Consider the following 60,948-nt stretch of genomic DNA (forward strand, 5'->3'; position numbering starts at 1 on the left):
GTTGTTTCAAATTAGAATTGGTAACAACTTACCACCTATAATTTGTTGTGAAAATGTTGAGGATATAAAACTTTCTATTAGAATCTTTGACATGTTATATTTTATTTAAATGGTAAAATAGAAAGTTGCATACAAAAATGCAATCCAATATATATCTATATCTATAAACTATCGTAATTATATCTAATTTTATATATTCGGCGGGAAGTGCTATGTACATAACATTTTTATAATATTTTCACAACAAATATTCATAGATAGTAAATTGTTATTGATTATAATTTAAATCAAACATTGAAATTACTTTTTTGCTCACCAATAACAAGCCGTAGCAACCCATCACTTATAATTTGTTGTGAAAATATTATGAAAATGTTGTAGACATAGAATAACAAAACAAACAGGAAAAAAATTTTGTTGGTCAGCAGTAATTTCAACATTTTCTTATTTCTTTCGGCTGTGAGTAGCCCTCGTAGGGGAACTTGACAGCAAAACTCTCATTCCCACAAGATGGGTTCCTACGCAATGGATGGGCGAGCATTGTGCTTCACCAAGAGAACTCTGGAGATTTCTACGGGGAAGACATCCTGAATCCCTATAAAGGTTTCCATATGCTTGTATATGTCAAATGAAAATGACTTCTTTCTTAGAAAAAGCCGTGCCTAAAATTCTTAGTTTTTTTCTTTGTCTCTCTTTCACTATAACTTCCTTTGTCATTTGTACAGATGAGAAAAACGAAGTCTTAAAAATTAGTACTAATGCAGCCACCCCAACTGGCAGTGACTTCACTTATATATGTGATCCTGCCAGATATGCCAAACTCAAACTGGACATGAAAAGTTTCGCCTTTTGTGACTCGAAGCTTCCCTACAATGTTAGAGCCAAAGATTTGGTGGATCAAATGACACTAGCTGAAAAGATAGCACAGCTAGGAAATCAAGCTGATGGAGTGGCTAGATTAGGGCTGCCAAAGTACGAGTGGTGGTCTGAGGCGCTGCATGGTCTGTCCAATGTTGGTCCAGGAACCGTCTTTGATAATCTAGTTCCTCATGCAACCAGCTTTCCTACTGTCATACTCACAGCAGCTTCATTCAACGAGAAACGCTGGAGAGAAATTGGTCAGGTGAATGTCTCTTATCTTAAATGTAGTGTACGTAATGCTATTTAAAAATAAAATAAAAACACACCATGATATATAACACTCATTCCATATGAAATAGGTTTATTTGATGTGAAAAGTGTGTTATATATCATGCTTACACATAATACCACCATCGGAAAGAGAGTGCGGATAACAAGGCTAACAATCTCCTTGTGAAGATCATAAAGACTACTAATTAATTAATTAAGCTATAATTTGTACCATTTTCGATCTCCAATGATTTTGCATTTCTAGTTTATTAGAGAACAAAAGACACAATTCAAATCATATGTCTCACTATTTGTGTCCTATTTAATGATTCACCAATCATAATATGTCATGTGTTTGATTTTTTTTTTCATTTTAGTCCTTGGTTATTTTATAGAAAAATCAAATGAATACATCACAAATTGTGATTGGTGGAAGATAAAGTTAAATACAAAAAGTGAGACAAAGGCACTTCATAATTCGAAGTGAAGAGGAAAACATGAAAAGAGTTCTTTTACTTTTTTATACATAGGTTGCGTTTGGGATAAGCTTATATTAGGTAGCTTTTTTCACTATTTAGTTTATTTTTACTATTATTCATGGGTCATATTGCACTTTTTTGTACTATTCATGAATTCCACTGTACTATTTCGACTAACTTTTAGCTTTATCTACAGTAATTTCAGCAAAAAGTTTTATGTTTTAGCTAAGTAAGTTGTTCCCAAATGGACCCATAATATTAATTCTAGCTTCTTCTTTGTTTTTTATAATCTAGTTTAGAAATCTTAATACCTAAACCCCACCCCAAACCCACCCCGAGGCTTGAACTAATGTGACCATGGATACCGCGTGCAAGCCCCTCATGGCAAGGGGAGGTACCACTTTGCCCAACATGGGCAGTGGTAACAATTAAATTGGACAATGACACTAGTTACCGAGAGAGTAAAATAAGTTTGAAAAATATTTTAGCATGAGGGGTATGACACTTTTTTATTGGTGTGTAAGTTTGATTATGTACACATATTGAAACAAATTTGCCACCAATTTGTAGGTTGTTTCAACAGAAGCACGAGCAATGTACAATCTTGGGCGATCTGGATTAACATACTGGAGCCCGACCATCAACATTGCAAGAGATCCTAGATGGGGAAGAATCACTGAGACACCTGGTGAAGATCCTTTCGTTGTTGGCACATATGCCTCTAATTATGTGAGAGGTTTACAGGATGTTGCAGGGACAGAGAACTATAAAGATTTGAATACTAGACCACTCAAAGTTGCCGCATGTTGCAAGCACTTTGCTGCATATGACGTTGACAATTGGCATGGAGTTGATCGCTACCATTTTGATGCTAGGGTGGGGTAACTTAAATTTGTCACTCAGAATCTGGCACATCAAAGTTGTGATGCAAAAGTTTTACTCATTCTCTAAAGTACTACAAATTAAAAATGATATGGGATTTAACATATAAATATATTAATGTCCTTGCAGGTGACGGAGCAAGATATGGAAGAGTCATTCCTGCGGCCATTCGAAATGTGTGTTAAAGATGGTGATGTTAGTAGTGTTATGTGTTCTTATAACCGTGTTAATGGAATACCATCTTGTGCTGATCCAAAGCTCTTGAGACAGACCCTTAGACAAGAATGGAATCTTCATGGGTATAATATTTAAAACCCCATTATTAGACCTTGATTAATTTTGATAAAGACTGATCGCAAATATTATGTTCTTTAATCCAGCTATATAGTTGCAGATTGTGATTCCGTTCAAGTAATGGTAACGGGCCACAAATTTCTTAACGACTCAAATGAGGACGCTGTTGCACAAACACTAAAAGCAGGTTACTAGTTAGTCATATAAATTTTGATTTTGATTATGAATTATACCAACATGTAAATTATGTTCAATGTAGGATTGGATTTGGACTGTGGAGCCTATTACCCCAAATACGTCGGAAATGCAGTGAACCAAGGGAAGGTTAGAGAGTCAAATATAGACGAGGCACTACAAAACCTTTATATTGTGCTTTTGAGAACAGGGTACTTTGATGGACTGCCTGCATACAAAGCTCTTGGCAAAAACGACATATGCACCAATAGAAACATTGAGTTAGCCACTCAAGTAGCAAGAGAAGGAATTACTCTTCTGAAAAATGATGGACCAACTTTGCCTTTAAACACTGCCACGTTCAAAACTCTAGCAGTTGTTGGACCACATGCCAATTCTACCGTTGCTATGATTGGAAATTATGCATTTGACTCAAATAATCCTGGTAGTCCATGCCGATACACCTCTCCTATTGATGGCTTGTCAACATATGGAAAAGTGAACTACGCAGCGGGATGTGGCGACGTTAAATGCAAGGATGCTAGCTTAATACCCCCAGCTGTGGAAGCCGCAAAGACAGCTGATGCCACTATTATTGTGACAGGGTTAGATTTATCAATTGAGGCAGAGGGCTTAGACAGGTTGGATCTCCTCCTTCCAGGAAATCAAACTGACCTTATCAACCAAGTCTCCGCTGCTGCAAAGGGCCCGGTTATTCTTGTACTCATGACTGCAGGAGGTGTCGATATCTCTTTTGCAAAGACTAACCCCAAAATTAAAGCCATTCTTTGGGTTGGATATCCTGGAGCGGAAGGCGGTCGTGCCATTGCAGATGTTGTTTTTGGGCAATACAATCCAGGTAAACAAACATTAATTCTACAATAATTATGTTAGATTTTTGAAAAATAAAGAGTGAAAAAAGAGAATAGAAAGAAGAGAGAGAATACAGAGATTGCGTGGTTTGCCTTAAAGGACTACGTCTACGGGAAAAACCCTCCACAATTACATTTTCACTATAATCTCAAATCATCAATTAGAATGAACCCTAAGCAGTGTTTAAATAAGGATTAGGAGGTATGGTTAGGTATACATAGGTTTGCAATATACACAAATATATTATCCCTAACAAATTAATAATAAGCCAATGCATGCATAACTAATCTTCTTCAATAATTTTTACACCATCACACTAGATTAATTATGTCAAGTCGTTCTTTCTTTTTTAATCCTTTCAAATTTAATTAGTTATGACTAATCAAATAAGCATAATTATGTCTATATATGATAGCTCTATGATTTTATATTGTTATTCACGTATTATTTCACATTATACATGCAATCATTAACAACACTCACACATAAATATAAATTATGTTGCAGCTGGAAGATTGCCCATCACGTGGTATCAAGCCGATTATATTAACAAGCTACCCCTAACATCCATGCAATTTAGGCCAGATGATAGCCAAGGCTACCCGGGACGAACATACAAATTCTTCAATGGCCCCACAGTCTTCCCTTTTGGTTTTGGTCTCAGCTACACAAAATTCAATTACACCTTAAAAGCCACAGTGCCTTCACTGGCCGCAAAATTGCAGAGATTTACACACTGCCACGATCTAAATTATATGGCTAACAAGACCAAGCCTACTTGCCCAGCAATTTTAGTAAGCGACTTGCAATGCGGCGAGTATTTTGAGTTAACTGTTGTAGTCCAGAATGTGGGTGGAAAAGTTGGGAGTGAAGTTGTTTTGGTTTACTCCAAGCCCCCAGATGGTATTACCGCAACTTATCTTAAGCAGTTGATCGGTTTCCAGAGGGTTTACATAGCGGCTGGTGCGAGCCAAGAAGTTAAGTTTGTGTTCAATGGTTGCAAGAGCTTGGGCATTGTAGACTACGCTGGTAATAATATTTTGCCATTCGGTGGCCACACCATTATAGTTGGAGATGGTGTAGCTTCTTTTCCGGTTCAAGTCACATTTCATTAGGGCCAACCTTTTTTGTTTTTTTTTTTTTTTTGAGAATATTAAAGCAATCCTAAAGAGGGGATTGCTTGTCATAAAAATGCTTGATTGTTTAAGGGCTTTTTTTTTTTCTTTTAACATATTGTAATAAAGCTCATGATTTTTTGTAAACATTTTTTTTTATATATATAAAATAGAATGCTACTCTAGTCTAATCTAAGCCTTCCTAGAGACTTGAACCCTGGCCCTTGCCCCCGCCCCCCACACCCCACAAGCATTTATACTTATAGAGTGACCATCGCATTAAAGGTGTGCAGTGGTGTAAACATTTTAACAAAGTTTATGATTTTTTGTAAAAATTTGATTGGTATTAATGATGCTGTCCCTTTAAATTCATTGTTCATTCCATACCGCTTATGCATTATTCAAAAGGAAAAATATGTGTTGACACTTCTTTACCTCTACTACTTTACATCGATACCAATTACTAATGTGGGAATGACCACGTTTCAGCACATGAAATTAGATGTAAAAAAAAAAAACCGATGTAAAAAATATATATTATAAGAATATAAATCCTTATTCAAAATTTTCATGAGTTTTGTCATTTTTGTGCGCATTGCAAATAAAAAAAGTAAGATGTGTTAAAAGCCAATACATGCATACATGACAAAATACAATCCAGATAGCAAGAGCCAACTTCTTTTCTCTTTCCACTTAACCTTTTGTTTATATTTCTGGTTACGTGTTGCAGTTATGGCCACCCAATCGTTAAGCCAGTTGATTATAGTCAAATGATGGCTCTAGGACTCCAACAAATACAAAGTTGCTATTACAACCTATTTTGAATACCTCAATTCTCTCAAGCAATGTTCCTTGTGCATCTGAAGCAAGAAAAATGGAGAGAGACCTATCCATAAGGGTATGGAGAGAGAGCTATCCCATCGCTTTTGATTGGTATAGGATCACTACCCTTCTTCAAAACTCTAAAGCAAGCCTTCACCTAGACGGAGGAGTGCGAGAAGGCCTTCTAGGAGCTTAAACACTACTTGAGCAATCCACCTCTCCTGAGCTCGTCAAAAGAAGGGGAGGACCTGTATTTATACTTAGCAATATTGGCTACAGCCATGAGTGTAGCCTTGATTCAGGAAGAGAATATAACACAACTCCCAGTTTATTATGTTAGTCAAGCATTCCAAGGAGCTGAAGTAAAGTACCCACAGATCGAGAAGATTACATTCGCCTTGATTGTAGCCTCACAAAAGTTGCGCCCTTACTTCTAGGCGAATCTTATCCTAGTAATGACAGATCAACCCATAAAGAAGTCAATGAACAAGCCCGAGGCTACAGGAAGAATGGTTCAATGAGCAATCGAACTTAGCCAGTTTAACATTGAATACCACCTCAGAACAGCTATCAAAGCACAAGCATTAGTAGACTTTGTCGTTGAGTTCACGGTCCCCGACGAAGACGGAGCACCAGACAAAGTAGAGAGATGGACGATCCAGGCTGATGGGTCATCAGCCCGAAAAGGGGTAGAGTAGGGATTATCATCATTACCCCAGAAGGAGATACGCTCAGATATGGATTCCAGCTCCAGTTCGCGCCAGTGACAACGAAGAGAAGTACGAGGCAATACTGACGGGACTAAGGATCGGAAAGGCATTAGGCGCCAAAAACTTGCTCCTCTAAAGTAATTCTAAGCTAGTCATGGGATAGATAAAGGAAGAGTATGAGGAAAAGGAAAAGAGGATGCAGAAATACCTGCTAATGAGGCATCTGGCCCGAGAATTTGATCAGGTAGAGTTCATACAGGTCCTAAGGAGCCAAAATATGGGGGCGAACGAGATAGCAAAGCAGGCATCGTCAAAAGCAAAGTTGACAAGCACAGATTTAAAGATGGAAGTCCAAAAACATCCCACCATTGAAGAGATCCACACCTTCGTAATTCAAAGTGGAAACAGCTGGATGACCCCAATCCTATCTTTCCTTCAAGATGGGCGACTTCCAGAGGACGTCGAGGAGGCCAGGAAAGTCAAAAAAAAAGCAACCAGGTTCACTATCTTGAACAATGCCCTATACAAAAGAGGCTTCTCCATATCCTACCTAAAGTGTGTCGATGAAAGTGAGGCTAAGTACATCCTAGAGGAGATCCACGAAGGGATATGCAAAGACCACGCAGGCCCAAGATCCCTGGTAAGTAAGATCATCAGAACAGGTTACTTATGGCCTACTATGCAGAAAGACGCAAGAGAGATTGTTGAACGATGTGACAAGTGTCAAAGGTTTGGAAATGTTCAGCGTATCCTAGCAAAGAAGTTGACACCCATAACCTCCCCGTGGCCATTCGCCCAATGGGGAATTGACATCGTGGATCCACTACCCCAAGGTAAGAGACAGGTAAAATTCTTACTAGTCTTAATTGACTAACTTAATAAAATGGGTTGAAGCAAAAGCACTACCAACTAAAAAAGGCTAAGTGATAAGATTCCGCTAGACAAGGGTAAATCACTGACGAAATCAAAGTGACAAAATTCCTTAGTTGGATGTAAGTCACCTAAAAAAGGCCAAGTGATAAGATTCCACTAGACGGATGTAAATCACTGACGAAACCAAAGTGACAAAAGTCCTTAGTTAGATGTAAGTCACCTAAGAAAGATGAAGTGATAAGATTCCACTAGATGGATGTAAATCACTGACAAAGCCAAAGTGACAAAATTCCTTAGTTGGATGTAAGTCACCTAAAAAAACTAAATGATAAGATTCTGCTAGACGAATGTAAATCACTAATGAAGCATAAGTGAAAAAACTTCTCAGTAGGATTTAAGTCACCTAAAGACGACTAAGTACCCTTAGACGGGGTTAAGCAAACAAAGATTCTAGCAAAAGTGCAAGCCACATGCATCAAACATAACAAGAAAGGAACCATCGAAGGTATGAAAATAAGCAATAGCATAAACATATCTTGTCTTTGACCAAAAATTAAAAGCCCAAAAAACATGGGGCAAAGAGCATTGTCTTGAAGTTAGAATAAAAAGCCCAAAAACACAATGGGCACCCAACAAAAAAGAGAAGGAAAAACATGCGTATATATGTATTGGACAAATTCACGCAGCAGCCTCGTCACCACCAGCAGGAGTGGGCTCTGGATCATTCCCCTTAGGAGCAGGAGCAGCAGCGGACTAAGTAGCCTTGTCCGTCTCCGTCTCCTTGTCTACCTCCTCTAGGTCTAGACTCCCCAGGTCCACACTAGTTGGGTGCTTGACAAGATACCGCCAAAGGAGCTCGAAGCCCTTGTAGTACCAACTGAAGAACACAGTGTTGTACTCATCGATTTGTTGAAAGGCTTCAACGGCCTTGGCAGCAATGGTCTTGACCCTCTCTTTTGCAGCTTAGAGTTGTTCATCCATCTCCAAAGTCAACTGTCTCTCAGCCCTCAAGTCGTCAGCCAAAACTTTAGCCTTTTCCTTGGCGGTGTTAGCCTTGTCCATGGTAGAAATGAGATCCTTCCTCAGCTTTGAATTCCCCACCTCTAGTGCCTCCACCTTGGACCCCACTGACGTGGCCTTCGCCACCTAGCTCAAGTACTCCGACGTGATGTGGATGGCTTGCCCTAGCACCTGAAAAGAAGACCACACAGAGTTTCCAACTTTTAGATCCACAAAAAAAAAGGAAGGGAAAAGTAAGTGATACAAGTACTTCACCTAGACGAGCTTGTGAATATGACGACTCACGATCTCATTGGAAGGCACGTCAGAAAAGGCCTTAAGCTCCTCGACAGTGAAGGCGTCCTGTGCCCTCGTCAGTGCCAGGCCGACATCATCCTAGACGCTTGACGAGCATGAGTCAGTCTTCTCTTTGCCCTTGTCCGCCACTCACTGCTTCTTTGGGTGAGGAGTAATCTCTTCCACCGAGGTGGCAGGAAACGTAGCCCTCGTAGCTCCAGGGACAAAGGCAACAGGCGTGACGGGAGTCCCCTTCTCCATGACATGCACCACCCTCTTACCGAGGTTGGAGAGGGGCTAGTTCTTCCTGGCCCTCATCTTGGTGTACATATTCTAATTGAACTTTGTTGTCATCTCTATGAAAGAGAAACACTTGTTAAAAAAAAAAGGAAAGAAAAATCCAAGTAAGTGACGAACCAAATAAACATTCTTCTCTTCGATTTCAAAGGCACGCGGGACGAAGGAATAAGGCTCTGGACTGAGGCAAAGACGAGCTAAGGTTCTCGGGTCAACCAAGTCGTCGAAGTCAATATTCTTGGTGTATTCAGTAACTGCTTCGACATGCCTCTTGTACCTGCCCTTGAGCTTTGGATGCTTCTTAACTGCATAAACACAACAAACAGAAAGATTAGCTACAAACCATAAAGGAAAATAAAAAAGAAAAAGGACTTGCAGAAGGACAACACACCTAGACTCGGGGCTCTCCAATGACGAAGCAACCTAGGAACGTCACCCCAGAACTCATCGGAAGGAGTCTCCCATCCATCCCCAGACACAAACAAGAACCTTAATTTCCAATATCAGAAGGACGATGGTAGATCAGTAATGATCCTAACCTTTCTGACCTAAGGCACAAGTTCGTAGTACCCTTACTCCTTTGACTACTTTAGACGACACAAATATGTGAACTCGTCCACCCTAATCATATCCCCTTCAGTGACGGCCATCCATATCTCCATACAACTAATCACAATCCTCCACGAGTTTGGCATAAGTTGCCCAAGAGCGATGTTGAAATGGTTCAAAAGCTCCATGACGAAGGGGTGGACGGGAAACCTAAGACCACACTGGAAAGCGGCCTTATAGAAACACACTTCCCTAGGTGAAAATTGGCAGACCCGTTCCTCTCTGTGAGGAAGACGAATCCGAACCCTCTCAGTAATTTGGAACCTATCCCTAAACCTGGAAAAGGTGTCAGAGTCCAGACCACACACCTCCCCGAGGGCATGGAAAGCCCTAGCCTCTCTTGGGCTAGAAATAGTTGTATCCTCCTCCACCTCAACGAGGTCGTCACTAGACAACCACCCAGTCTCCAATTCACTTTATCTCACCTCAGACATGATCCCTCGACTACCGACTAACTCCTCAAACCAATCTACAGATTAACGCAATAAGGAGAATAGATCGGTCAATGCTAAGCCTTGACTGTGACCCCCAATTGCAAACCTTTCGATTGAAGGACAATGGGTACGGAAAGAACCTAAAGACACCCCTAATAGTGCAAAAAGGAAAGAGACAGAGTTGCCTAATTTTAGAATTCTTAAGCATGGAAACTAAGGAAAAAGAAGCACAGGTATTTAACCAGAAAAAGGGAAAAAATGGTGCTACAAGGAAAGAAAAAGGTAAGGTGAAGAGAATTGTACCTCAAAAACTCCAAGGCTCAGAAATTCAAGCTCAAAGAAGATGGGGAGACACCTAAAAGTTGAGAAGCTCTGAAAAAGATGTGAGAATGGCAAAAAGTGAGAAAGTGGAGAAGAAAACAAAGAGTTTTTTAAAAACCACGCCTAGAAAACTGAAAACCAGTGGGAAAATCAAAAGCCCCTCAAACCAAACAAAGGCACTCACTAGTCAAAATGCGCCACGTGGCCATGACGCATACTACGCATTAAATGCGACTAAAACGAAATCCCAAGGGTCACATCTGAACAAAAAACCTTCCATCTTCCTATGATCGTCAATACACACAAGGATAACCACAAGACTAGGGGGCATCTGATAGGCCCAATAAATACCATTGTCCAAATGAGCCAATCAAGTACCAGCGTCCATCCCTCCTCAACATGGACGATGATAGAAGCACCACAAAGGGGAGCATTCAATACCTTAGATGGTTACAAATCAGCCAAGATGACCGTTGGAGACCCATCAAAACCTACATTGAATAGGCCCAAAGGTGTTACAAAGGAAGAATTTATGCCACCATGAATAGGGTACAACGGCTTGGAAGAAAGAGGATGTATATAAGACACATCTCAGAGCTAAACAAGGTACATATAGACACACTCGTTGAAATACTTTATTCAATCTAATTCTTATAAGCTCTCTCTCCCATCTCCAGTTGCTAACTTTACCATCGAAGACTCTGAGGCCGGCACCACACCAGTGATCACTCAGAGAGGATTCTATTCTTACTCTTGCAAGTATAGAAGTGAATTCCATTCGATGCTGGCCTATAGAAGTGATCACCTGGTATATACCATATATCGGAACATGAAGTGGTGTACCAACCTAAAAGTCAATATTAAAAAATAAAAATAAAGATAGCATTTGTTTACTAATTGAATTTTACCACCACAATTATCTAGAGATTATTTTGAAAAACTTCCCACATCATAAATTCATAGTAGTCAACATCCCATTGATTGGAGTCTTCAAAGACTATGGCCGTGCATGGTGGATGATCATCTGCCATGCTCAGCCATAGTCTTCTTGTATTCCCTGCCACTCTTTCGATACTTGTGTCAGCTTCGTCTATCCATGCGCTTCTAATTCCCAATCCCAAGATAAGTAACAATTCTCTTATGCCTCTGTAAAAGGTAGACCGTAGACTTGATGGGCTTCCTATGGCATTGAAGAAGAGAAGTAACCTTTGGGGTATGTCCCAATGTATGATGCCCACAATAACTGCAAAGCGCAGTAAAAATTCTGAAAGTTGTCAATTGATAACAGATCAATGCTGAGAGTTTCCCTTATCTCTGTTATGACATATGTGATTCAATGTTAGGAACATATGTCACTATTTTATGTAATTGGCTAAAATTTTGACAAAATGCATTTTACTTGTATTTGGGTAGATCTAGGATGTGTTTAATACTTCAAAGAACAAGAGTTCAAGTCTAGTATTGAAACCATGCAAATCTGTCTAAGAAACAAGTGAAGAAATGTTGATTCATTAAAGCTCGACAGCTGCTTGACAAATAGCTATCTATCGAAGTCTCGACAACTAGCTCGATAGCTGTATCTATTGAGCTTTACAAAATTCACATTTTCAGATCTGATTTTTGGCCCATGCTGACATGTATATGTAGGGTTTCTTTTCTCACAACCCTAGACATATGTAAGGCTTATTTTAGAGGTCGTCACATAAGAAAATACAAGGAAAACATATGCAAAAGGTGACTGATGTCTTATTCTCTCTGAAAGAAGCTACTGCGTCTTTGTGCCTTAAGATTTTGTAACCAAGTGCTTCTTGATATTCATTGTTAATGAAGTGAAGAACTTTGCAGCCAACATTCTTCTTCCTCAAGTTGGTGAGAGAGACACGTACTGGGATTCATGCAAAGGAGTTAGTCACGTACTAAGATCTGTGCATCAAAGGGGTGGCGTTCATATATTGAAGAGTTCAGAGGTTCTGAAGCGGTAGAAGGTTTCTGCTATAAGTTCATCTACGGGGATTGTAGAGTCTAGGGACAAAAGTTTTTTACTAGATCTGAAACTTCTCTTTACTATAGTGGATTGCTCTTCAGGAAGGTTTCCCCCTAGGTTTTTTACTGTGAAACTAGTTTGTTTCATTGGTTTTCCTGAGTCATCATATCTTGTCTTATTTATTTTTTCGCTGCATATGATTTTGACATGATATTGATGTTTGTTTGTTTTAACAAGTTTTATTCATAATAAATCTATTTAACAACTTGGGTTTAAAACTTGTTAATTTTAGCAATTAGGGTCTAAATTTCCCAACAAGTGGTATCAGAGCGGGCACACTCTGATTAGGTTTTAATCATTGTTGTGTAATCCATTGACCCCTGTTGTCATGGAAACTCTTGATTGTTTTGATTTGCATGATCTTGTGCTGGATGATGATGATGATATTCAAGATGCCTATTGCAAGCTTTATAATTTTTGTATGAAATCTCTTGAATGTTCTACAAAATTAAAAGCTAAATTTAAAAAGGTCAAACTTGAAAAAGATGATTTGATTGCAAAATTGGATAAAGCCAATAATTTGAATGAGAATTTTAAAAATCAAATTTCATCTCGGGTGGACAAAATTAAGATTTTAGAAGAGCAACTAGTTGAATTTAAAACTGAAGTTGAAAATTTAACTAGTGTCAAACTTGTTGTTGAATCTAACTCAAAAGAAAAAGATTTTTATATTCCTCCATTTAGTACTTGTGTACCTTGGATGGCCATTGAAACAAAGTTTTCTAAAATTTGTATCTTTTATAACTTAGATGAGCATCTCTATGCACAACTAAGCAAGTGAGCTTTGTGGCTCTTTGTTTATGATTAGTAAGGTTAAGTAATCTCTTGTACTTAACACTCGTATCACTCTTTTTTACGCAAATAACTAAAAAATCCTAAGAGAAAGGCATAAATAACCATCTCAACACTGTTGCCCGTCAATCATGAAATGATATCTGTATGCTTCGGCATAGCAAAAGTGCAATGTCAAAAAGTTTAACATAATTAGGTATTTATTTTCTCTCTTGTATGCCCATGCATGATATGCTTAATAAAAGAAAAATATGCAAAGAAACAATAAAAGCAAAAATATCAAAATGTTTTATATATGATTGCAAGCGTGTATTCTAGGAGATGTGAGAGTTATAGGATGTACCTCGAAGGTAATAGTCCCCATCAAATAGTTATAACTGTGTGTGAGTTATAGCGATTTTCTCATACCTAAAATCGTCATAACATGTAAACACTTATGCAATCTTGCAATGTTTTCACACACAACACGCAATACTCTTTGCTACTTTTGATACATGTACAAGTACAATGTGATTTGGTCATCACAAGGTTTACCTGTGTTGATGTATGCTCACTAAACTGTCTTAATTTTTTTTTGAAATATAAAATTAGTTAGACTTGTTTAGTGTGTGTGTGTGTGTGTGTGTGTGTGTGTGTGTGTGTGTGTGTGTGTGTTTTGGATCTAAATGCTTGACATTTTTCTTGATTGAGAGATGTTTTTGAGAGCTTAAAATGTTGTTTAGATCTTTGGTTGAGTAACATGCTTGATTGCATTCACATCTGTGTTTTTCTTTTCTTTGAAAAAATGTTTTTAAAGCTTCTCGGCAACTTCGGGACACCTTTTGACAGATTGCTATCTATCAAGCCCTTCTTTCTTCTTGTCGATCGTTCAAGATCCTCTTATATGCATTGTTTTTCACATGTTCTACATCTTTCTATTATCTTGTCATCCATAGCATCTTGTTTCATTACATTCATGCATTTATATGGATTTCTTTTGGCCCCTTGATCATCTTTATGTTCTCGGTTAAAGCTTTCTAGCTTCTTGTACCCTTTGTCAATCATGAAAAAAATGAGGAGAAATTGTGGTTTCTTTTTAAGATTCTACAAGTTAGGGGGAGAAATGCATGCCCTTGTAAGAGGGAGTTGTGTTTCATCTTATTAGGGGGAGTGATTACCTCCTTATTGTTATAGAAGCTACTTTTAGCTTCTTCTTCTTGTACACCGGTCTTGTGACCATAGGGGTGTCAATGTTTGACCCAACCCGTGAACACGACGACATGAATCCGACACGGGTTTTTGCGGGTTAGGGTTGGGCCTTAATGGGTTTGGGTCATAAACGGGTCGACCCGAAAGCGACACGGTAACAAACGTGTCATAAGCAAGTCAACCCGCGTAACCCACAATAGACACATTTGACACGCCAATTTATTTGTGTTAACCCGAAATGACCCACTTAACACAATCCGTTTAACTCGCATAACAAATAAATATTCATTTTATATTAGATTTTTCAAATACCTTTTATATCCAACATATATATTAAATTTAAAAAGAAAAGTGAGTAATTACAAAAACTTACAAGGGATATAATTGGAAATTGAAACTTTACAAATATTAGATCTCTAAACCTTCTTATAAGTATCTAATTTTATTTTTTTATTTTAGCTATACTATTCACTCTACTATCTTATGCACTCACGCCCAATTCTCAAATTCAAAGTCTCAAACTGGTTATTGCTCTCTCTCTCTCTCTCTCTCTCTCTCTCTAAGGTGTTTAGTGAGTTTTAGAATTAAAGAAAACTGTTTTCTTGGTGTTTCAAAATTCCGCAATAATTTTTGTTGCATAATGTTCTTGTTCTATAAACTTTGAACTCATGTGCTGTTATTAATATATGAGATATATTAATTGTTGATTAAGGCCACGATTGTAGCTTTTGTCTTGTGCCGTGTGTTTCTTTTTGTATTTGTATTAGTATTGGACATCGTCTGCATATCTTGCAAGTGGGTTTATTGAGATACTTTATAAACTAGATCTGATGGGTATTGCTTTTAAAACTGTTGAGGCATGATCATATGTTGTGAATATATATATATATATATATATATATATATATATATATATATATATATATATATATATATATATTTGGCATAGAACTTGTACAAATGAAATTGGATGAGCTTGTGGAAGATGTTATGAATTTCGACATCAACAAAAAATCGATGGATGATAATCGTAGTCATAGTCAGGATTAGTCTACTGTTTGCTCCAATTCTTTCAATATTGATACTTAGCAGTTGGCGAGTTCCAAGGATATTATATTTTTGTTGAACTATGTTATTTCATTTTTGTTAAACTATGTTATTTTGAATTTGGGTTGAAGTGCGTGCACTTCTTTTAGAGTATAAAAAACTTACTTCTAGATGAATGTTATAATTTTGTTGAACTATATTATTTTGAATGTGGATTGAAGACTTGAAGTGTATTTGTTGCTTTTGGGATGTAAAAAAAATTATTTCTAGATGGATGTTATTTTAATATTATGTAGGTTGAAATGGGTTGTGTTACATTCGTGTCAACCCAATATGACTCGTTTATTAAGCGTGTCAAATGGGTTGGGTCAGGTCAACCCACCTTACTAATAGGTCAGGCTAAGGTTGAAGGATCATGACACGATTATTAAATAGGTCGAGTTAAGGTTGGGCCATTTAGTCAAATATCCCTACCTCGACACGACACAAACCCGACTCGCTAACCCAAATTGACACTCCTATGTGACCATGTTTATATATATTGTGCTTATCTTTGATATATGTATATGATGATGTATGTTTTTTTTTACCTACCTCTACATGTGTTGTTTCCTTTCTATCTTTATACACATGCTTTCTCTTTATTTGTATGCAATCTTTTATTTCTGTTTCACACTAAGATGCATTGATGAGTTTTGTTTAAAGTGTTTCAAAAATATAAGTTGTCAAAGTCTTCCTTGCTATGAACTCTCTTCTTGAAAAAAATTTCAAGAGTTTCTGCTAGGATAGATTTTATTATATTCAACAAATAAATATAAATTGAGTGATTTAAGACTTCTCTCATATGTTCATTTGTTTGTAGTGATTTTGTCACGGATTGCCAAAATGGGAGATTGTTAGGACATATGTGATTCAATGTTAGGAACATATGTCACTATTTTATGTAATTAGCTAATCCTTTGACAAAACGCACTTTACTTGTATTTGGGTAAATCTAGGATGTGTTTAATATTTCAAAGAACAAGAGTTCAAGTCTAGTATTGGAGCCATGCAAATCTGTCCAAGAAACAAGTGAAGAAGTGTTAATTCATTAAAGCTCGACAGCTGCTCGATAGATAGCTATCTATCAAGATCTTGACAGCTAGCTCAACAGCTGTATCTATCGAGCTTTACGAAATTCAGATTTCCAGATCTGATTTTTAGCCCATACTAACATGTATGTGTAGGGTTTTTTTTCTCACAACCCTAGACATATATAAGGCTTATTTTAGAGGCCGTCACATAAGAGAATACAAGGAAAACATATGCAAAAGGTGACCAATTCCTTATTCTTTCTGAAAAAAGCTACTACGTCTTTGCGCCTTAGGGTTTTGTAACCAAGTGCTTCTTGATCTTCATTGTTGATGAAGTGAAGAACTTTGCAGCCAACATTCTTCTTCCTCAAGTGAGACAAGTACTAGGATTCATGCAAAGAAGTTAGTCACGTACTGGGATCCGTGCATCAAAAGGGTGTCGTTCATATATTGAAGAGTTCAGAGGTTCTGAAGCGATAGAAGGTTTCTGCTGTAAGTTCTTCTACAGGAATTGTAGAATCTAGGGACAAAGGTTTTGTACTAGATCTGAAACCTCTCTTTACTATAGTGAATTGCTCTTCGAGAAGGTTTCCCCCTAGGTTTTTTACTATGAAACTAGTTTGTTTTATTGGTTTTCCTAGGTCATCATATTTTGTCTTATTTATTTTTCTGCTGCATATGATTTTGACATGATTTTGATATTTGTTTGTTTTAACAAGTTTTATTCATAATAAATCTATTTAACAATTTGGGTTTAAAACTTGTTAATTTTAGTAAGTAGGGTCTAAATTTCCCAACAATCCCCTCAATTTTCATCTCCTGAATATGATATTCATCTTTATCATCCCTCTGCTAATGATAATTAAGTCTAATTTATTCCCAGGATATGAATGGAGTGAAGACATTAGCTTCAAAGTCCCAATATATATAATTCAATAGTTGAGGTGGAAAGATTTGAGCCCTAGATATGTCGTTTGAGCTATAATGTAGTTTTTTTTTTTTTTTTTGACAAAAGCTATAATGTAGTATTTTATATGCTTTGATCACATAAAAGGTGCATCCAACGTAGGTTTTTTTTTAATAAGTGATGGAATTCAGTGTGCATGCTACGTGCAATGTGACTTATTAAAAACCAAAAAAAAAATACTTATGTTTGTCAAAAGGAACTTTGGGATTTTTTATTTTTTATTTTTGAAAAGCAAATAATGGTAAAATATGAGAGAGAGAGAGAGAGAGAGAGAGAGAGAGATAAGGCTAGGACCAAAAAAATATACATATCCGCAAATATACAAAATAATAGTTCTAGTATTCATTTATTGGTGCTAGCCTCATCTTTTCCTCACTATATTGGAGTCTAGAAAAAAAATTATGAACCACACAAATTGCCACATCATACCATCAAGTCCATGTAATACGCTCAAAGCGGTCAATTACATACAAGATATTACATGCTACTTAGTGTGTCCCACTATCAATATTCATAGGTCAATGGAAATATTCCAAGTGTCATTGAATAGAAATTATTACCAAAAAAAAAATTAATAGCAAATCACATGTCAACACATGTTGATATTTTAATTTAAGTGACATAAGTAATCTAAATAAATGTTGCCATGTGTTATTTTAAATTAAGACATTTTCGCTATTAACCACTGCACACCCTTGGTGCGATAGTCACTCCACAAGTAAAAGTACTTGTGAGGTGTGGGGATCAAGGGCTAGGGTTCAAGTCTTCAGAAGGGAGCTTCACACATATATACACATAGATTAGGCTAGAGTAGAATTTCTATCTTGTATAAAAAATAAATAAATAAAAAGAAATTTTGGCTATTCAAATGACATCGTGTGTCCCTTGGAGAACAATACTTAAATCCCTCCATTTAAATTATGACACGTCGCCATCAAAGTAGTTCATGTGCCATTAAACATTCTCAAGATGCCTATAAATAGAAGCTCTCATGAGTCTCATAGGAGCACATTCGAAAGTCTTGAAACTCTGTAGAATATTCAAAGAACATTCATCCCTCAAAGCCTTGAAGTTCTTCTGGAAACAAGCTCCAAAGCCTCTTAAGCCTCCAAGAATTTCAACTTTTGAAACACTATCAAATTAAGCTCCAAAACCCTAAAGAACTTCTACATCCAGATCTTCAAATACAAAGAACATTGGAAGAAATTTTTTTGAAGTCATCCTTCAAAGTCTTAGAGTTCTAATTGAATCAAGCTCCAAACCCTCAAAAAACTACAAAAGACTCCAAATTAGTGAAATTCTACGAATTCAAGCCTCAAAGAACTTTCATTCCAAATCTTCAAAGACTATGAACATTCTCAGAATACACAAAGAATGCAAAGAACAAAAATTCTCTAATTAGTAATTGCACATCCAGAGATTCATTGCAATCTTGTTTTGAAGAGCGTTCAATCCACTTTTCGACCAAAATAGAATATTTTGTGTTTGAATCAAGATTGCGCTGGCACAATACTTGAAACATATACTTTTTCATGCAAATCAAATCAAATGATTATTATGTTGCAATATAATCTAGTTACAGAGAATTGTAACCACTTATTCAGCAATACAAAGATACATTTGTGAAACTATTTTTAATTGTTTGATTTCCAAACTTAAAACTTTGTATTTACATAAAGTTTGCAAATATATAACATCATTGAACAAACGTGAAAACTTCAAATTGGGATAAATGGAACAAAAAAAAAAAACCCTCTTAGCACTAATTGTTCTAGTGTTCTTGAACCAATACAAGGAACTTCCAAAATTCAACAAATACCACTTTTAGATTTTGATTTTTATATTTTTGTTACATTTTTTGTGTTTTTAACGGTGAAAGTGAGAGGTGGGTTACGGAAGACTAACAAAGGTGAAATCTAACGAAGGTGAACTCACAGGTCTTACCACAAGTGGGTTTACTATAATTTGCCTTTTATTTTATATTATTTTAAGATAAAAATACTTATTGGTCCCTCTTAGTTTTGTTCCCTTACATTTTGTGAGTGCACCGCCTTGCAATTGCAAGTTGCATGGTCCGCTTTCTCTTTTCTTTAGGAGCTGTCACCTAGTTTAGGTTCAGGAATCAAAATGGGGGTCTACGTATCAAAAACTAGGTCTGGAGTTAAGATGCAGGAATGAGAAGATGATAGGCACGTAACCCCACCTGACTTATGGGCCGGCCTCTACTAATGTTGCTATGCCAAGTAAGAAAATTATCAACTATGCTCAACGTTCTAATCATGCATTAATTACACTAAAGAAAACACACAGTGCAAATATCTCATCACATCATGGCATAAAAGGAAACAAATTCAAATAAAAGCGACTAACTTTTAAATCAAGTCAAATCAATTCTTAACAGCCTAATTAATCAGCAATAAAATTAGAGAAATCAATTCATGCATTAAAAGCAAGACATCCTATTCTAAACATGCCAAATATATTATGGAGAAGTCAATTAGAGCAAATCATGGTTAGCAATTAAGAAATATCTTCTAACCTATTGAAGTCAAATAGAATAACTAAACATAAAATATATCAAAGAATCAAATTAAACAATTAAAGCACATATTCAACATTTTATGGGTTAAGATGCGTATGCAACTATGCATAGACGAGACTGAGTATACAGGTTTGCGAGCTTGTGTACATACCTTTTTAACTATGCGTGTGCATCTTGATACAGAAACACAATTACAAAATTATATTCCACGTTCGAATTAGCACATATTTTAATATATAAAGTCAGCCATTTATTGAGAACAAAATAAAATATGAAAATCAAAATTAAGAAATCGAAATCTACTCCTAAACATGAGTTATATCTAAAATTTACTCAAGAGCCACAAAACACAAAATAAAGCATGTTAATCAATTCATATATCTAATTATGTTTATTCAACTCTCGGCTCAAAATAAAATACAACACATCAAATTGAAAAAGGGAGAAATCAAATGGTAAACTTAAACATGAATAGAATCCAAAGTTACATAAGAACAACAAAATATAAACAAAGCACACTCATATTCATTCAAGCAAGATAATATTCATTAAGAGAGACTCGTCTTGCTTGAGGATCACAAGTTCAAAGCATATAACTGGCCCCTCACTGCCTACACAAAAAAATTCGAATGAGATTCAAAGGGATTAAAGGATTCAATAGCACTTGGATATTCACAACTCAAAATAAAAGATGTTCTTGAAAAGCTCTTTTCAAAAATAATTTCTTTATGAAAATAACTCTATGAGGTAGGTTTTACAGATTGAAATTTTGGATGTGAAGATTGTTCTTAAGAAAACAAGATTTTGATGGAGAACATAAGAAAATAATCTCTCCCTAATAGTATTGTCACAAAGGTTTTGAAAAATGAATTAGTTTAAGGAATGAAAACTAGTTTCTGCACTAAGACTACTAGAGAGAGGTTTTAAAGAACTAAAAAACGTGCACAGTGATGTGGTGTGCAGAAGATTAAGGGTCTGTTTGGATAGAACTTATTGTTGAAACTGAAAACACTGTAGCAAAATAATTTTTAAATATGTGAATAGTGCTGTGGAACCCATTTTCAATATTTTTTCTAAATAAAGTGCTTGTGGGTCTCATGAACAGTGCGTGAACAGTGCTGAATAGTAACTTTGTCTCCCACACAGTGTAATTACGTGCATGAACAGTACCGATTACCGTTCATAAGCGCTGAAAAAAAAAAAAAAAAAAAAAAAAAAGGCGAAAACGCAAACGTGACAACCAAAACGTGAATCCAAATGGGCACTAAAAGAGAAGAAGGTTTTTAGAAGAGTAGTGGTAAAAAAATACATTCTCTCTAGCATTCCTTGGATTGGAGGCATAAAGGTGTATTTATAGGTTGAAACTAGGGTTTTCGGAGTCTATTCAAGGGTTCTAGAGGCATCCTACAAAGATTGGAGTGATTGGATTGCTATATATGGAATTTTGTGACCTGGAAATCAAGCTAAGTACGCAGGTTGAAGCTTGTGTACGCAAGTTCACTTAGACCTACTTTCTTGACAACACTAATGTTCCAAATTCAAACAGTCATAACTTACTTATTTTAAATCCAAATTATGCAAAATTTGTGTTCAAATTGAATCCCAAAATTTCTACTTTTCAATGCAATGTCCCAAATTAAAAATTTATTTTATGGTTCAAATTTATGGTCAAAATAGTGAGAAAATGCCATTTTTCAACATCGTTTTCAAAGGCGATTTTAAGTGATTTTGAGTTGTGGTTACTTCTGAACTATCAAAATAACTTCAATTACCCTTGGTTGACATATGTTAAGCTCATAATTGGAGCCAAGGACTAAAGGTATTTAACAGTATAAAATGAGGTGTCTACACATTTCAAAACTTTCAATTTACTTTCACCCATTCATCTCCTTTATATTCTTTACCCGTTTATATTTAAAAAAAAAAAAAAATATATATATATATATAACAACAACAACAACAACAATGAATAGACACTCAAATTTTACTGCCTCCCCCAAATCTAGTAATGCCAAAACTTTATTCTTCCCTTCACTATTCAATCAAACCACCTGTAGACACCTTATTTTGTACCCATTTAATAAACTTTAGTCCTCAGTCCAAATGATGAGATTAACATGTCTACAAAAGGTAATTCAAGTTATTTTGATAGTTTAAAAGTAATCACAACTTAAAAGTATTCAAATTGGTTTGAAAACGATGCTGAAAAATGACCTTTGCTCATTATTTTGACCATAACTTTTGATCCACAATGAATTTTTTTTGTGATGTTTGTTTCATTGGAAAGTAGACACCATGGAATTCAATTTGAACATAAATTTTACCTAATTTGGATTTATATTGAGTAAATTATGACCATCTAAATTTGGGTCAACTAAGCAATCAAAATTAGGGTTTTTTAGGGAACATGTGTACACATGCCCGAGCATGCGTACGCACACTCATTTTCAAAACCTCATACCATCAACCTTTAGGAACTAAAGCCTCCCTCTTTGATGGGCCCGGCTCCTAGACCCTTGGGAACGTTTAAAACTCTCTAAATGAGTCTGAATACTCTAGTTTTAATATATAAATACAACCTTATGCGTCTAAACTCAAATGCTAGCTAAAGAGAGACTTTTTTTCACTAAAACTCATCCAAGAACACTCTCATCTCTGAATCTTCTACACTCACAGACACCAAGCACATTTTTGGTTCTTCAAAACCTCTCTTTATTACTCATTAGAGCAAAAACTATTGATCTCATTCCAAGAAATGTTTTTTAAACATTCTTTCTAAAGCTTTTTCAAGGACGTCTTTTTATTTTATATTGTGATTACCTATAAACTATTGAATCCTTTGATTCCCTTTATTATCATTGAATCTTGTTGTGTAGGCACTGAGAGGCTGGTTAAATATCAACCAAGTTGTGTTCCATAAGTAAGGTGAGTCTCTCTTCATGGATCTTCCTTAATTTGGATTTTTATAACTTGTGTTCTTATTGTTTTTAATTGATTTATATGTTATACATGCTTAGAAATATGATTTGATTTTTTTTTTTTTTTTTAGTTTTGATTTGTTGTGCCTCACTATATTTTGATTGGAGAGTTGAATGATTAGATATATTGATGAGCATGTTTTGATGTGTTAAGTGTTGCTCTTGTTTTTTGTTAGATCCAATGAATGTTTAGGATTAGATTTTGTTTTGTTTATCTTTGATATCTTTGTTGTTAATTTAGGTTGTTTAGTTTTGTATTAAAAGTATGCTAGGGTTTGTTAAATTGTTGTTTTGTTGTTGTTCTGAAACTGTGTTTTTTAGCGTGTATGTGTGTGCGTGCTTCATGAACCAAACATCGTACTATTACATTACAATAATGTACATCACATTAAGGTCACATTAAAAACATAACACTGTCAAGCCTTGCCTTATTCAAACTTGCCTTATTCAAACTGTTTGGCATCTTACTCACATCTTTCATCTACACCTACTATCCACCCACCTAAAACATAAAGACCAAATTGACAAATAAAAACAAGAGTAATGCTACAGATATAAACAATTTGACAACGTTTTCACACTAGATGAGTTGGCAAGTTTTTACTGATTCTCACCTAAGTTCACCATCACTTTTTACTACCCCGAACAATCTGCCACAGCAACAAGTGTCAAATATTTTGAATCTTTAGACTTTTAAGTAAAAATCTAAACGGAACTAATATTTATTTTTGCTTTCATATTAGATATTGGATCATACACATTATACTTTGGAGAACGTTTGATTCGCCATAATGTACCCTTGATATGATGTACATTACCTTAATATCACATACTCACGTTAAAGTGTTTGCCATAAGTAATGTAAAATCACCTCCATTTATGAAGATGGCGTAATTAAGGGAAGGTAAATATATTTTGTATTTTTAAATTATGGTAATATTAAAAAAAATTAAATAAACCAGACACCATAATATGACAATAAGGTAATATGCATCGCATCAAAAGTTTTGATAAATACAATAGAAGGCAAGTTTCATCATTTGTTTTAATCTATTTTATGATCTATTATAATCTTTACTTTTTAATATAAAAAAGTTGGTCTTACACGATGTACCTTCTGACACGTAACTTAAAATTTTGTTTTATTCATTTACATTTACCATCAATTTTCTTATTCAATTTTGATCATATATTGAAATATTTTCTTTAGTTGCTAGAAATGCTTCAATAAAATTATGTATAAATATTATTGGGAAGGAACTTTTCAGGAGAGAGAAGGATATATTATTCTTCTAGTCAACTTGAAAACAATGTGGCTTCACTGCAATTCATATCAACTTCATATGAAAGTGGTAATCTTGCTTTCTTCAAATGCAAATTTAAAGAATCCAACATCATATATATAAGCCTGCCTTCAGGATGATCTCTATGTTCAACTGTAAATATATGAGTCTTCCCTTTTACTTGAACGAGGCTTTGTCCAGGAGATTTTCTCACTTTGTTAGATTTCATCATTGTTCTTATTGCTGCAACCCCATCCCACCTTCCTTTTGATGCATATATGTTAGCCATCTCCGCATATGGAGCTGCCACCTGGGGCTCCAATTCAAAGAGACGATGTGACACATATTCACCAATCTTTACATTACGGTGAACCTTGCAAGCACCAAGCAATGCACCCCATATGCCTGCATCAGGCTTGATAGGCATGAGGTGAATGAACTCCAGTGCTTCCTTTAGTTTTCCTCTTCGTCCAAGAAGATCTACCATACAGGAATAATGGTCTACTCCAGGACATATATTATATTTTCTAGTCATCATACCAAAGTACTCCCACCCTTTCTCAAGCAAACCTCCATGACTACAAGCTTGAAGAGCAGCAAGAAATGTAATGTGATTTGGTTTCAATCCCAACTCCACCATTTGAGAGAAAAGGTTCAAAGCTTCTGTAAATTCTCCATTTAAAGCACAACCTGCAATCATAGTTGTCCAAGAGACAAGACTTCTCACAGGAATGGCATAGAAGAGCTCTCGAGCATCATTTAAACAACCACACTTTGCATACATGTCAATGAATGCATTGCAAATGATTAGATTATCTTTTAATCCATTTGAAATAGAATAGTTATCAATCCATTTTCCAAGCTCAAGTGCCCCTATTTGTCCACAACCTGAGATCAACGAAAGCACGGTAACTAAATCAGGTGTATCACCAGCGGCTTCCATGGCATTAAACAAGGTCAATGCCTCATTCATATCCCCCTTTTCAGCATAACCACTAATCATAACAGTCCATGAAACACAAGTTCTATCAGACATGCTGTCAAACAAAAATCTTGCAGAATCCACATCTCCACACTTGGAGTACATTGAGACAAGAGTATTGATCACACATATATAGAGATCACAACCCAATTTGATTCCATGAGAATGAATCAGCATACCTTGAAATAGTGCCTCCGGTTGCACACATGATGAAAGTAGACTAACAATGGTGCTTAAATCAGGTCTAAATCCTTCATGCAGCATGCATTTGTAATAATTAACAGCGCCAAAGAAATTCACAAAATTTGCACACCCTGCAATCATGGAGTTCCAGGAGACAACAGTCCTTGTAACTATGTCAATTTCGTTAAATACCACCTCTGCCAACCCAAAGTCACCGCATTTGGCATACGCAGCAATCCAAGTGTTCGCAACCAGAACATCAACATCTATGCCAATTTGAATTGCAAATGAATGAAGTGATTTCACCAATTTCAAACTCTTTGTATGCAAAACTGCCCGAGTTAACCCCATAACTGTAACCGAGTCAGGCTGAATCCCCGAAAACCTCATATCATGCAAAAGACGTGACACTCTATCAAGAAAACCCGATTGAGCAAACCCATGAAGTATTGCATTCCAAGAAGCCACATCCCTCATGGACATCCTCACAAACAAATTGTACGCATCATCTAACTCATTGCATTTGACATACATGTCAACCATTGCTGTCTGCACAAAGACATTGGACCAAAATGGTGATTTCATGACATGGCTGTGAATGATTTGGGAACATTTGAAATTAGAGACCTTGGTACACGCTTTTGCTAGAAAGGGGAATGTCCAATTGTTTGGTTCCACACCATTTTGCTTCATTTGACGGAAGAGAGTGAGGGCTTTGTGAGCATAACCATGGTTCACAGCTTCTCTGATGCTGAAGTTCCATTGACCGATGGTTGAGAAATTCAAAAACTGGTTGAGAAGGGGAGTAACAGGATGTTTGACCATTTCTCATAGTTTTGGTGGTGCAGGAAGATTAATGTGGAACACAACTGTGATGATGCACTTTCTCTTGGACCCTGCTTACAGCCATAGAACAATAGAATTAAAATGAATTCACATAGATAGAATTCCAATTAAAAGATTTGCAACTTCAATTCACCTGCGGGAAATGAACAGGAAATCAAAAAAATTGAATTCAATTAATTACATTTCAACATCAATGCTAATTTTATAAATACACCTTCTGATACTGAAATCAATACAGGTTTTCACAACATACTAATTTTGAAATACTATAATTTCATTAAAAATAAAAATAAAAAAAAGGTATGTTTGTGTTACTTTATTTTTTTTTTTTTTTGGGAAGGGGGGGGGTGGGTATGCATAATATTTTAGAGTCACATTTTTTTTATAGGTGCTTTAGTACTTTTACACAGCTTATTTTTTAAAACAAAAGAATATCTTTGGAAGCCCAAGGTTAAGGCAAAGCCCAAGAACAGGTATCCATAGTAGTAAATTAGGTTTTTCTATATCATCTTATGTCTTATTTGGTTATTCTAGGGACTGAGTATTTTTGTAATTCTGTAAATTTGTTGGGTATGGGCCATAGTTGTGGGCCGTGGATTTTATTGTATTCAAAAGTCTTATTTAGTTTATGAGACTTTATGTGTGGCCTTTGGCTTGATTCAATTAACGTTTAGTTTACTAGTCAAAGTAGTAGTCCTAATTTTATTAAAAGTTAAGAGTTACCATCTACATAATTGTGTTATTACAGTCAAGCAAGGAGTGAATCAATAAAATTTGAATTGTTTTAGTATTGAGGCATGTTACCCCTCTCTCTCTCTCACATTTGCTCACTGTTCACGTGCTCTTTCACAAATTGTCGAGAAATTCGATATCTATTTCTTCTGACCTCTTTTCAACCCTAAATCAAATCTTTCCACTTGCCTACAAAATTCTTCTTTATAAAAAATTCTAAAACCTGGACACACAAACCAACCCTCCCCCCCCCCCCAAACCTTAACCCACCACAAGCATTAAGCATATACAGACAACTCCCCAATTTGTTCTACATCAATTTGATACTAGACCCAAAATCATACTACAATTTCTCTGCTGAAATTTTTTCCCACCAACCACTCAACAAATTTCTCATCCAAGATAATATTAACTCAAAGAATTGAATTCCAGCTTTAAGCCTTTTGCTAAGACTATTAAGCTACAAAGAAGTGTTTGAATCAGTTGAACAAGAAGGTGAATTCCATAAAATACTCAAAGAATTATCCACTATGAAACAAAATTTGGGAAGGCTGTCAGCCGTTGTTCTTGATAAAATTTCTGTTGAAACCACCATTGATCAAGATTCAAGACCCTAAATCATTAAAATAATGTTTAGGTTCTGCCCATATGTTTCCCTCAAGCTCAATGTCTCTTTCTTCCTTAAATTCCAATGGACCAAGCACTAGCCAGGTGCCCCCACAGCAAACAGAATCCAATGTTGGGTTCAGACATTAAGATGCCAGCTTTATGAAAAGAATCAGCCTTATCATCCACCATTACTCCGGTCTCAAGAAGAAGATTGGTTGATATGGATAGGGATATTAAATTAGAAGTTAGTGATATATTTTTTTTTCTTTAAATCCCTTTTAGTAAACCCATTATAAGATCACTGTTAGTGATGATAATTCAAGTCACTTATTACCGACTATCAAAGACAACTGGTAAACTTTGTCACAACTCACAACACTCTTGACTCTACAATGCATACATAATCAGTGATTGGAAGATAGAGTGGTGTGAAAACTGTGACCCAAGAGGACCCAGAGTATTTGGATCCCCAACAGTGAATCTCATGCTGAATATTTAACTATGGATACATTCCCTTCACTAAGGGACTTATATTGGAGTGACCACTTACTTCTACAAATGATAAAATTTAAGAAAATTTCTTAAAACTATATTAATCCACAAAAATCACATTGATACGCCGCTTAATAAAGTGACAAAACCACAAAAGATAGCTATCAAAGTTTAGCGACATCACATGAACCTAGAACAAGGACGCTGATAATACGCCTCATATCATCCAACCCAAAATCTATCTGAGGACTTAACAAGGACAACATTTAGACATCAATTATGCAAAGAGAGTTGTTCCTTTTAGAAAGCAAAGTGTGCTTCTTTTTAATTATCACCACCATACAGCGGAAGAGAGAAATAAGTTTCTCATAATCAAGCAATCGGAAAACAACATCAGATATTTCGAAAAGAGACCAAATTAAAAATAGACAGAGAGAGAGAGAGAGAGAGAGAGAGAGAGAATTTTACTTGTCCGGACTTATATGTAACCACACGGCAGATCGGCTACAAGAACGTGGCGGCCAACACCAGGGCTGTAATGTGGGTGATTCACTTCAAAGCTGTCGCCCGTGGGCCTGGCTGAGCTCGTACCAGGCTTGGCCCTTGTTGAAGGAAGAGAGAGAGAGATGAGGCTCTTTGTGTGAGGAAAAGAAAAGGAACAAGAAGGAGGGTTAGACTTTTCGAGAGACATGGAAAATGTTTTACTTAACTTTTAATGGTCAAACAAAAAAAAAAAACATTTTGGAAAAATATTGTAATTTTTTATAATAATAAAAATACTGCAGATATAAACCTCCAGCTGCTTAAAAGAAGAAAGTGTCAAGTCTAGGGACTCCTTTTCAAACTTTCAAACTACTCAGGGTTTAAAAAATTAATAATATAAAATAAATAGAATTTCTAGGCTAGAAAACCCTCCAAAGACATGTGAGTATGTGACAAATGATTATAGCTGAATTGGTATATCACAGTTTTCAATAAAAAACTGTTATATAGTGAATTTTTATTAAAAAGTAAAAAAATGATGTCACTAAACGTATTCATACAAGACCTAATAAAAGTTTGCAACTCACATATAAGTTAAAAGTTTTTTATTTCTTACAATCCCACATATAAGTTTAGTTTAAGTGCCCTTTTCTTATATTGTGTTTTTCATAAATTGGGAACTTTTTTTTTTTTTTTTTTTTGAGAATACGTAAATTGGGAACTTTATTTAATATAAATTACAAATTTGAAAAATAATATGATATGTGACATAAACTCATAATAAGTTTGAGTGATTTTTCCTTAATTATTGTATATTATCTATAAGGAAGAAGTTGAAGTATAATTCTTCAAGCGTATACATTAGGTTTTCTAATTGAATTCATACACATTGTTGTATTGACCAATGCTACAAAAGACAATGTTATTTTTTTTATTGATAATTAAATTTAATTATATAGTTTCTTTTTAAAGGATCAATGTAACCATATAATTGAATTTAATTGAGTATCTTACCATACAACATTTAAGGAACTGTAACTAAGTATTACATTTACTAATTGTAGGGACACGATTTTCAGACCAAGCCCAAAATGTAAGGGATTTTAACCCAGTGAACCTAGTACAATAAATTTGTAGAGAGTGAGTCAAAAAGCTAGGTTTTAGTGCATGGATAACAGTTAATATGGTTTTGGATGATGAGCCAACAAGAATTGAACCTAGTTTGTGCGAGAAAGTTTGTCCTTGGCACCGTCTGAGGAGCTCTGTTCTAGTATATATTAGATGACAATGGTTACAGGAGTTGTTAAGATTGCTACAATGCTTTCTCTTCTCCTTTTTCCTTCCCCTTTTCATTAAGGACATCTTCCATTATATAGTTCCTTTTAGATGATCTTAATCCTACACCTGTTAATTTTTTGAGCCACCACTTGAGTGTTTGTCCTATCAAACACTCTTTCTGGCCTTCTGTGAGTTGTGGTTGTCAAGGTAGCATTGTTCAGGGTCTTTTCCACATAAATGCGGTCAGAAAGTTAGCTACAGGGCATTCAATGTGGTATAGAAATTTTCCCTTAGATATTTTTGAGTCCTTATCTCTCTTGTACATTCATGATGCTCGTCCTTATCATTAGAACTTCCTGGAAGGTCACTTTGATCATTAAGATCTATACCCAGTCTGCGTTTAGCTTATCCGAAGAGAAATTCCTCCTTGGACTCGGACTACTCACGATCTCGGCCAAAACCCCACGCTCTTGGCCGAAGCCCAAGACCTCACACCAATAATGTATTTAAATTATAGAGTGATATGGGTTTCAATTTTTGTTGTGTATACGATATTTTACCTTATATTTGTTTTTTCCCAAAAAGTGTTACGATAGGGAAAACTAATCCAACTTGGGGACATTACAAGCAATTTTTAGATACTAATGGAAGAAGCAACTATGGCACCAAGAATTTCTTTTAAGGCAGTCACTAAAAAACTTAAATTATACAAAATTCAAAAAAGAGATAACTTAAATATATCAACGTCACAAGAAAAACACGAAAATACATTAAGTGTTAACATTTTTTTCTACTAACAAAGAGATTAAAAAAATAATTAATAAGAGATAAAGTGGAAATTGAAAATATTCAGATAAGAGTAATAAAGTTAAATAATTGAAATGATAATAGAGAATACAAAGAAAAACATATGATGTTTGTTACAACTGTGAGCTAAGTCACTAAGGAAAGCAAAATTATTGTCATTGCAAAGTCAAAAAGAGCAAAACTGTCGACACTGTCAAAGAGAACTCACGACTACAATATTTTTCTTAAAGGGTCATAATTGTTTTTAGAGTAATGCTACATCTACAACATTTTAAAAATAAATCTTATGCAACAATTTGTTATTAGTGGGATAAAAAGTAATGTTAATATTGAACCCAAATTAGAATTAGTAATCACTTTCTACTTATTACATAAGATTTGTTGTGAATATAGTATTATTTTTATTTTTATTAAATAGAAATTCTTATAATTCTCAAGTCAGGATGATCAATATTTTTATTAGGGTGGTCAAAGTTTAGTACACACACTAACACACGTTATTTCGTCAACATATGTCTTCAATAACAAAGTAAACATATTGTGACGAAAAGTTTTGTTACTGTAGTCTACTTTTGTTGTAGTGACACACACACAAGCATATATATATATATTGTGAGTATATAAATACATTTTTTTGCAAGTTAAGGCTGTCACAGGAGATACACATGGAGCTACCCTTGGGAAGAAGACAGAAGGCGTGTTTATATTCGTAGTAGAGTTTTGAAGTTGGCGATATTGTCAAAAGGTACTTTTAGATGTTCACCTAGAAATGTTGCAGAATATGGAGGTTTACAGTGCGAAAAAGAAGAAGTCACAACAGGTATATATGGAACACAACCAATATGGGTCGGGTCTTAAGGATCAAGAAAATAAACTTTAGTTGGATGAAAATAATGATATTCAAGAAACCACCTGCCCTTCTATTCCCCTGCCTAGTTTTATAGATAAAGGAAAATGTATTTCAATTAGCGAAAGTTAAGGCAAAAGGATGAATACTTTAAATGAGAAAATAAGTAAAAAACCAGATGGTGTTTGGAGCCTATTTCATCCCAAGAACGACTCATGGAGCTCAACTTACCATTGAAAATGTATTGCAAAGTAAGGAGGCAATACAAATATGTGATCTTGTAACACTAAAGTGGATGATTGATGCTTCTATTGATTTAATGTAGATAATTCAATTATTATCAACCAATGATCGATGTTATTGCTGGCATGGGTGACGATTATAAACGTTATGGATTTTGCACTCTTTCTTGGTCATTTATTAGCCAAGAATGTTGAGGAAACATTTTTGTTAATAATTGTCATGTCATTGGTCTCTTGTGTAGCTCACTACTTAATTTGATGTTACAAAATATAGAGAATTCGGATAAGGTAAATGAGGCTATACTTTTGAGAATACTAAGTATTAACACACACAGGGAGATGGGAGAAAGTTTTTTAAAGAAACTTACAGTAGTGTGTATTCAACATATATCCAAAATGGTATAACTCTTGGATACACAGCACAGATTTTAAACCTCTTTGAGGCTATTCTTCATGTTGCAAATATCATGAAGTATGTATAGATCATTGTTTTGTATTTCATTTGATGAGAAAACACAATTGTGGAAGAGACATACTTTACTATGCTCCAACATGCTTTGCTACACTGACGCATGAAAAAGCTATAGTAACATATAGAGAATGGATTATTTTAGCATATGCTAAAGCAAGCAACAGAAAATTAGTGGGTAAAGTTTTGGATTCCATATTTTGGAAGGAATGTGCAGTTATGGTCCAATAATTGTTCCACTTGTTTATGTCTTCTTCATTGTCGACATTGATGATTGGCATACTATGGAATATTTGTATGCAACTATTCATAAGGCTAGAGAGGAGATGATTGAACCTTAATGAAAATTTTTCAATTTTCATTTAGATTAGCAACCATACAAATAAAGTATCAGATTATTGAATTTCAAAAAAGAAAAAAAAAAAAGTATCAGATTATTGGTCAAGAGTCTTTGTAACACAATGTTAAATTTCGATATTTTCATGAATGAGAACATGATCTCAAATTCTCATCCTCATTTATTATATAAATAAACAAATAAATAAATAAAATTCTTATTCATTATAAGATTATATAAACATATTTAGAATATACTTATGGGACAAGATCATTTCCTTTTAAAAATTAATAGTCTTGTACAATTCTCTCAAATTTGTAGCTAGATGTGAGACATTAATTTGATTTTGTGTGATTTATATTATTCTTCTTGATTAATTGACACCTCATTATTTATGGTGTTTCCAACAAATACATTTATTAAGTTCAACTACCTTATTCTCATTATAACTATGAAATTATAAATTAAAAAAGAAAAAAGAAAAAAGAAAAAAGAATTGAAGGATTTAAATAGGACGAGGAGGCCCAAACCCAGTCTGTTCGCTCAATTAAACCGAGAAAGCCTGCCTCATTCGTGATGGGCTGGGACGGATAGGATTCTGAACCCAGTTTCGGCCCACGCCCATCTGAGACTCAAGAGTATCCAACCCAACATATTTCCCTCCTCATTTTCCCGCCAAGGAAAAAAAGAAAAAAGAAAAAAAGGCAAATGCTTTAAGAACCCTCGGCCGAAAAAAAAAAGGAAAATACATACGAGTGATTTTTTGTTGTTGTTGTTGTTGAGGAGAACGTAGGAGTGAGTGAGAAAGAAAAGAAATGGAGAATGCAGCGGCAGCACCAACAGGATGCTACAAGTGCGGCCGCCCAGGCCACTGGTCGCGTGACTGCCCCTCCTCCGCCTCCGCCTCCGCTCCGGTCCCTAATTCAGAATCCACAAGACCTTCTTCCTCTTTCAAGACCACAGGGACCGGCGTAGCCAAATCCACTGAAAAGCCTAAGAAGGCACCGAGAATTAGGCCTAAGCTCACCCCTGACCTCATCCTCTCCGATGATGGCCTTGGCTACGTTCTTCGCCACTTTCCTCGCTCCTTCAAGTTCCGCGGCCACGGTCACGAGGTCTTATTCTCTTCTTTCTTTACATCTTGGGACAATTGGTTAATTTTATCATAATCAAATCTTTGCCTTCAAGCCTTCAATTCTCGACCTTTGAGCATCGAGAGTGTTTTTTTATTTTCTGTTGTACTTTGCAGGTTAGCGATTTGGGAAACCTAATTGGGCTGTATAGTGAATGGCACTCCCGTTTACTCCCTTATTACTCATTTGATCAGTTTGTGCATAAAGCAGAACAAGTTGCAGCTACAAAGCGTGTAAAGGTTAGATATTCCTTCAATTTCTGTGTTTTTTGAATGTCTGTCTATTAATGACAAGTAGAGATTAATATTGGAAAAAGCTGATAGAAGAAATTCACAAGATGTAGGCTGAACGTGTTTGCCATTTTTCTATTAGGGTAGAGTTTAGGTACAATTCCCTAGATGCTGTATCTTAGATTTCCTAATTAAATCCAACCAATGTTATCTTTTTCCAAGAACAATGAATTAAACCATGTGGAAAATTAGTCAATGCAACCACATGTTTTAATTTAATCACGACACATGGAAAATTGTACTTAGTTTTGCCCTCATGACTCAAAGGTAAGCGAGTAATGCATTCAAAAGGAAATTGGTATTGGATTGTAAGAGTTCTAGTCTGACTTACTTACAGCCTGATTCTTTCTTGGGGGATTTATAATGTACTAGTTTCTCTATCAAATTGATTATATTGGGCAATTCATGCTGAATGACAATAATGTACCAAAATCTATTTTTCACCAATAAACCTCATAATAGACACTAATAAGTTCATTTAAAAAAAAGGAGTAGAGAGAGTTGACTAAGAGAGAGAATAAAGGTCATGGTAGCATATGCATTGATTTCATTTAGACAAAGTGGAGAGAATTTAGGCTGAAATTTTTAACTAAGAAAGGAATTTGTTTGAGATCTAGATGGTTTGCCTAAGATGCCACAACGCTGATTGTGACATTCTCTTGTCTCTATATCTATTCCCTAAATGTTGCAGCTAAAGCTCATAGTAGCATGATGGTAACTATGCATATAATCTGTCAAAACAACATTTTTTATCTCAGACTGCTTATATTGTCAGTAGCATCCACAAAAAACAAGTTGTAAGAGTTTTCTTATGTATCAAAAGTACTCTGTCTGTAAGACATTTTTCTGCACATTCTGAACAGATGTGTCTTAGAGAACTACGAGAGAGGGTTGCCAAAGGAGGGGATCCCACAAAGTTGCATGAACCAGTAGTACATGACGATTCAAATGTTGAGCAAGGTATGTTCGATATCTTGCTAATATGTTGGATGTTTTGTTAATTAAAACATCCAAGCATGTTTGGATGTTGTCACTTTTGTGCATTATAATTGTTGTTGCTGCTTGAAACATAACATGCCACAATTATGATAAGAGGAGATATTCTTCAATATATACACACTTTTTTTTTTTTAAGAAGCTATGGAAAGAAAACGAATTATTTTTAGCTGAGAAATTACTTAAAACAATAATGTAGGACAACAGCACAAGAGACTCTTTCTTGATTAAATTGATGGAAAAGCTTTGGAAAAATATTGAGGTATTCTAAATTATGGAAGAGGGTGTTTTGGATATATAGATAGGCTTTGAAGAGGATCAATTTTGTGGCATTAAATTTCCAATGTTGTAACAGATTTGGCAGGTAGATGCAAAACTCAGTTTTTAGTTGCTGTTGTGATGCAGTTCCGAGATTGCTGCTTTTAGAGGGTTGTTGAAGGTGGTAGAAATGAGGGTCTTATTATAGTAACCATAGGCTTTGATGGGGCTTGCTTGAGGTTCTTTATGGTTTAAATTGACAGCAAAAGTGAAGAGAAGAGTGCACCAAAGTCCATAATTGACTCATGAACATCACTACAGCCCATTTCTGACAAAATCTGGAATCAAAGTACCTTTGACTCCTACAATTTGAAAGAAGGAAAATAAATAAATAAAATCCACTAAAATAAGAAACTAACATAACACAAACTTCAAAACTGGATGTTATCAATTAAACTTGCCCATTCAAGCTCCAAGTGGGCTTGGCATGATCTGGCATGTGCCAAATCAATTATTGGGCATTGGAAGTAGCATTTCAACAACTATAAATGGTATTTGACACCACTGCCAACCTCCATACTCTATCCTAGCTAGTACAAGTGCACTTTCTTGGTTTTTCAGTAGAAGGTCTTAGATTCCATTAGCCTTTTCTTTTTTGTTTTTCCCCTAAACTAAATTTCATTAAACTTAATTAGAAATAAGGAAACATATTGGATATATTGAATTTGCTAAACTTTCGTTCCTATTATCCAAATACCAGTGATATCAACAGTAGTGACATTACTTTTATATTTCCATATTTTCAATTTTAAGGAGAAATAGGCATTAGGGTATGTCTGGTATGATGTTGTAGGGATGGGATTTGATATTATTTCCCTCGGAATTAGTATTGTTATGAATCACGTGGTTATTTCTATTCATTTATTTGGTTGCAAAATTGCAATAGATGGATTAGAATTCAGAATTAATATATTGTAACTTATAAAATGTAAATTAACAATATTTGCATAATTAAATAATATTATAAAATAATAAATTTATTCCATCTAGAATTATTAAGTATTTGTATAAGGGTAAAACTTGAGTATAGTACTTTAGGCATAGTTCATTTGGTTTCCCAATTAAATTCAAAAACTTGGGTGGATTGAATTTAATTGTTCTTGAAAAAGACCATTTTTTGTGTTTTATTAGTCAATGCAAAAGTGTTTGAATTTAATTGAGGAATCTAATATACTGTACCTATGGTGTTATATCTTTTTTTTTTTTTTTTTGATAAATAACATAAGAACTTTTTATTAAAGAATAGCAACCCAAGTACGTTGGAAATGTCCTACAGTGTCAGAAATTAATGACCCAAATTACAATGATCAAGAAGAATAGGGAGGGACATAGAAGTGCATGAAGGTAAAACTAAGCTCCATTCAAGGAGAGTATGGAAGAAAAAGGACTTTATATCAAGGATCAACCGATCAGTGTCCTCAAAGCATCCAGCGTTATGTTCCTGCCATAAACACCAAAATAGACAATGTGGCATAAAACTCCAAAAATCTATATATGTCTTCCAAACTTGCCTTGCCATTAAACTAGCAACTCAATAATTTTATATGGCATAACCCAATGGGTACCAAACAAATCAAATACCATAGACCACAATTCATATGTTATCAGATAGTATAGAAAAAGATGATCCACCGATTCCATAAGCACTAGAATATGCCTATTCCAAAGATTTTCTGTAGTTAGAATCTTGCCTAAAGAGGTAGTCCAAGAAAAGAACACTACTTTAGGAGGAACCTTCGATTGCCACACCATTTTCCAAGAAAACTAAATGTCAGAAGAAGGGGATAGAGCATGGTAAAAACCTCTAACCTCAAAACCTTTACTTATTGCTGCTTTCCAACAAACCTTATCAACACCATAGCCCCATACATCTATGGAATAAAGCACACCCCAACACAAATCCAACGTTTCCTCCTACTTATCAAAAAAAAAATCCAATGCTTCCTCCTCTCAATCCTGCACTGGGCGACAGAACCAGATGTTCCAATGAATCATTCCATGAGAGAAACGCATGACCTCCTACACAGAATCCTCTCTTGCCTGACTAATATTATATAACTTTGGAAATCTTGCTTTAAGAGAACAATCCCCACACCATACATCCTCCCAAAATTTCACATAGTACTATCACCCACGTCGGCACATCATACCAAAGAAATTTAGAAAAAGCCAAACAACCACTTCTAACACATACTAACAACATTTTTCCCTAATAGAAAATGCATTGATACATTGTATGAGAAAAAACATCATATATAATAAATAAATTTTATAATTTATATTTCATTTACTCGTTTCATTTCTAATATGTTATATCATTTTATAGAATTTATATATATGTAATTTTGTATAAACTATTCTTGGGCATCAGGAATAGCTATTCCCATCTCTTAAGGAATAATTATTTTTTAGGAATAGCTTTTTCCTTTACAGGTCCAATGCCCCAATTTTTTGCAATTGCTAATTTTCTAGTACAACCCTCTTCTCTGAAGGCATCTATAGAAGGGGTCCTAACTCTCCACATTACCAAGGCCAAGTACTCTAGGTTTGAATATCTATGATCTCTCACATGTAGAATGTTCGCTGTGATCTTAGCATGTTATTAACCAAGTTCTTCTCCCTCATCCCCTCGCCCCATGCCGCTTATTATCATTTCCTGTGGCAAGAACATAATAGGATTGTTTTTAATATACCTGAGAGCAAGGTTGTTAAAATCTGGATCTTACTTTGGATTAAAGAAAGGGTTTTCTGTCTTAAATATCGAATCATAAGATTGAATCAAGGATTGTAAAATTTTATGGAATATGAAAATTAGTTGTAAATGGTTTACATATATTTTAAGAAACCCTACTTAAAGCTTAAGAATTACTTTTTTTTTTCAACATAAATTATTGCCATAAAATAACCTGGGATGTATTACTCAAAAAAGGGGGTGTAGCTCAAAAGGTAGAACCTTTGTTTTAGATCTAGAAGCTGACATAACTAAAATAAAAAGTACGAATTAATATTAAATTATAAAAAAAAATAGAAAAAAAATTGACATTTTAAACTATTCTTTCTATCCTTTTTTTTTTTTTTTTTCAAATATTACTAATCTCAGCTAAGAACAAATTAAAAAATCAGATTATCATTCAACAAAATCAATGAATATACGTTATGAATCCTATCATGCTTTTACTTGAAAACCAAAGAGATATTTAGTAATATAATATTATGATAATATCAATGCTTAATTGACAACACATTAATATTTTATATTATTTAGTCTGTTATTCAAATACTTACATGTTGAAACCATAGCTTTGTAATTGACAAAGCTGTTTCCCTAAGCCCCTTACCTAAATTTTGTCAGTTTCAGATAGAGTAGGCTTTTGTTGTTGGGATTTTATTTTATTGTTTAGATCTATATAAGTTCATTTGGCATTTGGAATTAAGTTTTTGAACCAATTTAACATTGATGTGGCATGTGGCTTCTGTTTTTTGGCCCACTTTTTAATCCATAAAATTGGTAATGACTTCTGGTTTTACGATCCAGATCAATCTCAGTTTGATCCTATAAATATATGATTTTTGCTATGATTTGAATTGTATAAAGGATTTCTAATCTTTAAACAACCATGCCTGCAATGCGTTTCTAAACCTCCAATTAAAATTTTTCTTTTTGGTACGTAATAAAAAAAATATTTATTAAGAAAAAAGTACACTGGCAGAATACTAACAGCTCAACAAGCTAAGATCTAAAATTACAAAAGTCAATAAGCTCAGATAAATTAGAAAAAGAAAACAACCCAGATGCTGTCATCCACTCAAGAAGCGACTTAATAAAAGAAGCTTAAGCTCCAACATGTTCTGCTCACATCGAAGCTTCTTGCATTTCTTTCGCTCCAATCAAATGTAAGCATGGAGTTCAATTCTACCTAAAAGCTCAAGAATTTCTTAGAGCACAATATAATCAGTAGGATGTCCATGTATTCTTTGTTTTTTGGAAAGTAGCCATACCATAGATGTTTCACAACTGTAGCTTCTTTCCAAACTTTCATTTCATTTATGTCCAATCCTACATTACTATCAAGATTAAATCAACGATCTTAACAGATATTTCTGCCTTTCTTCAACTTAAGACCAGAAGAAAAAAAAGAGAATTACATTTTCCCTCAACTGTTCTGATGACTTTTCTATATTGGACACTAGGGAGTGTGCACTAGAAAATTCATGAGCTAGACAAGATGAAAAAATTAACAGAAACAGTAGTATATTAAAAAACTTCCAAGACAAATATCCTATGAAGAAAGTAATGCCTGAATAATTAGGTAATTGCAAGCATGCATAGAGTAATGTGACAATTTTTGAATACTCTGATTTATGAAGAGTTGGGATACTAAGGAATAACTCAAGTAAAAAATCTCCTGGATTTAGTATTGGTTTCAGTTGTTTGATGGATCAATCTGGGAATAACCTAGGAGTGATTGGCTGCTAAGTGGAGTATGAAGGATTCACAGGCTTTTTTACAAGTGATGGCAACAGGGCAGGTTAGGGGTGGATCCCTCTGTGTCTGGAGCAAGCAAGATTTTCTTTACTTGTTCAGAAATGGGCTTTGCTTGTTTCAAATTCTTTAGGTCCATCCTTCATATTGAATGGTTGCTACACTCCCACTAAAAGAGCAAAGGCGTACAATTTTAAAAGAATTTTGTTTGTGATGACAATATTGGGTCACTTCTGTTGAGTTATTCATAGTCATTACCTTTGTAGATAAAGAACCATTGCAATTCTTTAGGCTTCTTCATGTTGTTTATGCACAAAGTAGTCTCTTTTCAATAAGATATTAAAATTATTCATGCCTATAAAATGGATTAGGACAGGATAGGGATTGGTTTATTCCCTGTCTTTCTATGTAACGGAGGCAAGTCAGTGACCATAATCCCATACCCATCCACCATTTATTTAAGAATTCAAGTAATTCCCAGCCCTGTTCAGTTGGGACTAGGCCAGAAGGCTTCCAGAGAAACCCACCCCACTGCATACCAAGATGTCACTCGGAATCAGTAGTTTTTGAAGACACATGGAGAATCATTTGATGGGTGGAAAAAATTTCTAACTCAAGTTTATCCTACACTGTAGAATATTATTTACATGACCACAGTTTGTTGTGTGGCTCCTAGCTTGCTGGCAAGGCAGGCTTGGGCATCATCGAAATGGTCATAAATGGTTAATTGTCCCCCATTGTTTAATGTGGTGTCTTTGGAGGGAAAGAAATAGTAGATGTTTTGAAGACAATGAGAGATCCATACTAGACCTCAAGTTATTTTTCTTTATAACTTTATTGGATTGGCTGGCTGCTTTGCGAAACTAATCATTCTCTTCTTTCCTTGATTTTCTTGATTCCTGTGTACCAAGGTGTCCCTTTTTGATATCAATAAAACTTATTTCTTATATAAAATAAAATAAAATAAAATAAACTAATTCGAATGTAGTACTTTTCCATTCTTAGTGATCCTTGTCTAATTTTGATATTGTTCTTTCAGTGCCTGCAGAAGCCATGAACTCTGAAGCACCAAGCCATCACCAGGGAGACCCATCTTCGAGGAATAATGATTCTGATGATATACAGGACATGTTCCATGATATCCATGAGACAGCTACTGAAGTAAGTATTTCTTGAATTTTATTTTTTTAAGCTACCCTGCAGTTCAGACTTAATTATGAAACAGATAATGAAGCTAATTGGGTAAAACAAGTTGCATATATAAATTACATTTGAATGTTCAGCAAATGCAGCTATGGACATATTATAATATTATATGAGTGTTTGCGTGCATCTGAAAATTTCAAAATTGCTTACATGACCTCATGTCCTAAATGGTAGATGATTCTTCAAGAGTTAAAATTTCGAATATAATATGGTTACCTCATGAATTTCTAAAATCCCCCCCCCCCCCCTCTTCCACTGGGTGCACTTGTGGCAGCAGAGAAGTTAATGCAAACTTATTATTTTACAATAAAATAGTTTGTCAATTTGGGTAGCTTGCTTGATTTTTATTTGTTGATAATTTGATAGTTGGGGTGGGGGGATTTGAACCTTGTACCTCTCTGTCAAGGTGCAACCTAGTGGTGGGAGGCTTGGGATGAGCTATAGACCTAGACATCCCATGTTCGAATCTCTACTAATAATTTCAACACAATTCTGGCGAGTGGAGTTGTTTATCTGTGGTTTACTCTTAAGAGGTGGGTCCAAAGAGTCTTGCCTTGGTGAGGTTTCACGTTATCACTGTTAGAGTTATAGTTAAGTGATTAAACTCACTATTTCCTAACAGCTTAAGCTTTTGGGACAATCGGTAATTTAACATGGTATCAAAGCAGGAGATCCTGAGTTTGATCCCTGTCTTCTCTCTACCTCCCATTTAAAATGTTAAATTCCTACTTGTTGAGCCCCCACTTACTAAGGGGAAGTTTAGGCCCACAAGTGAGGGGGAGTGTTAGAATTATGGTTAAGTGATTAAACTCACTATTTCCTAACAGCTTAAGCTTTTTGGACAATTAGTAATTTAACATGGTATCAGAGCAGGAGATCCTGAGTTCAATCCCTATCTTCACTCTACCTCTCATTTAAAATGTTAAATTTCCACTTGTTGAGCCCCCACTTACTAAGGGGAAGTTTAGGCCCACAAGTGAGGGGGAGTGTTAGAGTTATGGTTAAGTGATTAAACTCACTATTTTCTAACAGCTTACGCTTTTGAGACAATCGGTAATTTAGCAATCACAAAAAATGTCTTCAATGAAAATACTAGGAGGTGTCAGTTAAGCTACAAAACTCTTGGCAAGCTTGCTTGAAGTATCAACACTTTGTTTAATGCTTTCATAAGTGATCAATTAGCCTCTCCTTCTTTCAATAGAGTATTATCCTAGAGGCTCTTTATTATTTCAGCTTCTTTTGGTACAACCAATGATTTAAAAATGGATGTCGTCTTAATGGTTTAATATGGCTACCTGCTTCAACTAGGGGTTCTTCTCATTGGGAAATACTATCTGAAGTTACATACATGATAAGGGGAAATAAGGGTAATACGGCAATAGTAGTTAAAAGTATTGGGAATGAGAATGAAACGTTAAAGTAATAAGGATAAGAAGATGAAACTCAAACGTGGTTGATGGTTATTTGTGTCTGTCTATGTCAGTGATTAGCTCACATGACAATTATAAGCGCTTATAAAGTTGTCAACCTTTAAGATTAACATTGGTGCTGTCCTTGTTGCTCTTTTGGGCTGCATTTTGTTGTTCTGTTCTAATTTCTAAATGCTTTTGATAGGCTAGACTGGATATAGATTTCTTGTACTTAGCATTGATCCCGACTGATTAGGATCAACCTCCATGAATCCTTCATTCTTATCTGCACTTTGAAATTCGATTCATTGTCACGCCCCTTATTTCTTCTGCTTTGCTACTAGCAGATCTTCACTACACTATATTTCTTATCTTAAAACCCTAGTTAACCATGATTTCCATAACATGAGAATGATGGAAAAAGAATTTCTTATTACATGAATGATAATGTGAGATTTATCTTCTTTCAAATAATCTAGTTGACAAGTTGTTTAACCAAAAAATGAACTAGAAAATACAAGCTCCTTGGGAATAAATAATTTTAACACTTCCTCTTTTAAAACTTAGGATTTAAACCCATGGAATTTACTCCATAGTGGCTGTCACTTAGCGCTAAGCCATTAAACAAGTTTTTAACTAATATTTGCTGGACTTTCTCTGCCCTTGTAATTAATTACAGAGTTTGCACTGTGAGGAGGTTGCTGCTGAGACAAATCATGTGCCAAATAATGGAACTACTAAAATTAGCGAAATTCAGATTACAGAAGAACAGAAAACTCGTATGGAATCTAGCAGGTTGAAGGCATTAGAGAGAGCTGCAGCTCGGGCCCGCTCATTACAGGCACCTTGAACATATTTCTTAGTCTTGTGATTGTAATTTTGTTCAATTGTGTCATTAATGCTTTATCATTTACATGGCCATAAGTGTCGGTCTGAACTTTGTTTCTTGGTATATGACAAATTGGTTCCATTCAGGCTTTTATGAAACTTTATATGTTGTTAAATCGCTTTTTTAGACAGTTGCAAATGTAAGAGATGTCTATTTATGGATTTGGTAATTTATAAAGAGAAATAGGGGTGACAAAGTTAGACACGGCTAGCAAACTCAACATAACACGACATGAAATTAGCAGGTTATGAGTTGAGGGTTAATGGATTGGTGTTATATTTGAGTTGACACAATTGACTCGTTTAGTAAATGAGTTGGGTGTGTGTTCAACCCATGAAAACTATTTGACTCATTTGAGCCGTTTAATTAAATGTTATTTTACAAATATATCCTTCAAACTTCAAGTATATAAACTTATTAGTTGTTGTGGTTTATTTTCTTTGACATATTGTAATTGATTATTTGTGATATTGAAATATACTTTAATTTTGAATAATTATTTGTAATGCATTTACTTGTTAGTTCTAAATTTTACATTAAAAAATTTATTTATTTGTTTTTTCATATTTTCTTTTTCCATTTTGATAAAATTTGATAAACAGATCGACTCAACTAACTCGTTTAATAAATGAGTTGTGTTAGAGTTGAGGAATTTTGACTCGTTTAACAAAAATGTTGGGTTAGTATTGACCTATATATTCGGATATTCATGAGTTGATACGAAACAAATCCGACACATGAACACATTGTCACTCCTAGAGAAATTTAGTGCATAAAATCCATTCAAAGAGAAATCTATCAAAGAATTCTTTGAAAAAATAACGAGTTGTTTGGTAATGTTGTTTGTATTTTTTAGAAATACGCATAGATGAAAAAGTGTGTGAAAATACGTGTAATGTTGTCTAAACACTAAAAACAATTATTCTAGTTTTACTACCAAATAGTCCCTAAATTACTTTCATGAAGACAATTATATTTCCTCAAGATATGAAAATAGAAAAGCCCTATACACCTCCAAGGAAATATATTTAAAATTGGATAATTAAATTATGATCAAACTTTATTACACTTTTACTTTTTGTAATATTTTACTCATTTTAAATCCGATTTAAGTTTGTAAACAATTTTTTTAAAAGGAATTCAATTATCTTTTATATGAGCTCGAGTTTGCTTTAATCATTAACAAATTTTAGTCAACCCTTGGTTGACCTTGGTCAAAGTGTTTTGATCGATGTATTTGAGTGTGATGTATAGGTGTGATTTGGTAGTTGGATGGAAATTTACTTTTATTTGACTGTTGGTCAAAAGTAGTATTTTTGTCATTTTGACTCTTAATTCATGAAATTGAATAATTTAGTATTCAATTGGGGAAACTTAATTTATTTTTATGATTACCTTGATCCCAAAGTGAAAAATGTTATATTGTGACTTTTTTGGACAAAAAGCGGCAATGAGTGGGAACCTGAACATTAGCTGTTGAAAGAGTTTGAAAAGGAGGAAGAATAAAACAGGGAGAAACATTATAGAAATAGAGGGAGGGAGTTAATACTGCTCCGGGGAACTAAGTGTTGCATACACTTTTGGTTCTAGCGTATATTATTAAGCAAAATTAGAGGGAGGAAGTTAAGTTTTATGACGGTTGAAAGTAATGGTCACAAGGGGAAAAATACGTAAAGAGACAGGTGAAAATAAAATGTGGTGTCAAATAGCTAGCAGATACAGTAGGGAGAACTTAGATTCTAGTGTAAATTTGATATGGACTAGCCGAAGATGTCACCTTTCAAGCAAGTTGAGCCTTACAATAAGAGTTTTAAGAAGAAATTTGAGAAATGAAACAAGATTAAAGTGAATGATCACACACTTTATGATAAACTCAACGCTCAACTTAGCAGAAAATTTAAAAAAAATAAAAAAAAATAAATAAATTCATAGGTGTGCATATTCATGTTATTGACTTGTATAATTTTTAAATGCTACAAGAAAGTGCAAAGCGGGATCTACCATAACAATATTGTCTTAAAACTGTTCAAAGAATTTCGACACACTCTAAAGCATTTTATATGCGTACACTAGTTTTTCTATTTTAGGGATTATGAAAATTTTAAACTCAATAATTAAGGAGTGCTCCAAACTTTGATGGGTCCTCTGTCATAAGGTGAGATCCTAATGAGTCTACATTTTAAAAAGAATAAAAATCCTAAACCTTAAAAAATAAGGTAATATGTAAGAAATTAGTTGGGATTTAGGAAGTGTTAATATTTCCCAAAACTTTGAAGTCAAGAAACTATTCATAAGAAAAAAAAAAATTAAAAGTCATAGGTTATATTTAAATGACCATATTTCATAAAAACATAATTTTATCTGTTTATTTATTTATCTTTCATTTCTTTTGATTTTTCTTGCCATACAAGCAAGATACATCCATATCCATTGGCAATACAAAAGCAAATGTATATGAAAGTAATAGGAAATATTTAATTCTCAGGGGTTTTCCAAGACAGGAGGAGCTACAAGTTGATGACTATCATCATGGCAATGGTTAAAGCACTGGTCCTTTAGGACAAAACAATTAATTACAGGACACCAAAGGTTGATGCGTCTTCCAAAATCTACCATACTGCAACATTGACCTGGTGGAACTATATAATCTCTATCATCAGCCAAAGCAATTATGTCCCTATCTTCTCTACCACTACCATCGTTACTATCTGTTATACCACAAAAAAAAATGTTAAAAAATAATCAACAAGATATAACATTTACTTAAGAGATAAATTTGAGTGAGTTTCTTTGGATGATTAAATAACATTGAAAAAGTGTTAAAAAAAAAAAATTAAGCACTTCTAATTTTTGTATGGTACGGAGAAAAGACAGAAGCATAAGGCATATATACGTACATTCAAGAGGAGCTACAAGTCGATGATTATCATGACACTGGTCAAAGCACTGCTTCTTAGAGATAAAACAATTGGTTACAGGACACCAACGATAAATGGATCTTCCAAAATCTACTTCAATGCAACATTGGCTTGGTGGAACTATATAATCTTCATCATCAGGCAAAGTGGTCGTGTCTACTCTCTCCCTTAAGTTGGTAAGACTGTCATCTCCACCACTGCCATTGTTACTACCTATTTCATGAAGAAAAAAAATATTGTTAAAATAATCAACAAAACATTGCATATAATTAAGAAATAAATCTTTGTAAATTTTTTTGGATGATTAAATAATATTTAAGAAGCATTTTCAAAAGCAAGGACCAAACTAAAAAGAAGTCCTTAAGATTATGAATAAAGAAGTTCATCAAAATGTTTATAGATTTTGAAAGATTAGGCACTTCTAAATTCTAACTGTCGTATGGAAGAAAAGGAAGAAGCATAAGGCATATATACATTCATGAAGAGTTAAGAGGGTCATGAATACGATAAAAGAAAGAAGTAACCCAAAGGTGAGGAATTTTGGCTTTGCCATGACATTGATAAGGAGATGGTATTTTCTAATTATGCAGTAGAACTCAAGAGTGTCAGTAATTTATAGCAATTGTACCATTCAAAATTAGTAGTATTGCCGTTACAAATCTAGGATATTATTGAATCATTAAAAAAGACATCCACCTAGATTTGATATTTCAAAATAATGAAGATGCCTTCTTAAAACGTGATCTTTGTCATGAAATCCAAGTAATTTAAGAAATTATTCAATACACCAATAGTACTACACCTCACTTTTACACAAAAGTGAGTCAACTCATGAGTGATGAGATTTTTTTTTTGAGAAACCAGCTGAAGCTTTATATTAAATGGACAGAAAACTTCTGTCAATTATTACAAGATTGTTTGCATTGCAATGGATGTCTTCGATCCAAATCTGAGGATCAGACGAATACTTAGCTAATCTGGCAAGCTTATTTGCAACAGCATTACCACTACGTTTCACATGGGAAAAGGAAGCAGCTAGCATATTCGATGCTAGAACGCGAGCTTCATCAGTTATGTGGCCAAAAGAAGCCCAACTTGATGCAGCAGCAGTGAGATGTTTGAACACCACCTCAGAATCTCCCTCAAACACAACATCTTGCAGACCGATTTCACTAGCAACTGTGATTGATCTTCTCCAAGCTAAAGCTTCCAAATCATCAACTGATGGAGGAAGAGGAACCCGTTCCGTTAGAGCTGCAATAACCAGGCCTTGATGGTTTCGGAAAACAACACCCAGACCTGCACAGTATATGTCGTGGAAGAACGCTCCATCACAGTTTGCCTTAAACTGTTAAGGCAATGGTGGAAGCCAATGTGTCAGGTGTGATTCTGCAGGTACGGGCAGCAAAAATTGGTGGCAACCAGGAAAGCACTGATGCGGCTACAGAGGTGCCGCACCAACGTCCGACGCGGCCCGACGCAGGGTGTGGCAGGCGACGCCGTTGCTTGCGTGTTGGTGCTCCTTCCAATCAGTCACATAAATAGTTCCCAATTTTTTTTGCAGGAAGGAATGGGGCCACAAATGGTAACTAACATGCACAAACAAATCAAATTAGAGGCAATATATAAGGGATGTAAACAAGCCAAGCAGAAACATGAAGCCAGGTCTGGTTGAACTTGGTTCCAATTTGACCAATCCCAACTTCATATGCAAAGCAATTTCTTTATTAGTCACAACAATTTGAAGAACTCAGAAAAAATTCTCTTTTTTTTTTAAATGGTCCCTCAAAAAAAAAAAAAAAAAAAAACTCGAGAAAAAATTACAACATTATGAGGTACCACAGCTCTAATAACTGGCTTCTCTTCATCATAAGCGATCGTGCATCAACATTCTAATATACCTCCAACTTCTCCCACTCTAAGGCAGTATGTCAAACTACATGATCTTACCAGGTTTCCTTACACTTATGAATGGAAATATATATGATAATGAGTATGAACTTGGAAGCAACCATGAAGAAGAAAACTTCTATATGGACACAAGAATGTGTTCTAATGAATGTTCAGAAAACATAGGAATTATTATTGAGAGTTTTACATTGTCATAAGATACCATCTAACATTAATCTTGTTTAAAAAACCGGAAACCTCTTAGTCGGTCAAAGGAACCTGAAACAAAAACTAAAATACCCAATTCCAAAAAAGACCCAAATCATGTTTAAACTTAAACATGGAAATATACAAAGCATGTAAAGGTGACTTGAACATGGAAATATACAGAGCATGTAAAGACAGAGCATATACTCACAAAAAAAAAAAAAAAAAATACAAAGCATGTACCCACAAATTTTTTCAATAGCCAAAAGAGAACAAACTGATCATGTAAATAGCAAGAACAACTAAAGCATGCACAAATTTGAAAATTTTTCAGAATCTCTAGTGGTACTTGGTGGTTTTTGATAGCAGATCAGTGTTGCTTGGTGTTTTGTTGATTAAAAACTCTACCTTAAAAATGTTTTTCTCAGATTAGATATATAAGACATAAATTAAATTTTTTTTTAAAAATATAGAGAGGAGGAGGAGAAGAAGAAGAAGACTTTTACCTGCAGCAGCATGAAGAGGATTGCAGCAGCACAGAGAGATGAGATTTCTGGCGTGAGGTGAGTTACAGAGAGATGAGGTTTCAGGCGTGAGGTGAGCTACATAGATGGTGTTATCCTTTGATTTATCAAAAGGTAAAATTGGGTTTTCAATAAAATATATTGGGCAATTTGATAATTGAACTTCAGATCCATTACCAATATTTATTGAAAGTGCTTTGGCTTTTGAAAAAGCAACTAAGAGCTGTCCACACATAGAGTGCTCATCCTTCACATTTCAAAACGCAACTTTTTGGAAAAAGAAACTTTTGGCTTGGTTTGGATAGCGCTGAACGCGTTTGCGTTCAACGCTTTTTTTTTTTTCATTTCTGCTGTAGGGGACAGCGCTCACTGTGCGTGCACTATGCGCATACTGTGCGCATACTGTTCACCTATTTTTCAACAATTTTTTATTAAAAATGAGTCCCGCAATACTATTCACACATTTAAAAATTATTTTATTACAGTGTTTTCAGTTTTTAGTTTTCAGCTGTGTTCAAACAGACCATTTAAAACCATTACCAAACTCACATAAAAAAAATTTGGTCTCAAAAGGCGTGTTTCAACTGCAAAAAGCTAAAACAAATGCACACTTAGAGCTTTTAATAAGGAATGACTATTCCTTATTTTAAGAAATGATTATTCCCCGTAATAAAAACATAACCAAATAATCGTATAGCTACTACATTACAGTATCTACTATAGTCTACCAAACGTGCCTTTAGAGTTTTGGTTGACTTTTATTAATGTTGCAATATAAGTTTTTGAAAGCGGACTTATTTTACATGTCATTATTCCAATATATATTATCTTAATTTGGTTTTTAGAGTTACAAGTATTGCTAAATTATGTTAATTCAGACTAATTAGAATCAACAGATTCTTGGATAAAATAACTCAATACTGGAAAACTTTTGATATATGTCGCTTTTTATATACAATTAGTCCTCGCATGTTTAGAGGTTTTTATATATTTTTTTTCATGCCAACATTTTCGAATTATCCCAAATCATGGTATAAGCATTTCTCATATGTGTTTTCCAATCACCAGAACAGATAGCAATGTGATGAGACTTTATACCAGGGTGGTCGATACCGTACCGGTACCGGCCGTACCGGCCGGTACGTACCGTACCGGTCAGTGCACCGGTACCGGTACACTTCTATTTTGTACCGGAAAAAATACCGGCCGTACCGGTCGCGTACCGGCCATACCGGCCAATTTCGGGCAATACCGGCCGATACCGGGCGTACCGGCCGGTATAGAAAAAAACCTTTTTTTTTTTTTTTAGTTTTATAATTTTTGAATTTTTGTAAGGACATAATAATAACTTATTTACACTAACTTATTAGTATTATTTGTTTTCTTAATATGCAATGAACAACTAAGCTTTCTATTTTTTTATATTGTGTTTTTTTTTTTTCCTTTTAATTGATACTAAAGTTTAAAACTATGAATAATTTATTCTGAATTGAGGTAATATTTTATGATAAACTTTTATATTTACTATAATATAAGTGAAATATTATATGCTTATAACCATGGTTCTAGAGATTTTAGTTTGTGTATATAATATATACATATATATATATATATATGTATATATAAAATAGCGGTAAACCCGAAACGGTACACCGGTATTGACCGGTATCCGAAATATATCGTACCGGTGGCCAAACCGGTACAGCCTCCGGTACGGTATTGACTTCCTTGCTTTATACCAAAAAATGAACACTGATATAGTGTTCAAATAGTTATCTTATGGATGAGTGTGATCGTGTTCATTTTTTTGGTTTTAGGTCTCATCACATTGTTGTCTATTTTCATATTTAAAGAATGTATAAACCTCTGAATTGGGATAGATGTGAAATGTTGACATTTAAAAAAATATATTGATAAGCCTTTGAGCATTGTGATGAGGCTTGTCTCTATTAATACTATAGAAGACTAAAAGGAATTAATTCGTTTTAAAACAAAATAACGTTAAATGGAGTGAAAAGAAAGTTGTTAGTAAGAAAATATCCAAATTGGAGAAAATGAAAGAATAATAAGAGGTAATTTATCCCATTTTGACATTTATGCATTTGTACATTCAAAATTCAAAACGAATAAAAAATATTTAAAATTTTAAAGCAAAATTACACCAATCACTTGGTTTAAGCTATTGGTCTCGATTCTCGGAGATTCTAGCCTTTTGCCCCTATTGAGCAAAATATTTGGCAATATGTCCTTGTTTCGAAACTATATAGGGGCGTGCCCTTGTTTCGATACTCGATCACCCTAAAGCCGAGTTACTTAAGGAACTCGACTATTAGAAAGCCGAGTTCTGGGCAGTCTGTTGCCACTCTGGATCGCCACTGTGGCGTTTCCTTAATAAAATATTCCCACATTACTGTTTAGAACTCGGCAATGGGGAAACCGAGTTATATGCAGAAAAAAATGGGATTTTGAATGTAATGTCTCCAAAACAGTTTGTCTCCCTCCCTCAGTCCGATCAGTAGCCACCCTTAATCCATTTTGTCTCCCTCAGTCCGTTCAGAGTAGACCCTTTCCAAGTTCAACGCATCTTCAAGTTCTCTAATTTCTACCCGTAGGCTGACGCTCAACCCAAACCCACACCCAAAACTCTCACCATAACCCTCACCATAGCCAAAGCTCAACCCAATCCATCTTCAGAGTTAAAGGATTAGAAACATATTAAGGTAATTTCTAAATGCTGAGTTCAATTTTTTTTTCTCTTTGCATTTAATCTGAGTTAAGTGTGGCTCGTGCATGTACTCTGATTTGAGTGTGGCTTCTTAAGTTTTTCTCTGTTAGAATTTTCTATATTTATTATTATTGTTGCTATTTTAGCTTTGTTGGGTTTGGTTTTGAACTGGGTTTTAGCTTTGTGGCTTCTTAAAGAATTCCGTTTTATTAAAATTTTCATATGAAAAATGTGAAAATGATGATGGGAGATATGGTCATAGTTTATATGATGTTTTATATGAAATGAACTAGTAAAAGTCACCAAAGTAGAAGATCTCTTTATATGCAGTTTTATATGCCTTTAAAGTGCCATCTGGGTCTGTTTTTGTTGTTATCTCTCTCTCTCTCTCTCTCTCTCTCTCTCTCACTCATAATCACAACAAAAAATCTCTATTCTTGAAGATTAACATGTATGGTTCATTGATCTATACTAGAGTGATAAGTAAAAAATGAGCCCATCTATGTGTCATTTACTTAGAAATTTGTGATAAGAGAAAAATTGTCTTTCAATTTGTGGCTGGATGAGGGTACTTTGTGTACACAACCTCTGTACATGAGGTGGATTAGGGGACCCCCTTCAATTGATAAGAGTGGGCATACAAGGCATTGGGAGCTATCTATGGTTTGAAATGGTGGTTTTCTAGTAAGCTATTGGGAGAGGAGAGGAAGAGCCTAGCTTTGTTTGGATATGGCCTTATGGCATGAGTAGTTTTTGAGTAAGTAATATTTTTAAGATTAAAGGGAGATGCTTGTGGTGGCATGAGTAGTTTAGTGCTTAGATGTGGCATGAAGTGGTGCTGGTGCTAGGTTAACCATAGTGGGATTGAAACAGTAGAAGTTAGGGGTTATTATGCCACAATTTGTTTCTTGGTTTAATGGTAGTCATCTTAAAATTTTGTCCAGAAGATCATGCTCATTGTTAGGGTTTGTAAGGTTTGAAATTTCCCCATAACTCCAATAGCTAGTCATATGAATTAGCCCAATTTCATACCTTTTTATGTAATCAATTTTTTGACAAGCTTTATATTGAGGTGTAATTTAAAGTAAGTTTGTTTTTGGCATCCTTTATTTTCTCAATGACCATGTTTTCTATAGAAAGTTATATTAGTTGCAACATGCCTATCTGAGGTGGTTTTGGTTGGTTGGCCAAATTATAACCAGTTCATTTTTAGAAACTTCTATTTATTATTCAATTACTCCATGTTGCTTTGTTTGAAAGGTGGCAAAATACAATTAAGAGGTGGAATAATCTGAACAAATTATGTTGTTATAAGATTGAATTAGTATGGATTCTCACATTTACTTTTTTGCATTGCTCATGAAAAAAAAGTCATTGTATAAAAAAGGTCATTGAACCTAATGCACAAGCCTATCTGCTTTTGCATGGTCTGGGTTGACAAATTAAGATAATTTTATTTGGTCTTTGGGATTTCTCATCAAGATATATAGAATACTATAGATATCTTGATGCTGGCCATCAAAGGTGGCTATAAAGACTTAGCGGTGCTTATTTCACACCTGTGTCATATTGCGTCTTTATAAACTGAAAATGTGATGTTAAACCACGTTTTTAGTTATAAAATTAAGAACTCAAGAGTGTGTACAAGTGTTTTCCCAATTATGAAATATTTTTATACGTGTGCTTCATTATAATTTATAACTGATCAATCAATTGTAATCTCTTTTATGGTAGAAAGGCAGTGATGGTAAGGTTAAGTCAAAGTTTAAATCTGAGGCTAAATTACAAATTAAACTCTTCCCGTCATTAAGTTTGGTTTGTTTTCATTTTCTTCTTTGTAGTTTCAATTGTTTTCATTACAATCTTTTAACTTACAATCTTTATCTTTTCAAAAGTTGTTTTTTGTCTTAAGCTGCATGTTAGTTGTTATGATACCTTCATAGTTAATATGTAATAAGGTTAACTTATTTTCACTTTGAAACAAGCTCTATGTTTTTTGCAAGTCCTGGCTGTATTGGAAATTATGAATGTTTATAATTGCAAGTCCGGGTTGTATTGTTAATGTCTGCCTGCAATCAATGGTTCATTAATGATGATGCCGAAAAATCACTAATAAGCCGCACGCTCTCACAAACCGAATCAACACCTGCAAAATGAAAAGAAGAAACCTAACAGAGAGCACCGGTGTGGTGCCGGCCGAAAACCCTCCGAAGGTCAAGTCAGAACTTTTCTCACAACCCTAGAATGCCAGAGTTGAGTGAATTATGCGTACCTTTGACTGAGGGTTTTGGGGTATTTATAGCAGAGTCGACCTCCGTTTCTTGCTCATCAAGATTTTTCCTTCTAGGGAAGATCTTCCTTAGTGAGCATATACTCTGGAATCTACTGCTAGTTAGAATTCTTCTTGCATTGGGCTTTTTTTCAAGATTATCGTGAGGCGCAAGTTGATTCCATTTAGGAATCCTTGGAGCCTAATCAACACAAATGGATGCCGCGTGTCACATACAGCCGTCCACTATGTGTCTATGTAATATCGACCCGTCGACCATCCACCCGTCAATGCCACGCCGTCATGTTCCAATAAATGATCCATCTCCTATTTTATCCTCTTCAGTTGCCCCCTTACTCCTTGAGTCCGTGACTACAAACTGGACGGACCTATGGAGTGACGGTCTTTCTCTCCTTTGTAAACTTATCGTGACAGGCTGGCTAAGGTTATTTATGATAAGGGACACGAGGCTTTCGTCTATTAGCTGGTCACCCTAAACGAAGCGCCCCTTCGTATTCCGTGTTGTTTGTTTTATAAAAACTTGCCTTCTCTTCCTTCATTCTCAACTTCTTATAGAAATTTTGCAATCGGAACACCACCGTCGTTCACTTTGTGTGCTTGTACCGTCCAGCCAATCTATCTGTCGTCTCATACTGCTTAATTTCAATCCGGTATGTACTCCTTTCACTGAACTTTTTCCTTTTCGAATCTCCGTACTTTCTGTAGATACGTCAGTGTTTTAGATTTTACCATCACATGTAGGTAATGTCTAGTACGTCGAGTAATCATTCGTTTGTCCGCGATGGGGCGGGCTACGATGAAGGATTCCCGTCAGGTCAAAAAGACCCTGACGCTTCAAGTGAATAAAGGAATCCGTCCGCTACTTCTCCTTCCTTAGATGACGAAGGTTTGGAGTCAGATAGTCCAGAGGAGGTTTCTAGTGACGGCCTAGACGGCGTTGATCCCCCCATCCAATCTGTAATTGGTCTTGACGGCTTAAGGGAGTTCGTAATGCTACCCTTGTGGACGGTCAATGACTTTAGGTCCTCGGTCAAAGAATCTCATTTCAAAACCATTAGGGCCAAGTACCAAATTCCTGACAACATCCGTCTCCGTTTACCCTATAAGTCTGAGAAATGTTACTATAAGGGTGTTGAAGGTGTCGAGGTTTATGAGCAAATGCTAAAGGCAGGGCTCAGATTTCCCCTAAGCTCTCTCCACCGTCACCTCCTTCAGTATCTCGGTTTGTTCGTCGCACAAATCTCCCCAAATGCCTGGAGGGTTTTCATAAGCGTGGAGGTCTTGTACGAGGCTATGTCTAACGGTACACGGAGGCTAATAGTGGAAGAATTCTTTCACTGTTACCGTCCCACTGTGATTGCAAAGTCAAAGGTTATGTATAGCTTTGTGGCTAGAAGCCCGTTGTTGAGGCTTGTGCGCGATACACCCGACTCTAATAGAGACTGGAAGAGTAGGTATTTTTTCATGGAAGGGGACAAATGGATGTGTCGTCTAGGTGATAACGAATATATGTCCGTCGACACAACATGGGGCATAATGCCTCCGTTGGGTATGCACTAGTTTAGTTTTCCCTTGTATATGCTCAAACCTTGCTTTATTTTTTGCAAGCTACCCTAACCGTCTCCTTTTGTAGCTCGAGACCGTCCACAAGTCTCACTGGAGTAGTGGAGCTTTTTGGAGAAGATTTTTAACAAGACCAAGCTCGAAGAGAGAACTTGGGCTAAATTAGTTACCCTCGACACACTCTACTGGTATTGTAAAGGTCTTGAGCCTACTTCAGCTGCCCGTCGTTACGACACCAGAGTTCGCAAACGTAAGCCCGTCACTAAATGCTTTTAATTTCTTTTCTTTTTCATACTGTCTAATGCTACACATTCGTCTATTTTTTTCAGAAATGGACGATGCTAAAAGAAGGGCCTTCATCAAACAGCAAGCAGCTAAGAAGAAACAGGAGGCCAGTCAACAGGTCAAGGGGACGGGTTCAACCGTTCCGTCCAAACGGAAGCAACCAGAGAGAACTGACCATCAGCAAAAGAAACTGAAGACTACCCCTGAGCTCGTTGTAGCGTTGGAAGCTGAGACCAAGAGAACGGTCACTCCCATAGGGCCAAAAAAGGGTAAAGCCTTGATAGAAAGGTCCAGCTCCCGTCAGTGACAAACCACCCGTCCTGCTGCGAGAAGATTCTGAGTATGCATTGGAAAAGCTCTCGTCCATCATAACTGTTGACGACTACGAGGATCTTAGTAACCATGCAACCGAGGCGATGGAAGAGACGGGTCTTTTTACCATTGCATAGGTATCTTATATCCCTCCTTCCTTATTTATTATTTTTGCTGTACTCATACTGACTTTTTGCTTTCAGGCTATATTGATGATGAAGGGGCTGATGGGTCGTTGTTTGAATGATGAGACAACCTTGGACCATCTCAGGAAGAAATCTAAGTTGATGGAGGATGAGCTTCACGATCTGAGGGCCTAGAAGGTTAACATGGAGAAAAAACTTACCTGTTCTGAGCAGGTCAGGGGAGAGCTAGAGAAGCAAACGAAGCAGCTGACACAAATCTTAAAGGATAAAGAAAAGGAGGTTACAGATGCCAAGAATCAGCTCCGTCAAGCCAAAGAGAAGGCAATACAGGAGTATAGCGACCCCGACCTCCTCATAGCAAAACTTGGTAGCTCCTTTGCTAAAGGATTCGATGATTCTCACCGTCAGGTCAAGGCCTCGTATCCAAACCTGGACGTGTCCCACGTCTCTATAGACGTTCAAGGGCAGACTTTAGCCCAATCCATCCATTCAGAGAGTACAGAAGACTTGTTTGCCATCAATGTCCCTCTTGTAGATGAAGACCAAACTCCTGTTGAAAATCAAGAGAAGCCCGTGGATGGTGTCGTCCATCAACCAGATGATGAACAGAAGCTTGAAAGCACTCCTCACCGGCAATAGTTTTTTTTATGGATGTTAAGGACAACTTTTAATCGTCGTGTTTTTGTATATGGACATAATCCTTCCTGTAGGGTTCAAATAGCTTATTTGCTTGCTTTTATCCGTCTATTTGTATGTTTGAATGGCTCTTATTCGTCATGCATCTCCTAATTTATGGCCCGTCCAATAGGTATTCTAATCAATTCGTGGGGGTCCGTCTAAATGTGGACTTGTATGTACGGTTGAGTTATCGTTCACTTGTGAGGTTAGTGATTTATCCTGTTGGTGGATCCTTCTGCCTCACAATTTGACTATGTAAGGGGATAATGAGTCCATCTTTATTAAACAAATAAATTGCATCCTTAGATGGTGATCCGTTTGATCAAAACCTTTAGAGGATGATCCGTCCACTTTGTGGATTAATACATTTCATCCTTTAGAGGATGATTTGTCCACCTTGTGGACTGATTCATTTCATCCTTCAGAGGATGATTCATCCACTATATGGACTTGACAGATTTTCATCCAACTTGGAATGATCCGTCCACTTTGTGGACTAATACATTTCATCCTTTAGAGGATGATTCATCTACTATATGGACTTGACAGATTTTCATCCTACTTGGGATGATCCGTCCACTTTGTGGACTAATACATTTCATCCTTCATGGATGACCCATCCATTATGTGTACTTATGAAATTTTCTCCTTTATAGGATGATCCGTCCACTTTATGGACTTTATAGTTTTCAACCTACTTTGGATGATCCGTCCACTTAATGGACTTTGTAGATTTTCATTCCTCTTGGGATGATCCGTCTACTATGTGGACTTGATATATTTTCATCCTACTTGGGATGATCCGTCCACTATATGGACTTGGTAGATTTTTATCCTACTTGGGATGATCCGTCCAGTATGAGGACTTGATAAATTTTCATCCATCTAGGGATAAATTTTCATCCATCTAGGGATAGATTTCATCCTACTTGGGATGATCCGTCCACTATATGGACTTAATAAAACCTGAGCAAAATACATTCCATATGCTCTGAATAAACTCCTCTTATTATAATGGATAGGTAGAATATTGTTCATAGAAAATAAGAAAATCGCCTTTTAGGCTCTAAATGTACTTGTAGGAAATAAAAACTATAACTATCTTCTGGAAAAGATAAACTGGAAATGAGGAGGGTGATGCTGCTGTCGTCTTCGTTCTTCGTCTACTGGTAGTATTTCTTCAGGTGCTCCGTATTCCATGGATGGCTCAACTTTTTCCTGTCTAATGTCTCTAGATAGTACGTTCCCTTCCTATGCCATGAAATGATCCTGTATGGTCCTTCCCAGTTAGGTCCTAGCTTCCCTTGGGACACATCTTTTGTAGTGCTGAGTACTCTTCTTAAAACAAGATCTCCAATCTGGAAGTCCCTGTGCCTGACCTTAGAGTTTTAATGCTTTGCCATCAGGTCCTGGTATAGCGCTAGTCTTTGCTCCGTTGTCGCCCTGACTTCATCCACAAGATCAAGCTGCAAACACATGGTTTCGTCATTTTTGCTCTCGTCGTAGTTCCCAACCTGGTAGCTTGTTAGCCCCACTTCTTCCGGTATGACGGCCTCACTACCATACGCCAATCGGAATGGTGTTTCCCTTGTCGGTGTCCTTGCCGTTGTCCTGTACGCCCATAAAACACTTGGTAATTCATCTGGCCATATGCCCTTTGCCCCTCGAGCCAGGTCTTGATAATCTTGAGTGAGGACCGGTTCGTGACTTCAACCTGTCCATTGGCCTGCGGGTGGGCGGGTGACGAGTAGTGGTTCTTGATCCCTAGCTGGGAACAAAAATCTCTGAATGCGTCATTGTCGAATTGTTTTTCGTTGTCTAAAACTAGCACCCTCGGAATACCATACCTGCAAATAATATTCCTCCATACAAAACTTCAGATATTCTTCTCCGTGATAGTGGCCAAAGCCTCGGCTTCCACCCATTTGGTGAAGTAGTCAATGCCAACCACTAAGAACTTCAATTGTCTGATTGCTGTTGGAAATGGGCCCATGATGTCTAATCCCCACTGTACGAACAACCATGGGGCCGTCATAGGGGTGAGTTCTTTTGTTAGCTGCCATATGAGATTGCTAAACCATTGGCACTTGTCGCAGGATCTGACGAATGCGTTGGCATCCTTCTGCATCGTCGGCCAGTAATATCCTGCCCTGAGTAGCTTGTGCACTAAAGATCTTGACCCCGAGTGGTTTCCACAAATCCCTTCATGGACCTCCCTCATAACATAATCCGATTCTTCAGAAGCCAGGCATTTGAGGCAGGGTCGGGAGAATCCTCTTTTGTATAGGACTTCCTTAATTAAAACGAATTGGGCAACTTTAACCTTCAACTTTTTTGCGGCCTCCTTGTCATCTAGTAGCTCACTGTTCTTTAGGTAGGCGGCTATTGGGGTCATCCAATAGTGTCCACTACTTACCTCTTGCACATCATTACCGTTGATTAGTGATGAGGGTTGAACAAAGGATAATACCTAGTCAGGGATGATCATAGGTTGTGCGGAAGCTGCTTTTGCAAGCCAGTCGGCATCTTGGTTCTCCTCCCTTGGGATTTGAACCAACTTCATCTGAAGGTTACTCGCCCGACCCTTCACCTTTTCAAGATATCTCCTCATTCTTTCATTCTTGTATTCATAATTGCCATTAACCTGACTTATTACGATTTAGGAATCAGAGTACACGACCACATTTTTAGCTCTGGCTGCTGTTGCAAGGTCCAGTCCTGCGACTAAGGCCTCGTACTCTACTTCATTATTAGTCGTGGTGAAGTCCAAACGGATCATGCATTCGATCCTATCTCCCTCCGGGGTGTAGAGTACCACTCCGACTCCTCCTGCATATTTGTTGGAAGATCCGTCTATGTGGATCCTCCACATAGGAGTCTCTTCTGCCCCCTGGTCTTTCATGGTGGTGAACTCAGCGATGAAGTCTGCTACCACGTGTCCCTTCACAGCTGCTCGTGGTTGGTACCGAATTTTGAACTCACTCAGCTCGACCGCCCATAACGCCATCCTTCCCGTAGATTCGGGGCTACTCATTGCTCTTCGTAAGGGCTCATCCGTCAGGACATTTATGGTATGTGCTTGAAAGTATGGTTTTAGATTGCATGTCGCGGTAACGCGAAGGCGAGCATCTCCATCTGAGGGTACCTCTCTTCAGCTCCTCTGAGTGCTCGGCTTATAAAGTATACGAGCCTTTGTACTTCATCTTCTTTTCTAACAAGAGCTGCATTGACGGCTGCTGAGGAGACGGCAAGGTATAGGAACAATTCTTCCCTTGGCTTGGATGGGTTGATTAACGGTGGAGCAGAGAGATACGCCTTTAAATCTTCAAATGCCTTTTGGCACTCGTCCGTCCATTCAAATGGTCTTCTCAACGTGCGAAAGAAAGGGAAACATTTTTCTGTTGCCCGAGATACGAATCTGTTTAAGGCCACTATCTTGCCGTTCAAACTTTGTACTTCCTTTACCGTCTTTAGAGGAGCTAACTCCATTATTGCCTTCACCTTCTCCGGATTGAATTCAATACCCCTTTTGGACATTATGAACCCCAAAAACTTTCCTGCGGTTACTCCGAACACGCATTTGCTTGGATTCAGTTTCATATTGTAAGACCGAAGAGTGTTGAAAGTCTCCTGGAGGTCACTCAAGTGGTCGGATTCTTGAACGCCCTTACCAGCATATTGTCTACGTATACTTGCACGTTTCTCCCAATCTAGTGCACGAACATCCTTTTTATCAATCTTTGGTATGTAGTTCCCGCGTTCTTGAGCCCGAAGGGCATTACCTTGTAGCAGAAGAGACCCTGACTTGTAACGAATGAGGTTTTCTCTTGGTCCGCTTCATCCAACTTGATCTGGTCATAACCAGAGAACGCATCCATAAAGCTTAAAAGCTCATGTCTCGCAGTCGAGTCTACCAGGGTATCAATACGTGGGAGCGGGTAACTATCCTTAGGGTAAGCCCTATTTAGATCTGTGAAGTCGACGCACATTCTCCACTTTCCATTTGCTTTCTTTACCATGACCACGTTTGCCAACTAGTCCGGATAGTATACTTCACGTATGAAATCTGCTTCCTGTAACTTTTGTATTTCCTCGCCTATGGCTTGGTCTCGCTCAAGGGCGAACACTCGCTTTTTTTGTCGGACAGGGGGGAAT

General features: G+C 36.0%; 4 protein-coding genes across 6 annotated transcripts; 3 read left to right on the forward strand and 1 right to left on the reverse strand.

Annotated features, from left to right (window-relative positions):
* The first annotated feature begins 634 nt into the window (after positions 1-634).
* Positions 635-4,948, forward strand: LOC142628787 (beta-xylosidase/alpha-L-arabinofuranosidase 1-like). Its single transcript, XM_075802826.1, has 6 exons — positions 635-1,123; positions 2,181-2,486; positions 2,622-2,791; positions 2,873-2,973; positions 3,046-3,819; positions 4,341-4,948. Exons 1-6 carry the CDS (start codon positions 635-637, stop codon positions 4,946-4,948), a joined length of 2,448 nt encoding a protein of 815 aa, XP_075658941.1.
* A 1,809-nt stretch (positions 4,949-6,757) lies between these two features.
* LOC142628788 (uncharacterized) lies at positions 6,758-7,354 on the forward strand. Its single transcript, XM_075802827.1, has one exon. It carries the CDS (start codon positions 6,758-6,760, stop codon positions 7,352-7,354), a length of 597 nt encoding a protein of 198 aa, XP_075658942.1.
* A 16,848-nt stretch (positions 7,355-24,202) lies between these two features.
* Positions 24,203-28,756, reverse strand: LOC142627051 (pentatricopeptide repeat-containing protein At4g19191, mitochondrial). Of its 3 annotated transcripts, XM_075800843.1 has the most exons (3): positions 28,537-28,705; positions 25,386-26,285; positions 24,203-25,112 (listed from the first exon to the last, which is right to left on the reverse strand). In XM_075800843.1, exons 2-3 carry the CDS (start codon positions 26,212-26,214, stop codon positions 24,238-24,240), a joined length of 1,704 nt encoding a protein of 567 aa, XP_075656958.1. In that variant the 5' UTR covers positions 26,215-26,285; positions 28,537-28,705; the 3' UTR covers positions 24,203-24,237. The 3 variants fall into 3 exon arrangements, with proteins under 3 accessions (XP_075656958.1, XP_075656956.1, XP_075656957.1); XM_075800841.1 differs by having other exon boundaries at positions 24,203-26,285; positions 28,537-28,756; XM_075800842.1 differs by having other exon boundaries at positions 24,203-26,368; positions 28,537-28,704.
* Positions 28,757-33,217: 4,461 nt separating this feature from the next.
* LOC142629417 (uncharacterized) lies at positions 33,218-43,459 on the forward strand. The gene is made up of 5 exons (XM_075803405.1): positions 33,218-33,646; positions 33,781-33,903; positions 34,818-34,914; positions 40,791-40,912; positions 43,046-43,459. The coding sequence occupies exons 1-5, from the start codon at positions 33,347-33,349 to the stop codon at positions 43,214-43,216; spliced, it is 813 nt and encodes a 270-aa protein (XP_075659520.1). The 5' UTR covers positions 33,218-33,346; the 3' UTR covers positions 43,217-43,459.
* Positions 43,460-60,948: the final 17,489 nt, after the last annotated feature.

The sequence above is a fragment of the Castanea sativa genome, chromosome 3 (assembly GCF_040712315.1).
Source record: "Castanea sativa cultivar Marrone di Chiusa Pesio chromosome 3, ASM4071231v1".
Lineage (NCBI taxonomy): Eukaryota > Viridiplantae > Streptophyta > Magnoliopsida > Fagales > Fagaceae > Castanea > Castanea sativa.

What these genes read in the sequence shown, in the direction of transcription:
- LOC142628787 (XM_075802826.1), top strand. Translation starts at nt 635, where the DNA reads ATGACTTCTTTCTTAGAAAAAGCCGTGCCTAAAATTCTTAGTTTTTTT. An exon ending in TGCACAAACACTAAAAGCAG is followed by an intron (nt 2,974 to 3,045) that starts GTTACTAGTTAG and finishes TGTTCAATGTAG; the next exon opens with GATTGGATTTGGACTGTGGA. An exon ending in TTTTGGGCAATACAATCCAG is followed by an intron (nt 3,820 to 4,340) that starts GTAAACAAACAT and finishes ATTATGTTGCAG; the next exon opens with CTGGAAGATTGCCCATCACG.
- LOC142628788 (XM_075802827.1), top strand. Translation starts at nt 6,758, where the DNA reads ATGGGGGCGAACGAGATAGCAAAGCAGGCATCGTCAAAAGCAAAGTTG.
- LOC142627051 (XM_075800841.1), bottom strand. Translation starts at nt 26,214, where the DNA reads ATGGTCAAACATCCTGTTACTCCCCTTCTCAACCAGTTTTTGAATTTC.
- LOC142629417 (XM_075803405.1), top strand. Translation starts at nt 33,347, where the DNA reads ATGGAGAATGCAGCGGCAGCACCAACAGGATGCTACAAGTGCGGCCGC. An exon ending in CGATTCAAATGTTGAGCAAG is followed by an intron (nt 34,915 to 40,790) that starts GTATGTTCGATA and finishes TTGTTCTTTCAG; the next exon opens with TGCCTGCAGAAGCCATGAAC. An exon ending in TCCATGAGACAGCTACTGAA is followed by an intron (nt 40,913 to 43,045) that starts GTAAGTATTTCT and finishes AATTAATTACAG; the next exon opens with AGTTTGCACTGTGAGGAGGT.